General features: G+C 48.9%; 3 protein-coding genes across 3 annotated transcripts; 2 read left to right on the forward strand and 1 right to left on the reverse strand.

Moving 5' to 3' along the window:
• Positions 1-4,153: 4,153 nt before the first annotated feature.
• On the forward strand, positions 4,154-30,562 carry LOC311182468 (complement C3-like; the record flags this gene model as incomplete). The annotated part of the gene is made up of 41 exons (XM_084251280.1): positions 4,154-4,218; positions 4,359-4,566; positions 5,030-5,204; positions 5,368-5,438; positions 5,532-5,620; positions 5,703-5,785; positions 6,042-6,129; positions 6,478-6,580; positions 6,684-6,801; positions 7,107-7,222; positions 7,898-8,038; positions 8,125-8,334; positions 8,496-8,705; positions 8,963-9,124; positions 9,375-9,504; positions 10,346-10,426; positions 12,035-12,232; positions 12,411-12,522; positions 12,809-12,912; positions 13,001-13,140; positions 13,573-13,779; positions 14,408-14,459; positions 14,621-14,707; positions 14,865-15,068; positions 16,561-16,636; positions 16,896-17,064; positions 18,767-18,862; positions 19,022-19,175; positions 20,828-21,000; positions 21,205-21,363; positions 23,516-23,575; positions 24,441-24,531; positions 26,337-26,382; positions 27,342-27,429; positions 27,737-27,823; positions 28,039-28,144; positions 28,510-28,599; positions 29,232-29,318; positions 29,406-29,495; positions 29,598-29,733; positions 30,269-30,562. 41 exons carry the CDS (start codon positions 4,154-4,156, stop codon positions 30,399-30,401), a joined length of 4,995 nt encoding a protein of 1,664 aa, XP_084107406.1. The 3' UTR covers positions 30,402-30,562.
• A 19,911-nt stretch (positions 30,563-50,473) lies between these two features.
• SHFL (shiftless antiviral inhibitor of ribosomal frameshifting) lies at positions 50,474-54,688 on the forward strand (the record flags this gene model as incomplete). The annotated part of the gene is made up of 8 exons (XM_084248702.1): positions 50,474-50,539; positions 50,998-51,121; positions 51,358-51,407; positions 52,770-52,808; positions 52,984-53,133; positions 53,573-53,676; positions 53,793-53,947; positions 54,468-54,688. Exons 1-8 carry the CDS (start codon positions 50,519-50,521, stop codon positions 54,686-54,688), a joined length of 864 nt encoding a protein of 287 aa, XP_084104828.1. The 5' UTR covers positions 50,474-50,518.
• Positions 54,689-54,951: 263 nt separating this feature from the next.
• Positions 54,952-58,139, reverse strand: ANGPTL6 (angiopoietin like 6; the record flags this gene model as incomplete). The annotated part of the gene is made up of 5 exons (XM_084248857.1): positions 54,952-55,142; positions 55,685-55,955; positions 56,035-56,222; positions 56,763-56,940; positions 57,570-58,139. 5 exons carry the CDS (start codon positions 58,137-58,139, stop codon positions 54,952-54,954), a joined length of 1,398 nt encoding a protein of 465 aa, XP_084104983.1.
• Between the last annotated feature and the right edge of the window lie 2,809 nt (positions 58,140-60,948).

Consider the following 60,948-nt stretch of genomic DNA (forward strand, 5'->3'; position numbering starts at 1 on the left):
CTCCTGATTTAATTTTTATTTCTTCTATGAGTGAACTCAAATGTTTTATCACATTACAGAACTCTTAAGAATTATTCCTTTATTGTAAGATTTTTATTTTATTTATTTTCACATAGAAGAACTGGGCTATAGGTCAGAGGTGCAGGGGTGAGAGGATTCACCAGAGACAGAGTGGGGAGAACAGGCAGATTGACTGAAATACACTGCTAAAGGGAGCAGTGGGTGAGACAGGAGAGGTCTGCTGTGCCATGTGGGTCAGCTCCCTGGCCAGGGAAAGAATTCATGCTGCAGTGGCTGCCTATAGCTTCATAGTGCTGAGACTTAATCCCTTCCACCACCAGGGAGGCCCTAAAGATCTTTTTTCTGCTCCCTAAACCATCATGCCCCGTTTTACTTCCAGGTCTTTGCACAAAAATATGTTCCATTCTCCTGAAACAAAACCATGTTCTCTCTTCCATACTGAAAATATTTCACCTGGTTACTCTTACTTGACTGAGACTTTCAGATCTCAGTCTAAATGCTGCTTCCTCCAGGAAGCCTTCCTTGACTCACCAGGCTGAATTAATTAGGAAGCTCCTGTGGGCCCTCATAACTGCTTATTTATGAGTAGTTCTTCCTGACCAAGTTGTAAGTTCTGTGAGGGTGCATATTATTGTAATTTCACGGCGCTTTCAGACCCAAAAAGCATTAATACTAGGTAATCAACCCCAAATGTGACTGCTGAATTATTCTTCCTCCCCTTTTAGCAGCCAGCTTCTCATCGCCAGAGCAGAACTCCTTGGACCAAGAAGGGAGGCATGTGATGCCCTTTGGGATCAGGGAGCAAGGCCAGTTCCAGAAGCCTTGGGGAAAACAAGTGGGCAGTCAGAAGCTTTCAGGGAACCAAGAACTGACCTGAGGAGACTTGGCTGAGCCTGTAAGGGAGCAAACTGGGCATATCCTGGCAGCTCTGTCCACTGAGAAGCTCCAGACACCTCCTACTTGAGAAAGAAACGGCACTTTTCTGGGTCTCAGTTTCCTCTTCTGTAAAGTGGAGGCATTCTGGGCAAGAAAATCCCCACTAAGTGCCAGAACGTAGGTGTTTCATAAATGACAGATATGAATTGCAATGTTATTGGTGTGATTCCTTCCCTCCTAGGCCTTGCCTGCCTTTCCCTGGAAGCCCTGGGTTAGAAGGCCTGGACGAGGGGGCGAAAACAGAGGACACACATTCCCCGCCCCCACCCCCACCCGTAAGGCCCCCCGGGGTTCCAGGGAGGGGAAGACAGCGGAATCTGAGCTGCCAGGGCCGCTGCAGCTGTTCTGGGCTTGGGGTCAACATCCCCGCCCTCCCCCACCGGCATTCCTGCGGAGGGGGCTGAGCGCCGCAACAGCCTGATCGGAGGCTCGCGGGCGCCCTCTCCTGGCCAAGGGGAGAAGTCGCGCTACTCCTCTTGTATCGGACTTGGGTGGAGCCCGCAAGCGGCTCTCCCAACGATTCCCTCTCAAATCCGGGTTCAGAGCTCAGCTCCATTACTTAACCTGCTGCCATGTGGGTCAGCTGGGCATGGCATTCGACTTCCCTGTGCCTTTGTTTCCTAGCTGCACAGTTCGGGGCAGAAGATTTCATCTTCTATCTAGTGCCTCAGATTTTCGCCTCTTCTGCTGCTCATTAATACCCAAAGACAATTTCTCCCTTCCTGGATCCACTCCAGAGTCAAAATAGAGACTCAGGGAACTGTACGCCTGTTTCAAGGCCCAATGTGGACGTCTGGCGTGGAGATGAAGATGTAAAGGAGAAAGATCACCCCCAGCTGAGGAAGAACAGAACAGAGCCCTGAGATCCCCTGAGAGGCCAGAACATGACACCCCAAATGGACCTCAATGTTCTAGAACCTTCCAAATTGGGTCCTTCCTGATCCAGGCCTTAATGGGATTCTGATAAGACTTAAGAGCTTTCATTACCTATCCTTGCAGCCCACATGCCTGACCCAGGACCAGGTGCTCACCCTCCCAGCCCTCACGGTGACATCTGTATGTGGTTGGTAATTCTTACTTCAGTGTGGCTGTGAGGCTTCTGTGAATGCACATGATACATGGAAAGCAGTGGCTGGCATATCGTAGGTGATGATAAATGCCTAAGGAATAAATGACTACCTGGCCCTCCTTGTTTCTGACACACTTGTCTTTCCAGCTTTACCAAGAGTCTAAAAAATGACAACACAGGGGCCTCCCTAGTGGCACAAGGGGTTAAGCACAGCACTATGAAGCAATCCACAGCTACCGCAGCAAGAGTTCAATCCCTGGCCAGGGAGGTGACCCACATGGAGCAGCAGACCTCCCCTGTCTCACCTGCTGCTCCCCTTAGCAGTGTATTTCAGTCAATCTGCCTGTTCTGCTCCCCACTCAGTCTCTGGTGAACCCTCTCACCCCCTCCCCCACACCTCTGACCTGTACCCCAGTTCCTGTATGCATAAATAAATCTTTTTTAAAAAAATAACAACACATGCAATCCAATTCATAGGAGGCTCTGAGGTTGGAGGAGAAAATGCACTGTAGGCCCTTAGTAGTCACTTCTCAGTCAGTGACCACTCGGCAAGGGCAGGGGTTTTGAGTGTCCCTGTTCAGCTCAGTAGGGCCAGGCTTGTAGTAAATACCTGATGATTTTTAGATCACTGTATATTATAATTATTTGAGGGGGCCAGGGGCCTCCTGATAGGCAAGACTCCCCAAGCTGGAGATGCTGACGTTCCTGAAGAAGGAAGAGGCAGAGAAATTTGTCTGGACCCCTTCTGCTTCTAACAGACAGACACCACAAGCTGGTTCCACATGTTTAATAGGCACAATAAGAATTACTTCAGGGGCCTCCCAGGCAGCGCAGTGGGTTGAGCATAGCACTGCGAAGCTGTCCGCAGCCTCTGCAGTGTGAGTTTGATTCCCGGCTGGCCAGAGAGATACCCACATAGTGCAGCAGACCTCTCCTTTCTCACCCGCTACTCCCCTTAGCAGTGTATTTCAGTAGATCTGCCTGTTCTGCTCCCCACCCTCCCTGGTGAATTCTCTCACCTCCCTGCACCTCTGGCTTACACCCCAGTTCTTGTATGCATAAATAAATAAATCTTTAAAGAAAAAAAAGAATTATTTCAGGACAGAGGAAGCATTCTTCCAGGAATGCCTCAGGCCTGATGTGTTTTCTTCCCTGGTTTAATATGTATAATTTGCCTTCTGGAAAAGATGCCCAGAGAACCCAGCCTGATTTAGGAACAATGGACAGTGGTTGCAAGTTATCAAGTATCATTTTCTCCCAAGGAAGGAGAAAAGCATGGGGTGCATGCTGGGTGCAGAGAGATTGAAAGTAGCAAGGTTTGACAGGTCTATTTCTCAAAAGGTTCCATTACGGAGGGTCACCGAGTCAAGCCTGTGACTGGAAATGAAATCTGCGGAGCCTGTGCCCTCCTTTTGAGAGGAGTGCCTGCTGAGCTACCCCCAGACACTCACCAAATGCCCAAGGGCTGAAGTGGAGACAAGGCTGTTTCCAGCCAATCCCAGCCAAGTCCTGAGCCCACAGCCCCACCCACACACCTGCAGGAGGGGAGGGCTCCAGGAGAAGACCCTGTGATTCATGGGAAAATCACCCCCTCCCACTCTGGCCCCCAAGGGGGGAGCTGGAACACTTTTTTTTTAATAAATTGTTTATTTCTTTTTTTTTTTTTAATTTATGTATACAAGCACTGGGTACAGTCAGAAGCACGGGAGGGTGAGAGAATTCACCAGAGCCAGAGCAGGAAACAGAACAGGCAGACTGAGGATACACTGCTGAGGGGAGCAGCGGGCGGCAGGAGAGGTCTGCATGCCATGTGGGACCCTCGCCCAGCAGGCGGGGATGGAACCGGTGCTGCAGAGGCTGCGGGCAGCTTCGCAACCCAGCGCTCAACCGCTGCGCCACCAGGGAGGCCCTGGAATACTTTTCAATGCAACCATCCTGTCCCCTTTGGAGGTTTGGCTGAGGAGGAGCATCCCCTCCTCCCATTGGATTTGTAGGGATTCCCTCCCCCATATTCGTTTAGATATTAACTCAACAGGAAAAGCCAAGACAAATAGCCCAGAGCCAGGGCGGACAACAGGACAGACGCCTGTGGTCTGGGGCCCTTTTCACCCTCCCACCATCACGGACATGCCCTGGCCACTGGGGATGATTTTACTCTTCTTGGGGATGCCCCTCATCCATGCTGAGCCACTGTGAGTCTGGAGAATTGGGGGGAACCCGGCCAGCTGCTTACACAACTGCCATTTTCGTGATTCCCTGCATGCAACCCTGTCTGTCTCTGCCATTGCTCCCCCCCCCACTTGAGTCTCCCCCTGTGTTTTCCTGCGGGCAGATACATCCTGGTGACCCCCCGAGTCCTGCGGGTTGGTAGCCCTGAGAACATCCATGTGCAGGCTCACTCAGACTCCAACAAGCCTCTAGAAGGGACCCTGGAGGTGAACATCACCGTGTGGGACTTCCCCTTGAGGAAGACAGTGGTGGCCAGACACCAACTCCTTCTCTCAGCCCAAAACGACTTTATGACCCAGGCACTGGTGACGGTGAGTGGCAGGCCAAGGAAGAGGCCACAGAGGGAGACTGAGCAGCAAGGGTGGAAGGGGTAGACTCTAGAGGGGCTTCCCACAAAGGACACTGGAGAAGAGACACAAGGCCTGGGAAGACCTACTGTTCCTTTTATCTCCTTTCTGGTTAGAAACTCCAACAACCCTAAGTCTGGGCTCCAGGAAGAGTGGGGATTAGCCCATTTGATGCTTCTGTGCCAATTATTAAAAGCGCCCACTGCCGGTGGCTCGGGAAGCTGAGCGGGGCCTGCATTGCGTCCCCAGTCCCACTTCCCGGCCTCTGTGGCTGAATGTCCTCGTCCAGCTTGCACAAGCACACGTGGGGACTTCACTCCAAAGGCAGAGCCAAAGGGCACCTGTTCGATTGTTTCTCTGAGATCTGGCACAGGGCTTTGCCCCAAAGGTTGAAGATAACCTAAAGGGCCTGAACATCTCTCCCCAGATTCCTGAGAGCCTGGTATTTCCCCCAAAACCAGGCCAGCAACATGTCATCATCCAGGCAAGCTGGGCGCCCACTTCAGCCTCATCTTTCATGGAGAAGCCGGTGCTGGTGGCTCCCCACGCTGGCTACATCTTCATCCAGACAGACAAGACCATCTACAACCCTGAGCACTTGGGTACTGTGCCCAGGCACTTGACCTGGGGCATGCTCTTTCTCCCAGCCCTGGACTCCCCAATGCCCAGCATGTTCCCCCTTCCCAGGGTCCCCCCATTTCCCAGGATGCTAGTGCTCATGCTCTTCTCCAAAGCCTAGCCAACACCGAGTCTCCCCTCCACCAGTTCAATACCGGGTGTTTACCGTGAACCACAAGCTGGATCCCGTGAGCCAGACATTCACCCTGGATATCAAGGTGGCCTTTCCTCTTGGGAGGGTGGATCACAGACGTGGGGGTTAATGACACGTTGAAGTCCTGGCCGTAAACTGCTCATCTCCAAATCTACAGAACCCAGAGGGGATCACTGTGCTCAGCCAGGACCTGCTGGCGAAAGAAGGCTTCTTCACAAGCTCCTTCCAGCTCCCTGAGCTCATCAGGTGCTCCATCTGGGGCCCGAGGGGTGAAGGGATGGAAGTTCTTCTGCACTAACTCTATCTCTCCTAACTTTCTGTACCTCAGTCTTGGGACCTGGAGCATTGAAGCCAGTTACCAAAGCGCCAAAGAGCAGAAGTTCAAGGCAGCCTTTGATGTGAAAGAGTACGGTGAGAGAATTGGTGGGGAGGGCAAAGCGGAACATACAAGGCATGGGGCTGGCAACAGAAAGGAAGTGCTGTGGTGTACCTGCTGTGTCCCAGACCCTGGGCGGGTGCTGGTGAGCAAGGCTGTGTGTCCCAGCGCTTGAGGTTTTCAGAATCAGGAGAAGGAAGCAGAATAGAGTGGAGGAGGGGGTGAGGAGGGGCCAGGAGGGAAGGGAGATGGTGAAACTCTGATTGTGGCCACTGCCTTTGCTGCATCCAGTTCTCCCATCTTTCGATGTCCAGCTAAAGCCAAACAAGACCTTCTTCCACCTCAACAGTGAGGCTCTGGGTGTGGACATCCAGGCCCGGTGAGTTCCCATACCTGCAGCCTATCCAGAAGACCAAGGGTGCTAAAAGACAGAGAGAGATGGTAGGGACACCCTCAGCCACCCATGAGACCTTCTTCGCCACCTACATTGTCCTACGAGTTTGTGCAGGCCACATCTGCAACACAAAAAGGCTTTATGGAACATATTTGTTACTTCCCAGCATTGTGTGGGTCAGCAACCAAACTATCTAAGCTTTCAGGGATCCTCTCTGCCCCTCCTAAAGTTGTGCAGTCACTACCACAGTCCCTGAGGCCACATAGCCCATCCTGATAGCACCATGAGCTTGTGCGTGCTTCAGAGCCAGTTGGATGGCTCTCCCTCCCTCAGGTACATATTCAACAAGCTGGTCAATGGAAACGCTCTGGCCATCTTCGGGATTAAGCTGGATTCCCGCCGGATCCCCATCCAAAGTTCCCTGCAGCGTGTGGAGGTGACTGAGTCCTGACTCCATCCCCACCTCCCCTCCCTCGGCCACCCTCCACTCCCCAAGAAACCATCACCACTTCCTCTCCTCTCTCCTGCCCTGAAAGCAGGTTTCTGAAGGCCTAGGCCACATCTCACTCCACAAAAACATGCTGATGACTGCATTCCAAGGCCCAGAGGAGGAGTTCATCGGGGCCTCCATCTTTGTCAACGTCACCGTGTTCTCAGGTGCCACCCTCACCCAGACCCCTGCTGAGGTCAGGGGGGCTGTGTTCTTTTCCACCCCATACCACCACCCACGTGACCTCAGGCCACATGATCTACCTCCTGGGGTCCCCCCACTTCCCAAGATCCTAATGACTACACTCAGTTTCCTCCCAGCTTCAGTTTCCTCATCAGAGAAATGAGAAAACAGGATTAGGAGGCACTGAAATTGTATTACTGTCTTTCCCTGTCTTCATCAAGACAGGCCCCACAGCCCCCCAGGAAATTAAGCCTCATTCACAGACCTCATGGCCTCCCTGTCTCTCCAGGCGGTGAAATGGTCCAGGCCGAGACCTCAGGGGTGAAGATTGTTCGGAGCCCGTACAACATCAAGTTCATCAAGACTCCCCAGTATTTCAAGCCAGGGATGCCCTTTCACTTTAGGGTCAGAGTCTGGGTTCACTCCACCCGGGGACTCAGAACCATTTCCCCCAAACAGACCCTTCCTCCAGGAGACAAAAACCTGCACTGGGCTCTCCAGTCCCCCACAATTTATCTGTTTGAGAGTTGAGTCCATCCTGTAACCCAGACCAAGCCCAAGATTTCCCCAAGTCTTAACCCTGGTCCCCTCAAAATGTGGTGATGGCTCCAGAATTTCTCTAAGGGGGCCAGAGAGCCCACAGTCAGTTGGAAGGTGGTGCTTAGGAGTGTGTCTGGAGGCTGCATTTGCAGCGAGCATGCACTTTCTACAGTCATCTATTTAGGGTGACTTTGGGATGTGTGATGGGCGTTAGGAAAGCTGGAGACATCTTTTGGTGCCAATCCGACTCCAAGTTTTCTCCAACCTCTCACATCTCTTCCTACCCTATCCAATCCCCACACCCCTTACCCCAACACCCTGGCACATGAGCACCCAGGCTCTGCATCTGGGTTCACACTGCAAAGCTCTATGGGCCGCCATTCGTAAAGACCAATGTGAATAGCGCCTCTGCCATTGTTCCGTGAGCCACTGGCGCAGTTCCACAAGGCGGTCCCGTCCAGATTGTATTCCCAGTTCCCACCTCTCATGCCAGTTCACCCTCAGGCCTGCCCTTCATTTGACCCCAGATTCCTCCCCCAGGTCTTCGTCTCAAATCCTGATGGGTCCCCTGCCTCCAGAGTCCCCGTCCGCTGCCAAAACCACAGAGTATACACCTCATCCAGCGGGATGGCCACTCTGACCATCAACACAGACGCCAATATGAAGCAGCTCCCTATTCAGGTACCAACCTGATGGGCAGGGGTGGAGGGGCTAGGCTGCATGAGCCAGAAGGGGATCAGGGGTTCACTTGCCGTGTCTCTCCCCAGGTGGAAATTGATGAGTCTCTCCAGCCAGAGGAACAGGCTTCAGCCAGGATGACAGCTTGGCCTTATTCAACTCAGAATGGGTCAGGGAATTTCCTTCACATTGAGGTGAAGACATTGGGTACAGATGTTGGCAGCAACATCCATCTGAGCCTTAATACAAGACATCAGAATCCTGAAACCAAGAACCAGATCTCTTACTTCACCATCCTGGTAAGGAGTTCTTTCCTGGGCATAGCCCTGGGGAGCTGGGTTTGTGGGAACCAGGTGAGAGAGAGTCAGATTAAGGGGGAGGGTGCTAAAGAAAAGGGACTATGGGCCTCGGGGAAAAGCTGGCCCTACCCTTCTCACCCCTGGCCTCTTTTGTATCCAAGGTCTTAAGTAAGGGTCAGATCGTGTATGCCAAACATCAGGCAAAAAGCCAGGGAAGTGTCTACACATCAACCATTATTGATGTGACTTCAGAGATGTTGCCCTCCTTCCGCATCCTGGCCTTTTACTTACTACCCAAGGGAATGGGTCAGGACCCTGAGCTGGTGGCTGATTCACTATGGATTGATGTGAATGACAGATGCATGGGAACGGTGAGTCAAACTCCTGGACATTCTACATCAACATAAAGTTCAGGAGAGAATCTATAAAGGTCAAGTGTCCCCCATCTGGAGGCAGGGGATAGGAAGAAGAGGAAGGCTTATAAGTTCCATCTAGGACTTGAACAGGATGCGCGTAAACATGTGGAGTTGGGCCTGGTCTGGTGGAGTTCCTCGACGCTCCACCAAAGCAGTAGGTGTACTTGGGGAATCTGAACATCTTTACCTGATATCTCTTTTTTCTGGTTCAGCTGAAAGTTGGTCTGAAAAATGAAGAATTCTTCCAGACTTTTGATCCCAATAGCAAGGTGGAACTGAAGGTGACAGGTGATGCCGAGGCCGCCGTGGGGCTGCTGGCTGTGGACAAGGCTGTCTATGTCTTAAACAGCAAACACAAGCTCACACAGAAGAAGGTAAGAGCATGTGGGCTTTGGGCTAAGAGGTTGCCTGGAGATTCTAGCTGGAGCTTTAGTTTCTGCAGCCATCAAATGGACAATATTGGTGACTGAGCCAGTGCACAACACAGATATTGGTGGTGGTAAGGGTTCAATAAATGGCAGAGGATGTGAGAGTTAGTATTTAATCCAGCAGTTCAATCCATGGTTGTGCCCTCCTAAGGGCTTGCTACAGGTTCCAAATCCAGGTTCCTCTCTCAACTCCCAGGTCTGGGATGTGGTGGAGGAACATGATGTTGGCTGCACCGCGGGCAGTGGGAAAGACAGGCTTGCTGTGTTCAAGGATGCTGGATTGGACCTGAAGTTGAGCACAGGGACGGACACCCTGGCAAGTTCAGGTATGGGGGGTGGGGAGCAGGAGGAGGGAAGGAGTGGGGGGAAGAGCTACCTAGTGGTTAGGAACATGGACTTTGGGTGAAAATCCAGGACCCTGCCCCTTACCAGGGGCTAGTCACATTTCTTCTCTGAGTCTCAATTTCTCTACTCATGAAATGGAGATAATAATAGAAGTAATTCGCTGTGTGTTAGTTAAGATATCAGTTTGGCCATGTGTTATCAGTAGCTTAAATAATGTATTATGTTTATTTCTTCCTCACTCACAGTTCAGAGGTCTTTCTGGTACTCAGGCTTCTTATAGCTTGTTATTCTGTCATATTCCAAGATGAAATCCACCCACCATGCAGCAAAGTGAGGACATTTATCTCACCTCTCACTAACCAGCATGCAGTCACATGGCCCGAGCCAGATGCAAGAGAGACTGGGGACTCCAGTCCTCATCCTAAATGACATATAAGAGATGGAGGTTGCCACAAAAGAGGGGAGGGAAAATGGATATTGGGGGCAGCTAGGACTATCATCTTTCAGCTGAAAATCATGATCTTAATAACAGTTTCTATCTATAAGCTGGATCCTGTGCTAAGGACTTTTATAGACATGATCCCATTGATAGAACTATGATAATATCAATTGACTTAGCAGGGGTAATTAATGCTTACAAAAGTTAAGTGACTTGCTGAAAAATGAACTTTTAAAGGCCAAGCCTTGAACATGTGTGTGTGCCATGAGAGAAATGAGGTGATCCATATAAAGCACTGGGCAGGCAGTAAACATCCAAAAAATATCAAGGATGTTAATAATGATCTTGACAATTGTCCTGTCATTCTTCCCTCTGACCCCCAGACTGGCAGTGCCCCCAGAGCACCCCTCCCACTCGCCGCCGCCGCAGCTCCCTAAAGAGGATGGAGACCAAGAGGAATGCAGGTCAGAGCTAAAGCCGAGTGCGCCCCTCTTGGCTCTCTGACCTACTTATTCATCAGAGCTTCAGTTTTCAGGAAATTGAAGCCACTCTAGGTACTTCAAATAGGGAGGGAGCACTTTCATGATGGATGTTTGGTGCTTTAAAAATCATTGATGGGAGTCTGTTTACTGGGATGCAAGATCACCATCCACGAGGCCTCAGGAGGCTGATGAGCTCTCTCCTGAGGCTGCTTGTATAGACAGTCAGTGGAAGTTTGGCCAGGTGTATCAGTAGCTTAAACAAGATACATGTTATTTCTTCCTCACTCATAGCCCAAGGGTCACTCTCATACTCATTACAAAAACACACATAGCTTGGAGCCCACCCCGCAGCCACCACTGCTGCAGGGAAAATGGTTTCTTCTCTCCTACCTTGCAGATCTTACATACAAGCATGTGAGTGGCAGAATCTCGTCCCACCCAGGATCCTAGCAGCAAGAGAGTCCAGAAAATGTATTTAGATGTCTAGCCTCTGTGACAATGGAGGGCATGTACACGAAAGGAGAAAGGGGTGCTGAGTGGTGTGGGTCATATCGCTCAAACCCGCCATCCTCGAGCCCGGGTGTGGGTCTCACAGGAAGCTCTGAGCCTAGGGACAAAAGAAGAAGCGTGCCAGGAAAGCAATGCTAATGACTTGGCAGATCTAAATAAGGGGAAATAAGTAAAATCTAATAAAAATTTGAGGTAAAACCCTAACCTAAATATCAAAATCCATGCTAACTAACCTCTGACAAAAACTTTATAGGATTGTTTTTTTGTTTGTGGTTATGATCAACTATATTATTTAACTACCAAAGTCTTAATCATTCAATATGGTAGAAAACAATTTTTTAAATCACTACACTTTTTATCTTTTTTTAAAAGATTTATTTATTTATGTATACAAGAACTGGGGTACAGTCCAGAGGTGTGACGGGGAGGTGAGGGGATTCACCAGAGACAGAGCGGGGAACAGAACAGGCAGACTGATGAAATACACTGCTGAGGGGAGCAGAGGGCGAGACAGGAGAGGTCTGCCGCGCCATGTGGACATCTCCCTGACCGGGGATTGAACTTGTGCTGCTGTGGCTGCGGATATTTTCATAGGTTGTGTCTTGACCCCTTGCACCTCCAGAGAGGCCTGCACTTTTTCTTTAAATGCCTTCCTTCAGTTTGCTAATTTAGAAGCATTCAGCTTACTACTTTATAACATTTTGGCTTTCATCTTTTGAAAATACATAATGAGACTCAAGAATCAAATCACATTGTAATAAGAAATATGGCATCGCCCACCCCATCAGAGGAAGGCGGAGGAGACTGCAGCATGGAGTCCAGTACCAGCTCTGCCGCTTGCAAGCTGTGTGACTCGGGCCAGTGAATTGACCTCTCTGAACTCAGCTTCCTCTTCAGAACTCACCCTTTGGGTTCAATGTGTGGCTCCAGGGAGAAGACACAGGCAAGGTGCCAGGGACAGCATCTGCCACAATCCCATGGCCAAACAGAGGCCAGGTGTCCAGGACAGTCAGGTGACTGTGTCCCAGCTTCCTGGGGTCCCACCTAGCCCCTCCTTTCTCCCTCTAACTCTGACCCCAGTCAACAAGTTCAAGACAGAGCTGGAGCGAAAGTGCTGCGAGGCTGGGCTCCGGGAGAGCCCCATAGGGCTTTCATGTGAAGAGAGGACCCGGCATGTCCGGCATGGTCTAGCCTGCGTCGCCGCTTTCCTGAGCTGCTGCCATCTGTCTGCGGCCCTGACTCGGGAGGCCCGCGAGGAGCAGCTGCTTCTGGGCACAAGTGAGGGGCCACAGCAGGGGGCATGGGGCTGGAGGGTTCCAGTGGGGGCCATGGAGTGCCACAAAACAAAAGTGGGGAGATGGGCCACTGGTGGATAGGGTGAAAGACCCCACCGAGGGGTCTGGTGGGCCTTGAAAGACACACTTAGGAGACCCCACCCCACATGGGCTTCCTGCAGCCGATCAAGACGATGACTTTGATGACATCTTCCTGGAGGACCTGCCTGTGCGAACCTTGTTTCCTGAGAGTTGGTTCTGGAGGAAATTTACTATGCCAAAAAGCGACCCAGGGTAGGTCCACAGTCCCCATGCCAGCATGTGGCCCCTGGACCTTTGGCACATCACTGGACACTGATTATGACCAATGTCCCCTAGTGAAGACATTGACTTCTTAGGACAGTCCCATGATTGAAGCCCTTCCCAATGGGTCCCCCCAAATTATGGCCCTCCAATGATGATGTCTTTAATGAGGTGATCCAGTGATCCCTCCAGAGTGATCATAACCCCTGGTCAGTGATCCCCAATCCAGAGGATCTGTCCAGGCAGCATAAACTCTGTAATGTCCCCACCACCACAGGTCGGCCACTTCCAGCAACATCTCCCACTACTACATCAGTGAGAACGTGCCAGATTCCATCACGACGTGGCAGATCGTGGCCGTCAGTCTCAAGGCTGGACAAGGTAACCCCACGAACCCAGTGTTGAGGGGTCAGGAAAAGGTGGCCCTGCCCAGCCCATCACATCGGTCAATGTGCTCTTCTGATTGTAGGTCTTTGTGTCTCAGAACCCTTTGAGCTGACAGTCATGAAACCTTTCTTTGTGGATCTTAAGTTACCCTCCTCCGTGATCAGGAATGAGCAGGTCCAGATCCAAGCCGTGTTGTACAATTTCAGGGGCCACCAGGCCAAGGTGAAGTCCCCAGCCCTCCTCTCCATGGTCAAACACCTCTCAACGATTTATAAAGCTGATGGAATGTGTCCATTATTCAAAGTATTTTATGCAAGGTCACATAGCAAGGAAGCAGAAGAGTAAGGTGGTGGTGCTTTTGAAAAATGTCTAAGGTATTTTCTTATTTATGCTTCACAATAATCCCAGCAGTGGGTGTGATTATTGTCTTTGGTTTGGAGATAAGGAAAGTGAGGCACAGAGAGGGTCAATGGTTTCTCTGAGATCACACAGCACATAAATAGCAGAGGGGCCTTGACCAGGCAGGGTCTTTGCTATGAGCCACTGTGCCATGCTGTTAGCTACTCAGGATTCTCAGGGTGGGAACAGGGAGGAGACTTTGACTGTAAGGTCACCCTGTGCTTCAGGACCCCCTAACTGGCCACCCTGCTCCAGGTCCGAGTGGAGTTCCCCCACAAGGAGGCATTGTGCAGCGCATCGAAGCCTGCAGTCCCGTGGCGCCAGGTGGTGGTTGTGCCCCCCACCTCCTCCAAGATGGTGCCCTTCGTGGTTCTCCCACTGGAGATAGGCAAAGTGGATGTGGAAGTCAAGGTCGTGGGCCTTGGGGTCCAGGACCATGTGAAGAAGACACTTCTGGTCAAGGTAATGGGTGTCTCCCACCCTTTGCTGCCAGTGCAGACAGTGGGGTCCCAGGCTGTGTGGTCACAAAAGGGGCAGGTGGGGCTTAGGATCAACAAATAAGTCTCCCAGAGGTGAGAGGCACAATGGCGTAGATTTGAAACTTCAATCACAAAGTCCTCAATTCCAGACTGGAATCAAGTCAAATTTTTTCTTTGCTGTGGCAGACCTTGGGCAGTTTACTTAACTTCTCTGAACCTCCATATCCTCATTTTCAGGATGAGGGTATTTATCATAGCCATGAATAATAAAAGAGCTGTGAAAATTACAGCCCACCAGTGTGTGACCTGTACATTACTTGCTTAAAAAAAACAAGTTTAACACCAAGGATAGCGCACAGCCCACGAAGTAGCATGTACATTCTCTCCCTTTTATCCTCTCCCTTTTACAGATGAGAGAACCAAGGAGCAGAGAAACTAAGAATTTTATGCAAGGTCACATAGCAAGGAAGCAGAAGAGTTGGGATTTGAACCCAGACATTTGGGCTCCAGGGTCTGAGATCTTAATAGCTAAGCAAGCCTTCTCTACTGTCACTGTGGCTGTAACTACTACGAGTGTTGTTGTTAACTTGCTTCCTCTTTGCATCCCACAGGCAGGGGGGCAGATACAGAAAATATCCAATAGCGCCCTCCTGAACCCCCAAGGTTTGTGGGATCCGATAGGGGCATGTGGCATCCTGGGTCCATGCCAGGGTAGAGGGAAGGGCTGAAATGAGGGGATCCAACCAGGAGAGCAGTCCCAGTTCTGAGTCTCTGACCTGCCTGGACCCAGAAACTGCTTGTCACAGTAGGTTGTTCCTGTTCAGGTAATACCCAGACGTTCCTGGTGCGAAGACAGGACTTTTTTAACAAGGTCCCTGACACAGAGGCAGAAGTGTTTGTCAGCATCCAAGGTACCTGGGACAGAGCTGACTCCTGGGAGAATGGATAGGTGGCACTGAACGGCCTCCTGGGTCCAGGGGCAGGCGGGGCTGGGGGTGCCTATCTGGAATGATGGGAAACCATGGTGACCTCAGCCATTCCCAAGTGACCCTACTCGCCTGATGACAGGTGACATCCTTGGTGAGACAATTTTGGGCAGCCTGACACCCGGAGAAACAAGGAGGCTGCTGAAAGTCCCGAGTGGCTGCCCCGAGCAGACCCTGAGCTCCTTCACCCCGGTGATCATCCTGACCCAATATTTGGATGCCACAGGCCAGTGGGGCAAGGTTGGCGTGGAGCTCAGGGACCAGGTGATGAAGAACATTGTCAGTGGTAAGAACCACTCTCCTGGGACCTCAATGAGGGTGGGTGGGAGAGTGACTGGCGTACCCCTAGAATGGGCCACACTCAGACAATAACACCCAAACTCTGACTCGTCTCCCAGATTACAACCTGATACCGATCCCCAGGTGATCCCAAACAATGACCCTCAAATAGCTAGCTCAAGGTGACCCCTAGATTGCTGGCAAAGTCTGACTCCTCTCCCAAAGGATGACATGATACCAAGTCTCCCAGCTGACCCCCAAAAGTGACTATCATGTTGCTTCTTCACACTCACCCCTCTCCCAGGCTACAGCCTGACAACAGATACCCTGGTTCACCCCAAGAAGCAGTCCCAGGACAGGTGCTGTACTGAGACGCTGTCCCAGGTTATACACAGTCAGTGGCGTGCGCTGGCTCTCACCCCCAGGAGTCCCCAAGCAGAAAACTCCAGAATAATCCCAGGTGATGGCTTTCCAGTTACACCTGAATGCCGACAGCTCCCCAGGTTACAAAGAGAAATGTATGCACCTAGTTATACCAAGAAACCCTCAAATTAATTTGAACAGGGCCTCCCCCGTGGCGCAGCGGTTGAGCGCTGGGTTGCGAAGCTGCCCGCAGCCTCTGCGGCGCCGGTTCGATCCCCGGCTGCTCCCCGGCCACCAGAGGAGGGTCCTACATGGCGCGCAGACCTCTCCTGCTGCCCGCTGCACCCCTCAGCAGTGTACTTCGGTTCTTCTGCCTGCTCTGCTCCCTGCTCTGGCTCTGGTGAATTCTCTCACCCTCCCGTGCTTCTGACTGTACCCAGTGCATGTATAAACAAAACAAACGAACAAACAAACAAATAAATAAACAAAACATGCCTCTATTTAAAAAAAAAAATTAATTTGAACATTGAGACTTCTCCCCAGTTACACTCAGACACCAACTCTTCATCCAAGTGTTCTCTATGGTAACCCCAGGTAACATTCCAATACTCTTTTCCCCAATGTTACAAACAATAAGTGCCCAGGTAACCTTCACTTAATACCCAAGTAGCAATGCTCAGAACACACCTGAGAGCTGCCCCCTCCAAAATATACTCAAGAACAGCCTTCTCTGGGTTACACAAGTACACTACTTTACATAGACACCCCTAGATTACAGCCAAGAAAAACACCCCAGGAAGCTCCAAGCTAGTGGCCCCTCAGAGTACCCCGTTCTCCGGGATTTGCCTTCCACAGTCTTTTTGAGTGGCAATTCCTAGCCACATCCAGAAACTACCAGATGGGGCAGTTTTCAGGTTCCCCCTGGATGCTATACACTGGCTTCCACAGTCACACCTGGGCCCCACAGCCCCCTTCTTAATGTACCTAGACAAGCCCCCTCCTCCAGGTTACATCCAGATGGGACACGCCCTCTAGTCACACCCACACCTTGGCCCTTCAGACTATGCTGACAGCTGACCCTCTGCACAGATGCCCAAACACCAATTCCATGCGAGTCCTCCTCCATCTCGCTCCAGGTTACACCCAGATGCTGACCCACCGCAATGAAGACGGCACCTACCACGCAAGCAAGGGAAACCCGGGAAGCACCTGGTAAGGATGTGGACAGCGGCCGTCCTGCCACCACCTGGAAGCTGGGTTCCAATAGGGGCCTCGCCCACCCTGGAGCCTCCCGGGTGGGGTCTCAGGGCAAGCAGTGTGTGGGCCAGCAGACCTGGGCAGCAAGTGGAGAGGGTTGGTCTGGACCAGTGTGGCCCACAGTGTAGATTCTCCGTGGAGTAGATGCCAACACTCTAGGGCCCCCTTGCTGCTGTTCCCAGTCACCACCCAAGCCCCTCCCCACCCTCCACAGGCTCACAAGCTATGTGTTCCGGGTCTTCTCCCTGGCCTACCACACCACCACGGTAACTGTGGTGGACAGGCGCTCTCTCTGTGACTTGGCCACCTGGATCATCACCCAGAGACAGGCGGAGGACGGGCATTTCCTGGATGAGGGCCCTCCGATCATGTCATCCATGCAGGTACTCACTGCCCTGCTGTCTGGGACATTCAAACAAAACCCAGGGCTCTGCACGTGAACAAGGGGACTTCAGGTCTCTGGCCTATTCCTAGAATGAGAAGAGGAAAGAGCCAAGGTTTAGGACTCAGCCTCACAGCTCCCTGGTCAGGACCACCCTGTTACAATGTGAGAAGGCTGGGGACACCTGGTTGCCCATCTCTCCTTTGCCCCACATCAGGCAGGTGCCAGTCCTGGCCCTCCTCTCTGGGACTGAGTACCCCTACCCCCAGGCAATACCCCCATCTTTACCCGAATCCCAGTAAGTTTCCCTTAGACAGTTTCCTTTTTAGCTAGTGTTACAATTGCCTCAGTCTTTGGGGTTATTATGATTGCAAGAGGCCCTTCAGCAATAACCATCAGGAAAACTGAAAAAAAAAAAAATAGAGGCTTATTACTTACAAAGCCTGGAAACTACACAGCATACCTGGGCCATAGTGAGGGCTTAGGGAGAGAGGGACACCCTGGGGTCCTTGGGGTAGAGGATGGGGAGTCTAGGGTTTCAGGAGGTCACTCTCTACTAGGTAATTTAAATCATAAGAACAGAAATTTAAAGCAAGGTAGAGACCAAAAGAGAAGGAAAAGGAAAAATCACAGAACAGTTCAAGTGGTCAGTTATCTAAATTAACCAGAATTTGTAAAATAAAGGAACCTTAGTGGGAGGAGGCAGCTGGCACACAGCTCCTCAGGGACCAGTGCTGAGTTTGTTTGAGCTGCTCCTCTTTAGGCTGACTACCTGGGCACCCAGTCTTCAGTCAGGTACTTGCCTCACCAAAATAAATGCCACCAGTATTTACATTTCAGGCTTCTATAAAAGCATTGCATAAGCTGTCTAACACCATGCCAACAGGGCAGCTTAAAACAACAGGAATTTATTTTGTCACAGTGTTGGAGGCTAGAAGTCCAAAATCAATGTGTCAGCAGGGTCACACTCCTTCTGAAGTCTCTAGAAATGAATCCTTTCTTGACTTTTCTAGCTTGGTGGCTGCTGACAATCACTCATATCCCTTGGTTTGTAACTGCACACCAATCTCTTTGTCTCCATCTTCACATGCCCTTCTTCTGTCTATCTTCATGTAGCTTTTTTATAAGGACGCTAATCATTGGATATAAAGCACATCCTAACCAGTATAACCTCTTCTTAACTTAATTATATATGCAAAGACTATTTCCAAATAAGAGCACATCTTAAGATTCTAGGTGGACACAAATTGGAGGGGGAATACTACTAAGCCCTCTACAGGGGTTGAGGGTGAAAGCCAGAAGAATAATGAAGAGTTTGAACCCTAAGTCAGTTATTTGCTAGTAATAGGGAGCCTTCACGTCTCTGACCCTCCATTTCTCCATCAGGAAAATTAAGTTGCTGAGAGAATGAATGCTCTGAGACAGTCTCAGCACCTTCCATGGGTGTTAGCTTTTCTGAATAAGGCAGACTCCATACAGGAAGATCTCAAAATGGCTTCTCTCTCTCTCTCTCTCTCTCTCTCTCACTCTCTCCACACACACGCACACACGCACATACAAACACACTTTACCCTCTTCCCATCCTACTTGCAACATCACCCAGCCCAGAGTGGGGCACCTGAGAGTTTTCCAAGGTCAGGGAGGAGAGGTTGGAGGTGTCCCAAGATGGTGAAGGGAACGTGGGTATGATTCTGCATGCGCAGGGTGGCTACAGAGGCTCCGAGGCAGACGTATCCCTCACAGCTCTTGTCCTGATCGCATTGGCTGAGGGGAAGGAGTTGTGCATCCAGGATATACCGGTAAGGACCCAAAAAGGGAGGGTAGGATTTGGAGGGTGCTATACCCCCTGCACACAGGAGCTCCCCACCCTCATGTCGCTGTCAGTGAATGCTTCTTTTCTGATTTTCAGACCCTTTTCCTGATTGTCTTCCTCTAGCCTCCTCTCTCTGACTCCCTAGGATTTAGCTGCCAGCATGGAGAGAGCCCGTGACTTCCTGGAAAGACGCCTCCCCAACATTCAAACAACCTTTGCTATTGCCATAACCTCCTATGCTCTGGCGCTTACCAACAGCCCCCGAGCCAATGACCGCCTGGACAGTTTTGCCAGTCATGGTGGGTGTGGGGCACTTCTTAACCATCTGTGCATTACCCACAGTTATTGAGGAGGAGAGAGATGTGTGTTGTCAAATCTAGCAATGTGTAACTCATTATTCAGAATTTATTAAGCACCTATGTAACTGGAAAATGCTGCGGTTGGAATGCCTACTGTTGCCAGAAGCCAAATGAGCACAGACAGGAATTGAATCTATCAATATAAGGTGCACTTTATTGTCAGAAAGCCAGTGATCTGAGAGAACAAGAGATTTTACCCCCAAAACCCATTCTGACATCTCATCTTGAGCTGGCCTTTTTTCTAGTGAGTTAAACAAAAGCGGTTAATCATAAGTGAACAGCCCATCACAACAGTCCACCGCAGCTGATCTCCTGGCCTTCATCATGTTTAGTCCCCAGAGTTTGTGGTCACCTCTTAGGTACATCCTGTTTTCCTGGGCCTGGAAAAACATCCTGTTTTCTTGATGGCATCAATGTCTGACACTTCCTCAGGGGCAGGACTGTCAGTTCAAAACAAAGAAAAACAAATCAGTGGTGTTTGTGTGTAGCCTATGCTGTGTGTGTGCCTGCAGATCCCTGTGCTAGGGAAGGTGCCTTTCCCTTTCTATTTAGCCCATCACGTATGGTAAGTGTGCCAATCCTGAGTTCAGAGCCTAAGAAACCAAGGTGAGCAAGATGAAAGTGATCCCTGCCTTCAAAGGTCCCACCATCCCTGGAGAAGACAGACAGAAGATAAACAGATCAACAGAGAAACACAAATTAAGATAGTGCTGAGATGGCAGCAATACAAGGTGGATGGGAGAGATGGCAAGGGAATGGGGTAGTGATTGGAGAGTGAGAAGACCTCTGTGAAAATTGAACTCCTCAGCTGGAATGAAAGATGAAAAGTTTCCCTTATGTGGAAGGTCAAGGACACACCAAACTAAGGGAATAGTACATGCAAAAGCTCTGAAGTGAGAAAGTGCCTGGCATAGTAAAAGATGGAAACAAGGTCATAAAATGTGGGTGATTGAGAGAGGTCTGACTATCATGGCCTGCCATATTCCACCCCTGAGGGTCCTAACCCCATCCTCTCTATTTCCCAAGTCAAGAGCAGTGTAAATAGGAAAATTTGCTTGTGGATTGACTGGATAAGCTGAAGGAGCTTCTGGGTTTTTTTTTTATATTTATTTATTTTATTTATTTATTTATTGTATTTATACAAGCACTGGGTACAGTTAGAAGCACGGGAGGGTGAGAGAATTCACCAGAGCCAGAGCGGGGAGCAGAGCAGGCAGAGGACTGAAGTACACTGCTGAGGGGCGCAGCGGGCAGCAGGAGAGGTCTGCGCGCCATGTGGGACCCTCCTCCAGTGGCCGGGGAGCAGCCGGGGAGCAGCCGGGGATCGAACCGGCACCGCAGAGGCTGCGGGTAGCTTCGCAACCCAGCGCTCAACCGCTGCGCCACCGGGGAGGCCCTGAAGGAGCTTCTTTTAATCTCATTTTCCCCATCTCTAAATAGTTGCAGTTTCCTGGAGTGATTCTGAAAATGCAGTGTCCACATGTCTCCTTAAAATAGTGGTAGAAAGAAATTAGGCCAGGTGACACAAGGAGAGGGCAGATTTAGGTAGGTAGGTCCAGATCTTGGTGATGAGATGGGCATCTATCTTCTAGACAAAACCCACTGGCCAGTGAAAAGCAAATGGCATAATTCCCTGTACACCATTGAGGCCACGGCTTATGCACTGATGCAGAAACTGAAGCTGGGTCAGCACAATGAGACGCATGCCATCGCCAAGTGGCTACTGGAGAAGCGGGCACTGGGCGGAGGGTTCAAGTCCACTCAGGTGACGGGGAGGGGGGAGGGGCGGGGGGAGGGGGGCGGAGGGAGGGTCTCAGAGGTGGGAGTTGGGAGTTGGGGTAGGCACTAGCCATGGTGTTGACGTGGGGCCGGCCCACCTGAAGAAACAGTCCGTAGTGCTAAGGTGCTGTCCTGCGTGCCCCGAGGGCGCTGTCTGTGGTGCTGATCCACTGTCCCCATCCCCACCCAGACCACGGTGGTTGCCATTGAGGCCCTCACCCGCTTCAGCGAAGCTGTACCCTTCGAAGACGTCCAGGATCTCCATGTCCAGATCAGTGTCCCCAAGAGAGCCTTGAACTTGGAGTGGAACATAGATCAGAACAATGCCTACCAGCTGCGGTCAGCAAAGGTACGAAACTGAGGGACAAATCACAAGTCCACACAGGTGGCATTGAGGATGAGATTGAGTCATGTCCCTGCCCATCTCCCTGCCTAAAACTATCTCACTACTGGTGGCCACACTGCCAGTGTAGTGCTCCATTTACTCTACAAATATTTTCTGAGCACCTACTGTATCCCAAGAATCCATCTGGGCAATCTGATCCATCTGGAGTTATATTATGAGAGATCTGTGGTGCCTACTCTTGAAATTTGCAGTCTAGGAAGAAAATAAACCAATAAATATATTCTGTTTTAAGTTTTCTGAACTTAAGTGTGGAAGGGGGAAAATATGCTTACTGTAGGGAGTAAAATAATCCCTATGATCTTACACCATGGAAGAGGTAACATTTACCTTCAATCATTCTGCCATCTTTACTGAGTACTTACTATGTGTCAGGCTTTGTTCTAGGGGCTGGGACTATGGCCATGAAAAAAGAAAAAATCTCTGTCCCTGTAGAATTTAGTATTTTAGTGGGAAGGGAGGTCAGACAATAAAAAGATATAAGTAAGTAGACTATGTAGATTGATAAATGATGACATGTCATATGGGAGGGCTGGGAACATCAAGGAGCTGTGATATTAGATAGACTGGGCAGGAAATATTTCTCAAGAAGGTAATGTCTGAGCAAAGAACTTAAGGAAAAGTAAGAGTGAGCCTTGTAGCTATCTAGGCAGATGAAAAACAAGAACAAATACCTTGAGGAAAGAGGTGTTCTATCAGCAACAACAGGACCATTGTGGGGTCTCCCTGGTGGTACAGGGGTTAAGTCTGAGCACTATCACACTATCACTGCTACAGCCTGAGTTTGATCCCTGGCCAGGGAGTTAATCCACGTGGTGCAGCGGACCTCTCCTGTCTTGTCCACTGCTTGCCTTAGCAGCGTGTTTCAGTAAATCCACCTGTTGTGCTCCCCACTCTGTCTCTGGTGAATCCTCTCACCCTTTGCACCTCTGGCCTATACCCAAGTTATTCTATGCAAAAATAAATTTAAAAGTGGGGGCCTCCCTGGTGGCCTAGGGTTTAAGTCTCAGAGCTATCATTGCTATGGTCTGAATTCAATCCCTGGCCAGGGTTCTAAACTACACATGGCGCAGCAGACCTCTCCTGTCTCACCCGCTGCTCCCCTCAGCAGTGTGTTTCAGTAAACCCTCCTGCTCTGCTCCTGACTCTGTCTCTGATGAATCCTCTCACACCCTGCACCTCTGGCCTATACTCCAGCTCCTCTATGCAAAAATAAAATAAAATAAATCTTAAAAATAATAATAAATAAATAAATAAATAAATAAATAAATAAATAAATAGGGATGGGTGTGATGAGGAAAAGGAGTGAGGGGGGGAAATGAGGGCAGGAAGGTGATGAGAGTCTCACGGACCTGAGCTGACACTTGGACTTTCCTCCAAGTGAAGTGAGAACCATGGATGGCCCTGGAAAGAGAAGGGTCATTATCGCACTTACACAATATGAACATCTAGTGTAGCCATAATTATGGTACATAGAATATGGCACCAGTCAATATATATTATTTAGGCACCATGTTGCAAAGTTGGTGTTATTATTAGCCTCATTTGGGGAAATGTGAGACCAAAAAGTAAAATAATTTGTCTGAGTTCACACATACTTTCAGTAGATGAATAGGAGCTGTCAAGATGAAGGGCGTGGGGGAATGTGCTGTGATACAGAGCAGGTACAGAGTAGTACAGGCTTGCACAGGTGTGACCGGAAGCGAGGTTGCCAGGAAAAGTGATGTAAGGAGAGTGGAAGGTTGGCAGGGAACAAAGCATAAGAGCTGGGGGTTTCAACAGGGGTGATATGATTAGATGTGAATTTGTAAAATTTTGTTCTAGCTATGCAGTAAGAATGTGTGAGGACAACAAGGGTAGATGCAGACATGCCAGGAGAAGAGTCTTGTGGGCTTCATGCACAGCAAACTTTGGAGACACTGCAGAGATGTATGTGAGGACACAGCCTGAGCAGGCAGTTAGAGTGGATCATGACAGTAGATGCCACAAATGCTCTATCAAGAAGAAAAAGCAAAACCATTTTCTTCCCCACCCCCTTTGCATCTGAGCCACATTTTACTGCTACCCCTGCCATCAAATACTCTTGCTTCTCTTCAAGTTCTCTGCCCAGGACGAACTAGAGATCAAAGCCAGCGGCAACGGGAGAGGCACCATCTCGGTGAGTGTGGTTTCCTGCCCTTGAGACCCTAAGCTAGAGCCCAGCACACACTGCAGTTTGTGAAATGGAGTCAGTCTAGACTCCAAAACAAGACTGAAATCAGCTATACTTATAGCTGCTGTTTAGGATATTGCTCTTTGCTAGGAAGCAAACTAAGGACACCAGCCACCTCGACCCCAGAGAAGTTGGTAAAAATATGGACACCATTCAACAGGCAGGGAAATGGAAGCTCAGAAAGGTTTTCACATTGTCGAGGCAAGACTCAGGAACTAGAGTCCAGAGGTCATTGAACCTCTTTGCCCCTACCAGGCTGAGTCCCTGGAGGGTGTCTCCTTCCTTGCCTTCCCAAAGGGAGATTCTCCTTCCAGAGTGTCTCCCAAGATCCAGAGGCTCACTCAATCTTTCCCCGAATATCTGGAGGCTTCATCACATCTTCCGGCCTATGGCCTGTGGCCAGGAGAACAGCCTTTGTGTTCACTAAGTTTCAGACAGCTTGTTATATTTCAGGGGACAGAGTCACAACTGAATCCCTGCCTTTGTTGTGTGACCTTGGGCCTGTCACACACTTCCTTGAGTCTCAGTTAAATTTAAATTCATTAAGCTTAACTAAAATTGCAAGTTCACTTCCTCAGTCACACTAGCCACATTTCAAGTGCCCAACAGGCACACATGGCAAATGGCTGCCACATGGAAGCACAGGGAGGATCCATCACCTCCAATCCGGACGGTCTGTTTCATAGACCCGGTCTAGACTTGAAGGTGTTTTGGCCACTGCACCCAAGGACTGACCTAGGCAGGCAAGGACTAGAGTAAGGAGGAAGGGGATGTGTAGGGAGAGACTCTAAAACATTCCCTGCCCCTGCAGATCCTGACCATGTACCACAGGTCCTCAGAGTCATGGGAGGACACCTGCAAACTGTACACATTGAATGTGACTCTCGTCAGTGCCCCAGAAGGTAAGCCTGGGTCCAGGGATGCCTGACAGCCCTTTTTAATTATTTACTACACACTGGGTACTGTGTTGGACTTTTATTTTAACTATTATTAAGGAATGACATTTAATGCATTGTTCAGTCATTCAACAGGTACTTGCTGAGTATTTATTACATGCCTTGCCCTGTTTCTTGGTTCTGGGAACATAAGCATAAACAAGAAAACTATCCCTTCTCCTGGAGCCCACTTTCTAAGAGAATACAATCACAATAGATTACACTCCTACTACTGCTACTTATTTATAACAAATAAATCAATATTATAGAAATAAATATATAAATAAAATAGGAGGGCCTCCCCGGTGGCTCAGCGGTTGAGCGCTGGGTTGTGAAGCTGCCTGCAGCCTCTGCACCGCCGGTTCGATCCCTGGCCGCCGGGTGAGGGTCCCACATGGCGCGCAGACCTCTCCTGCCACCCGCTGCTCCCCTCAGCAGTGTACCTCATCACTCCGCCTGTTCTACTCTCCACTCTGGCTCTGGTGAATTCTCTCACCCTCCCGCACCTCTGACAGTACTCAGTGCTTGTATAAATAAATAAATAAATCTTTTCAATAAATAAATAGGAGATGTTTGACTCAGGGGAGGTTAGGAGGAAGCTCTCTGAGGAGGTGACATTTGAGTTGAGAGATGAGAGAAATGAGAAATCAGCCATGAAGCAGCTAATGGAAGAGCATCCCAGGCAGGCAGAACAAGGTGCACAGGCCCTGAGGCAAGAATGAGATCACCTTGTTTGAGGAGCAGTGGTAGAGTTTAGGAAAATGAATTGAAGACGTGTCAGAAGCAGAGAGTGCAGGGACTTGCAACTTCTGTGAGGACTTTGGTTTTTGCTCAGAGTGAAGTAGAAGCCAGAGTGTTCGCAGTGTTCTGACAGAGCTAAGATTTGCATAGATTCCCTTTGTTCAGTCTGAGGGGAATAGACTGTAGGGGGCAAAAGTAGGACCTGGGAGACAAGGAAGGAGGGGATTGCACTGGTCCAGTTATAGATAATGGGAGGACCAAGGTGGGGGTGTTGGAGGTGGTCAGAAATAGTGCGATCTTAGAGTTTCCAGTCTGAGGTACTCCAGGAAGGCAAGAGGATCCTGCTATTGGGAGCTCACTGTGGTGGTAGTGGGGAAAAGCTCCACCAATCCCACTTTTAGGCACTAAAAAAGTGACCAAGACTTTGGTTTGGGCCCTATTTCCTAATAATAATAACAACTGACAGTTATAAAACACTGGCCAGGGACTATATTAATTTGCTTTGTTTGTATTAATCCACTTAATTCTCACAACAATCCTGCTGGGCTGGGAATACAATGATTCATACTTACAGATTAAGAAATGAAAGCACAGGGCCTCCCCTGGCAGTGCAGGCAGTTGAGCTCAGCGCTGTGGAGCTGTCTGCAGCCTCTGCAGCGCCAGTTCGATCCTGGCCAGCCGGTGAGGGTCCCATATGGTGCAGCAGACCTCTCCTGTCTCACCTGCTGCTCCCCTCAGCAGTGTATTTCATCAGTCTGCCTGTTCTGTTCCCCGCTCTGTCTCTGGTGAATCCTCTCACCCTCCTGCGCCTGTACTCCAGTTCTTGTATAAATAAATAAATAAATCTTAAAAAAAAAGAGAATGAACTAGTTTAAAAGAAAGAAAAGAAAAAAAGAAATGAAAGCACAGAGAGGTTAAGCACATTGCCCAAAGTTCACCCAGGATTTGGGTCTAGGAACCCGACTCCAAAGGCTGTGCCTATGCCCAGAGGTGTGTTACCCCACCTCTAAATGCCTGTCCTCTCTCTGCAGAGAATAAAAGTGGAGAAGAGACTTTTCAGCTCCGGATGACAACCAGGTCAGGACACCAGGACTGTAAGCTGGTGGGGGAGGAAGATCTAATTATCAGGGACCTAGACCCTTGGCAGCTCTTCCTGGGTAGTGAATAGAAGACAGAAAGCAGCCGAGTTTGCCTCTCTGTGCCTACTCCCTCAACCTGCCCTCCCCTTCCTGTCACCTATTCTGTCCCCATCTTGCCCTCCCAGGCTCACCTGCTCACAATTCTGCCCCCCATCCTGCCATGTCTTGGGATGGCGAGTTCTATTGACCCAGAGGCCCAGGCAGGCTCCAAGCTTCACAGCTTTCCCCAGCCCTCATCTTCCCCAGACACCCAGCCCCCACCCCAGTCCTGCTCTGCCTCCAAACTGCCTTCACAAAGGTCAGCCCCAGATAAAAACATGCATTGAGTGTCAGGCTCTGTTGTAGGAGCTGGAGGTACAACTGTGAGCGAGGCAGCCACTCCCCACCCAGTGAACGTCAAGTGTATCAAGGGAGACAGATAACAACTAAACAATTAGCCAGAATCAATGAAAAATGACAGGTGTGATTAAATGTAGTGGAGGAGCAGTCCACATTGCCTGAGGAGGACAGAGGGGAGAATGATCAATGTGCAGAGGCAGCTATGCATCAGCTGAGACTGCAAAAATGAAAAGATGTTCATTTTTGGAAGAAGCTAGGATTCCAGGCTGAGAACAGCATGTGCAAAGGTCCAGTAGTGAGAAAGAGACTGATGCTTAAAGCAATCAAATGGAGGCTGGGTGAGAGAACATGAGGTGGAGCGCAAGCCAAGGCATTTGGTAAAGATGTTTCAACAAGGAGGCTACCTCTAAGATTTTTGTGTGCTGTTGGGGGCACAGGAGTGTTGGGGAGACCCCTGAGGAGGCAACTGCACTTGTCCAGGCAAAAGATGATGGCATGGGGGTTATAGGGGACAGCCAGGAGTGCAGTGGGAATACACTGGAGCCGTGAATTCCCCAGGTTCCAGGATGATCGAGAGGCCACAATGAGCATCGTGGAGGTCTCCCTGCTCACTGGCTTCTACCCCAATCAGGATGACCTCAAACAGGTAATGTGTGATCAGATAACCTGATCACTGCTGAGTAGGGTGCGGAGGCCTAGTCACAACACCTCACACTCCCCAGGTGGGCACAGGGCAGGGAGGATCTTCACAGAGGCCTCTGGGTTAATGTCCTCAGGTCCCTGGCCCATGGTCACCCATGGTCAGTGGCCATGGTCACTCCTGGTGCATCAGTTTTCCTGCAGTTTCCCCTGACTGGACAAGGCTAGGAACTCTGAAAGGTGCCTCACACTAACTGGAGTTCCTAGGGCTGTCGGGGCCTCTGCTCACCCCCAATCATCACACTCTGTCCCAGCTCACAAGCGAAGTGGAGATGTACGCCTTCCAGTACGAAACCAAGATGAGCTCCAGCGACAGCACTGTTGTCCTCTACCTGGAGAAGGTGAGGAAGGCCCAGTGCTCTCTGCCAAGGCCTGTGGGTAGTTCAGGGGGCAGAGAACCCAGTCGGCACCTTTGGCAGTGTTACCAGAGAGCCATGCCATCTGAGGTCAGCTCCTCTAGTTTGGATGCCCACATGGTCAGCGCAGTCAGCCCCACGAGGTCAATGTCCCATAGTAGGTGGCCGCGGTCAGCTCAGACAAGACTCCCCTCCTCCAGGTCTCCCACAAGGAAGACACGGTGCTGGGCTTCCGGGTCCACAGGATGCTGCAGGCAGAGTTCCTGCAGGCCGCCCAGGTCACCGTCTACGACTACTATGAGCCTTGTGAATAAGGGTCTGGGGGTAAAGGGGATCCCTCAAGGGGTCTGCGGGAAGGCCAGGACCCAGAGGGCGGGATGGAGGGGCCAGAATGGGGAGACAGGCGTGGCCGACGGGAGGGGGCGGCCAAAAGTGTGATGGAAGGGACCTAAAGGGATGTGGGGATGAAGGGCGTGAGCTTCGTGGGTTGTCAGAGGCCCGGCCTGGGAGAGGGTGGGGCGGAGCCGAGGAGGCGTGGCCTGCTGGGAACGGGGTGAGCGGGAAGGGCGGGGTCTGTCGGTGAGCGCGCCCTGGGCGGAGACCCTGCCCCCAGGAAAGCCCGCCCAAGCCAACCCCAGGCGCCCGCCTTCTCTCCCCCCACACCCTGGAAGCCCGGAGGTGCAGCGCCTTCTACAACCTGCCTCAAGAGCCATCTTCCCTGCGCAAGGTCTGCCACAGGGACGTCTGCAGATGCGCCGAGGGTGAGGCCGCGTGGGGCCGCGGAGGGCTGACGCCGTCAGGCTGGGGGTCCAGGAACCCGTGGCCACTTCCTGGCTGCCACCCGGGCTGAGACAGAGACAGCGAGATAGGAAGAAAGACGCAAAGAGAGACAGAGGAAAAGAGCTCCAGAGACGGAGATTTACACACATATGCCCAGACACAGTCAAAGATCAGGGAAACGCAGAGCCAAACCAGTAACAGACCCTAGTGGTGTGACTAGAATCGGGGCTACCAGAGTGGGAGGGTGGAGGGGATCCGATAGCTGATGGTGGGAGACTATGGGTGCCTTGGGGTGGGGGTGGGGTGGTGACATCCATCTGAAGAGGTGTGATCCTGTATCTCTGAATCACATACCATGTGGTAAACCAATGTAACCTCAAAAGAAAAAAATCAAGCAAAACAAAAACCCAACCTGGAGGAAGACAGAAAGACATGCAGATGGGAAAAACAGACAAGAAGATAAAAGGAGATACAGAGGGGATGGGAGAGCATCCTACACATGAAAAAAGGCCAGACCCAGAGACCTAAGAGTTGAGGGGGGTCTGAAGGGAGGAAGCCCCCCCCCCCCCGCCAGGGCAGTGCAGCCAGAGCAGCAGCCTTCCTGACCCTCCAGAACAGTGTCCTTCCCTGAGGAAGGACAGCAGCAGAATTAAGATGGCCGAGCTGCAAGTGGCGGCCTGTGAGCCTGGCGTGGACTTTGGTGAGTGCCATGAGTGTTGGGAATCAAGCCTAGAACCACCTACAGGAGTCACCACCACAAATGCCCTTCTACCACCTTCTTCCTCAGTGTACAAGGTCAAGCTGGAGGACATGGAAGCCTCTGAATCCAACCCCTACATCTACTATATCATGAAGCTCCAAGCCATCATCAAGAGTGGTATGTCCCTGGAGGAAGTAGCTGGGGCTCCTATCCTGGGGACCCCAAAATGGGGGGGGGCGGACCTGGGCATGCTCACATACTGGGTCTCCTCTCCTCCAGGCACGGACTCTGCCCCACCCCTCACCAGAAAGAAATTTGTCGCCCACACCAGCTGCCATGACTCCTTAGGGCTGCAAAAACAGGAGACATACCTGATCATGGGCCATACCTCAAGCCTGTGGAGAATCAAATCTGAGTGCGTGAGGAGCCCCTGCTGCCCCGGGACTCAGACCTGGGCTCCCTCCTCTCTCCCAGCCCAGCCCTTGGTGTTGAAATTCCTGAAAATACTTGCACTCAGCAAGTGTCTCAGGTTTCAGGGCTGCCCCAAATGGAGGTTTCCCTAAAATGATATTCATTGTGATCCCTCTTCGTTGTATCGAATGGAGGTTTTGAGTGGTAGGCTGTGCACTGCACAACTCCATGGAGCCCAGGGACGCTCAGAGATGGGCACAAAGATGTGTAGATTCTGTTGTTCAACCATGGGCAGTAAAGAGTCAGAGGAAAGGTTGCCTTTTCCAACCCCTGGCTTTATGGCCTAGAGGCTTGGGGCAGTGGGGAGGGGGGGTGGAGTGGCCTGGGTGGGGTAGGTGAGGAGCAAGCTGGCCCTGTGGAGGAGACACTCTACACTGAGGATCCATAGCTTCCAAGTCAGACAGAGGGGCAAGGCAAGGAAGTCTCCATGCCACTGAGCACCAGGCTGTCTCACCCTCCTTTCTGTCTCTCATCCACAGTTACATATACGTATTGGGCAAGGAGACATTCCTCATGCGTTGGCCAGCAGATGGGGATGTGGACAAGAGGGAATTGCTGGGCCAGCTGGAGGAGTTTTCAGAATATATGCACACCCATGGCTGTCAGTCTTGAGACCCTGAGATCTTTGCTGTTCTCGGCTTGGCGGGTTGGTGGGGGAAGGGGGCTATCTCCAAGCAGGCCTGGGTCTGGGTCACTGGGATTAATCCAAAATAAAGAGCATGGAATATCCTTCCCAAATTCTGTGCATTTGTTCTTGCTTCAACATTCAGCACAACCTATCACAGGATTGCTTGGACCTGCCTCCTTCCTTTCTCCCACTCACCTGCTCCATTCCAACCACATGGGTCACCTTTGTGTCTTTCCTACACCCAAATTGTTTCCCACCTCAGGGCCTTTGCACTCACTCACTGTTGCCTCTACCAAATATATCCTTCCTCCAAATCGATGCATGGCTTGAAACCATCCCATTTTTGGACTCTGTTTAAATGTCCCTTTTCAAAAATATTTTCTTTAATGACATAACTAAAATAGGGCCTCCCTGGTGGCGCAAGGAGTTAAGCACAGCACTATGAAGCTATCCGCAGCCTCTGCAGCATGAGTTTTTGTCCCCGGCAGACCAGAGAGATACCCACATGGCGCAGCAGACCTCTCCTGTCTTGCCCGCTGCTCCCCTCAGCAGTGTGTTTCAGTCAGTCTGCCTGTTCTGCTCCCCGCTTTGCCTCTGGTGAATCCTCTCACCCCCCTCCCTGCACCTCTGGCCTGTACCCCAGCTCTTGTATGCATAGATAAATAAATCTTTTTTAAAAATTAAAAAAAAAATAGACCCCCTCTACCACTTTCCCCTTGCCCCAATTTATTCTCTCAGTAACATATATGGTATTTACTGGTTTAATTGTTAAATGGATCTTTTCCCTGTCCCACAATGTTAGGTCCTTAAGAACAAGGGTCATATCTGTCTTGTTCACTGTGGTATTTCCAATTTTTATAGGTATTTGTAGGTATTTCCCATTTTTCCCAGGGCTGGTCTATGGTAGGTAATCAGGAAATGATTGTTGAATTAATGAGTGGATGAATTTGGCACCCGCCCATAGCTGGTTTAGATGCAAGGCTCAATGAAGAACTCCAGGCAACCGGGAACTGACATAAGGGGGCAGAGGAAAGTGAACACGTTTCATCACTGTGGTCTGGGTGGGAGTGGACACCTACCAAGCCAAGCCTGTGAGGGTCCAGGGACTCCCCCCCTCAACGAAGTGCTGAAGGACTGAAAGGCATCCAAGATGGTTTGAACTTTGAGTGTGAAAGAACTGAAGGCAGGAAGGAGAAACATGCTAGAAAAGTTGTGGGACAGGCCAACTTCATAAATGGCTTCAAATACCAGATTAAAGTATGTGGGCTTTATCCAGGTATTGGGGAGCCATGGGAGGTGTTTGAGCAGCAGAGGAACTGATCAGCTTGGAGGAAAAAAGGACCAGCTGATGGGTGAGTGGAAACTGAATTGAATTGATGGCAGGAAATTTGGCGAGGAGCCTGAAGCTGTGGGGCCACAGGATGGCCTGGAGGCAACTGCTTGAGTTCAAATTCTGCCCCCCAGCTGTATGACCTGAGCCTGACTACTTACCTCTCAGTGCTTTGACTACCTCACCTCTAACTTTATTTCCTTCCGAAAGATTTTGTGAGTCCAGCTCATAGTAAGTATTCAATAAACTTTCACTTGTTTTACTGTCAATGCCAGCAGGAGGTGATGGGAGGAAGCAGACCTGCTAGAACACACATGACAGTCAGAGAAGAAAATCAGATCACAGCCTGCTCAAGACCCTCCCTGGCCCCCCACTGCTCTCATACCACGGTCATCATTGCCCTGCGCTGTGGTTCTATCACCTCTCTGACTTCATGTCACCCCACTCTCGACCTCACTCCACCCCACCCACACTGGCCTCTTCTGTGGTCCCCAGAAACTGCAAGTTCTATATTGCCTCTGGGCTTTCATATACGCTTCTCCCTGCACCCAGAACAGTTTTCCCATGACTGCTTTCTCTTCATCGTTCAGTCTCTGCTCAAAGAGCATAACATTAGACCTTTCCCCTGGAGTTATCCCTCACCGCAACCAATGCGTAATTATATACTAGATTCTTTACTTATATCTTTTGTGTGTCCCCCCTACTAGACTGGGAGCCCTGAGGGAGACCAGAAGGCTGTCTGCCTCAGTCAGGTATAATTGCAGCAGCTTGCTCAGGGCCTGGCTCATAGTAGGTGCTCATTTTGCTGAATGAAAGACTAAATAAATAAAAGAGTGAATGACAATGAGAGAGAAGAAAGAAAGGAGGGAGAGCAATAAAGAGAAAGGAAGAGAGGTATGGAGGAAGGGAGAGAGGGATAAAAGGAGGAAAGACTGACTCCCGCCTTGTTTTGTACAGCCCTTGAGCTAAGGATGTGTTTTTACAGACTGTATATAACCTGAAAAACCTAGACTATTTATGATCTGGTTCTTTGTGGGGAAAAAAAATAAGCCCACCCCTGAGTTAGAGTATTAGTTATCTATTGCTGTGAAACAAATCACACCAAATTCAGAGGTATAAAGCAATATTTATTATTGTACAGTTTCTGAAAGTTAGGAATCCATAGGGAGAAGCTTAATTGTGTAGTTTGAACTCAGGGATCTCTCATGAGGCCACAATCAAGCTGTGGCAGGGGCTGCCATCCTCTAACATCTGATGGGGCTGGTGGAGCCACCTCCATCTCACACAGGTAGCTCATACACATAGCCAGCAAGTCAGTAGTAGGAATTAGTGGGTGAAAGGGTTGGCACAGTAAAGAAAAGGAGAGCCAGGCTAAGTTTCTCACAGGCAAGAAATTTATTGCGCTCACCAGCGGGCCAGGTTCACTGACCCCCGGGGCGGGGTTGGAGAAGTCACACCTGTTGGGGGATGAGAGCAAGCTTTCATAGGGCAGGGTCTGGCCTTGGAGGGAAGTGGAGAATGCGGAATCGAAGCTGCTTTTCAAAGAAGTTTTTTCTCTCAGAACTGGTTGTTCTTTCAAGGCTGCTTATCAGGGCCCGTGCAAACCAGGCAGAGCCGGCTCCCAGGATGCAGGTGGCAGCAGTTTCAAGTTTCCCTCTCTGAACCCCATCTCTGCCCTGATCCTCGACCTTACAGTGGGAGGACTCAGTTCCTGGCCACTTGGCTTCTTTAGTGTCCTCACAATATGAGGACAGAGTGAGTGATCCAAGAGAAAGAGCAAGGAGGAAGCCACAACGCCTTTTGTGACCTAGCCTCGGAAATCACAGACCGTCACTTCTACACCATCCTCTTGTTCACATGAACCAACAGTATTTAGGATAAGTGAGAACTACACAGGCAAGACTACCAGGAGGTAGGTATCACTGTGGACCATCTTGGAGGCTACCAACACAGAAACTAAGTGGCAGAACTTGCGATTTATAGCCAAACAATCTGACTCCAGAGCCTATGTATCAATGCCACCATTAGTTTCCCTCAATGGCAAAGGATGGGTACATTTTTTAAAATAGATGTTACAGTTCAGGTTAGTTTTAGATGTACTGAAAAAAATTAGAAGATAGTACAGGGAGTTCTCAGATACTCCTGCAGACGGTTTCTACTATTATCAACACTTAGAATATTAGCATAATACATTTGTTATAACTAATGAACCAATATTGCTGCATTATTATCTAAAGTCCACAGTTTAGGGTCTCCCCGGTGGTGCAGCGGTTGAGCGCTGGGTTGCGAAACTCTGCAGCGCCGGTTGGATTCCCGGCTGCTGGGCGAGGGTCCCACATGGCACGCAGACCTCTCCTGCCGCCCGCTGCTCCCCTCAGCAGTGTACTTCAGTCCTTCTGCCTGCTCTGCTCCCTGCTCTGGCTCTGGTGAATTCTCTCACCCTCCCGCGCTTCTGACTGTACCCAGTGCTTGTATGAATAAATAAATCTTAAAAAAAAAATCCATGCATTTAAAAAAAATAAAATAAAATAAAGTCCACAGTTTAAATTTCCTCAGTTTCCACTAAATGTCCTTTTTCTGTTCCAAAGTCTCGTTTAGGATATCATATTACAGTTAGCTTATCATGTCTCCTGACGCTTCTCTTGGCTATGACAAATTCTCAGACATTTCCTTTTTTTTCCTTGACAAATCTTCCATGACAGGTGTGAATACTGGTCAGGAATATTGGAGAATGTGTTTGGGGTATATTTGATGCTTTCTCATGACTAGACTTATAGGGTTATGAGTTCGGGGAGGAATGTCACAGAAGCAAAGCACCATCTTCACATCATATCAAGGTACATATGAGCGACACGAAGTGTGACTATAGATGATGAGCTTGTTCGATGGATTGAAGTAGTGTCTGTCAGTTTCCTCCTCTGTAAAGTTAGGAAACCAAACTTCAATGTCTTTCATCTACTAAAGGACAAGCATTCTTAAACTATGGTTAATGTTTAATAATAAAGTGCAAATTGTTTAAATTACCTAAATACCTGGTACTCTTGCCCTCAAGCTTGCCTCTAAATATCTTTAATAACCATTCAGTGTTATTGGATGTTATTTCATAGAAATCCATACAAGTGTTTTAAGCCTTTTAATACTTATAATGGGGGATTCGGGTTAAGTCTCAACACTATCACCACCATGGCCAGGGAGCTAACCCACATGGCGCAGCAGACCTCTCCTGTCTCGGCCACTCCTCCCCTCAGCAGTGAATTTAAGGAGATCTTGTTTGCTCCCCACTCTGTCTCTGGTGAATCCTCTCACTCCCTGCAAATAAATATTTTTTAAAATATTTATGACAAAACTTTCCTGAAATCAAAATTCTGAAATAATGAAATCTTTAATTAATTAAAAAGTATATGTGAGATCTTGAAAGGATTCCTAAGACGTCCCATCAACATGGTTCTGTCTCCTATAGACAGAGAGATATTCAACAAATTGGACTTAATTGACACATTAAAACTTCACAGGAAACATTGTCACACAGAAAAATATATGTAAACTTCTTAGCCTATATGAAAATTTTTTAAATATTTATTTATTTATGCATACAAGAACTGGCGTACAGGCCAGAGGTGCAGGGGGTGAGAAGATTCACCAGAGACAAAGTGGGGAACAGAAGAGGCAGACTGACTGAAGTACACTGCTGAGGGGAGCAGCAGGTGAGTCAAGAGAGGTCTGCTGCCCCATGTGGGTAGCTCCCTGGCCGGGGATCGAACTCGTGCTACAGTGGCTGTGGATAACTTCATAGGTTGCGTCTTAACCCCTTGTGCCACCAGGAAGGCCTGTCTTCTATAGACAGAGAGCTATTCAACAAATATGAAAATATTAATGTGAATGTTCTAAGGTCATATTAACTTTTCTAAAAGTTTGATATGTTCTGTTATCATTTTTCCTGTCAATTCTGGTTATTATTCCAAGCATTGTATGTCACAAAATGTAAGTGTTTCCCTGTCAATTGCTTTATTATCAAATCTTTATGGTCATGTTTTTCATGTTAGCAATTTCTAATGAAAGTTGTATAGAAGACTACTTTATTCCTATATATTCTCAATTGTTTTTTCCTTGTATTTTCCCTTTTACTTTTCAACTTGGCAAAATATTGCTTTGCCTTCTAAGGTATTTTGTGGTCTTTGTCCAGTTTTAGTCTAGTGATTCCCACCACCTGGGGTGAAGCCCACTTGAGTGGTTATGCCATTCACCTTCTCCTGCTGCACGCGTTCAAGGTAAGTGACATATTTCTTCCTATAAACCTGGGCTACTTTTTCAATTTGCTGTCCTTTACAGTGTTCCTCGAACAACCCGAACTTCATCATCCTTCTAGATGGGCGTGGGTTGAACATTGTACTTCTGCCTCAGCCTTTGGAAAGAGGGGAGACATGATCTTCCTATGAATGTGGGAAGGTGCATTAAAATACCTTTTATGAATCATGCTCCTGTCATCATTCATAAAGGGATTGAACTTCATTTTGGCCACTGGTGCTTCAGCAATGACTGCAAAAGGGAAGAACTAATTATGGTCATTTTAAAAGCTTTGCCATTTATGTAAGCTATTACCTATTCTAATGCTTTGTATTAAAAAACAAAACAGGAAAAAGACTTAAACAAATACTCTAGAAATACGGATTATCATTGAACTGAAAATAAGAAATTGCTGCATTTATGGAAAAACTGAACTCAATAATTGCTAGCAAGAGTTTGAAATATACATGGGACTAAATAAATGACAGAGGACTAATATAATTCTTAATGGTTTTGATTAAAATATTACTGTTTCTGGGGCCTCCCTGGTGGCACAAGAGATTAAGCATCAGCACTATGAAGCTATCCATAGCTACTGCAGCATCAGTTCGATCCCCTGACAGGGAGGTGACCCACATGGCACAGCAGACCTCTCCTGTCTCGCCCACTGCTCCCCTCAGCAGTGTACTTCGGTCAGTCTGCCTGTTCTGCTCCCCATTCTGTCTCTGGAGAATCCTCTCACCACCCCTACCCACCACGTCGTACCTCTGGCCTGTACTCCAGCTCTTGTACGCATAAATAAATCTTTAAAAATACATATTACTGGCTCTGTTATGTTGTGCCTTTTTCCAGATTTGAAAAACTTTTTCCTTTTTCTTAAGCTGACTATGACCTGCAGCAATAATAAATTACATCTTTTTGTGAGCAGAACTGAAATATTTACTTTTTCTCTCAGCCCTTAAAATATGAAAACAGTTAGTACATATTCTTATTTATCACGGCAGTGTGTTTACTTGTGTAAAGATAATCAAGCTCTCTTTTTTTCATAACAGATGTTTAGAAGCACGGTTGTATTACTGAAGATTTGATTGGAATGCCATATTCAAGACCAGACCACTTTCAGGAACTATTGATATTTTGAGTCAAAAAAGAAACCAGGGGGGCCTCCCCGGTGGCGCAGCGGTTGAGCGCTGGGCTGGCAATCTGCCCGCGGCCTCTGCGGTGCCGGTTCGATCCCCAGCTGCTCCCCGGCCACCGGAGGAGGATCCCGCATGGCGCGCTGACCTCTCCTGCCGCCCACTGCTCCCCTCAGCAGTGTACTTCGGTCCTTCTGCCTGCTCTGCTCCCTGCCCTGGCTCTGGTGAATTCTCTCACCCTCCTTTACTTCTGACTGTACTCAGTGCATGTATAAAAAAAACAAATAAACAAATAAATAAATGAATGAATAAAATACATACCTCTTTAAAAAAAAAAAAAAGAAAGAAAGAAACCTGGGCCTCTCTGGTGGTACAAGGGATTAAGTATCAGCACTATGAAACTATCAGATTCCCCGCCAGGGAGCTAATCCACATGGTGCAGCAGACCTCTCCTTTCTTGCCCGCCAGCTGCTCCCCTCAGCAAGGTAGGACAGTAGATCAGGCTGTTCTGCTCCCCACTCTGTCTCTGGTGAATACTCTTTCACACACACCCCCACCCCGAACCTCTGGCCTACACCCCAGCTCTTCTTATATGCATAAATAAATAAATCTTTAAAAAAAGAGAAAGAGCGAACTGGCCTAAATACCTTGCTAACAGGATCCCAGCTGGTCTATCAGGAGGGTAAGAAAAGTCACCTCTTGGCAGACCCAAAAGTCCAGGGCATTTTGGGGACCTCAAGAAATGGAAAATTTACCCAAATATACAGGAATTCAGGAGGCATCTGATGGTGAGATCTTGGCATGGTCCTGAAGTACTCATTCTGAGATTCCTTGTGAAAGTTCCAGCAAAGCAAATTTTTAAAATTTTTTTATCTATATATATTTTACATCATTGTTCATTTTAAACAATATTTGCTTCCCCTCCCCTCAGGTGTAGTCCCCATAGAAGTTCCTTCACCAGTTCACCCGTGCACCATCACCACTCTCCCTGTGCTCCTCCCTCCCTCCCTCTGATCCCTCTCCCTCCCCCTCCCCTGCAGGATGTCTCTGGTTTATAATTGTCTGTTTGTTTTTGTTGTGTTGTGTTTTGTGTTGTTATTATTTTCCCCTGTTGTCTTACTTGGTTCCCCTATATTCCTCCTATAAGTGAAACCATGCAATATTTTTCTTTTTCCTTCTGACTTATTTCACTGAGCATAATTCCTTCTAGCTCCATCCATGTTGCAGTGAATGGCATTAGTTTATCCTTTTTGATTGCTGAATAGTATTCCATTGTGTAGATATACCACATCTTCTTGATCCAGTCATCTATTTTTGGACATTTGAGTTGTTTCCAGGCTTTACCTATTGTAAATAGTGCTGCAATAAACATAGGGGTACAGCTGTTCTCTTCAATCAATGTTTTTGTGTCCTTTGGGTAGATCCCTAGGAGTAGAATTGCTGGGTCATATGGTAGCTCCATTTTTAGTAGACTGAGGAACCTCCAGACAGCTTTCCATAGTGGTTGGACCAGTTCAGCAAAGCATATTTTAAGAGTCTAGGTGGTTATTTTCAGTTCTTAATGTGCTTATGCCAGAAAGAAAAAGCCAAGTTTACTGGAACCAGACTTAACTTGCAAATGAATTTTTTTTACCGTGATTATTTGGTATAATTGGGGCAAAGGTAGAGAGAAAAATGTTTCAGTAATACATCATTTTGTGGACATCAGATTCTAGTCTTCTTACTCATTTTTGAGGTGTTTATTTTTATTTGTAAACTGGACTGGATCCTACATTTTTCTAGTATCTTATATACAAGAGCTGGTGTATAGGCCAGAGGTGCAGGATGTGAGAGGATTCACCAGAGGCAGAGTGGGGAGCAGAACAGGCAGATCTACTGAAATACACAGCTAAGGGGAGCAAGGGGCAAAATAGGAGAGGTATGCGTGCCATGTGGGTTGCTCCTGGGCCAGCCAGGAAATTGAACTCATGCTGCAACGACTGGCGATAGCTTGATAGAGCTGTCTTTAACCCCTGCACCACCAGGGAAGCCCCATTTCCAGTTTTTTTCTTTATAATTTTGGCTTAGATTAATTGAAAACCAAAACTGTCTTTTTCTGTACAAGCTGGAAATGGAGAACTTTACCTCAGCTTCAGAAGGATCACTACAATGGCAAAACCTTTACTAGATACCTGATGATAACAAACTGAAAATAGGGAAAACTACTGCTTGCCCTCACCCCTTCACAAGATGCTCTGACCCCCGACATCTAGAAATTTCAACTGGACTTGTGGTTTTCTTCAATCTTTAACCTTTGTTTTTTTATTTTGTTTCCATAAAAAAAATGCTTCTAATCATTGTTTTTACTCTGTATATTTGTTTTGGAACCCACCTGCAGGACTGCCTCTGTAATTTGGAGACAATTATTTAATTGGACTGATCTAGTCTCAAGACTGAGAGCGTAATTATATGAAATAATTAAGTAAACTCAATTCTAAATTGTGAAACATCTTAAAGTCACAAAGGAAAACTATAGGAAAACAAAATTCTTCCAAAATCTTTACCTGTAGTCCTTGAAGCTTAGAGCAAGAGATACCTCTAGAAGCAGACTCCAGTTGAGCTTTTATGAGATGTATGGGAGACCCTTCCTTAAGGATTAATTTTAATGTAACTTGGACAATGATCATACTGTTAAAAATTAGATACTAAGAAAGTGTACAATCTTTAATTCAAACTTTAATTCTAAATGCTATTAATCAATATACTTGTAGCCATCTCTTATTCGCGTCAAATGTGCCACTTCGCTGCATAGTTCCCAGAGATTGAGGACATCTTATAACCTGGAAGAATCAGCATCCAGAGGATAAATTACAGGCTCAATGAAAAGGTTGTATCAGTCACACATCTTTTGTTAAATTGCAAGATGTCAAACTTTGGATTCACTTCTCCCAGGTAAAAACAGAGCCTATCTATAGCCAGGACTCTCCAAAGCCAACTTGTGGAAATTGGACTGGACATAATCTTTACAGACACGAGGAGACAGACAAACCTAATTGGCCAAACACTGGGTGGTCTTGGAAGCCCACCTATTTTTCAGTTCACTCCTGCAAACTTCTGACTGACCTAAAATAATTCTTAAAAGAAACCTCAAGATCATGCAAATAAATAATGAGTCAATTTCTCTGTCTCACTTTTCTAATGAAAATATTTGTTTTCAATGTTTCTTCATTTCCTCTGTTATTTAATCCTTCCTATTCTTGACTTCTGACACCTTTATAACAGAGCCAACTCAGGTCCAAGCTGCAGCTGTTAAAACTTCTTATAATCCTAGGATTAAATATCCGGTTGTTATTCAAAATATTTAAAGTACCCTAGCTTGTTTCAGTAAATGCTTTCAATTCCTACATCTACTCCCAACATACACATGTTCAACCAAACCCATGATTATCTACAATTAAAGGCTAAGCAGTTCCATTCCACAAGCTCCAATCTACACCACATTCAGCAGGAAGTAGCCAGAACAATTGTTATATCCAATCCCTCAGGATTCAGGAATATACAACCTACAACCTGGGGAGGGGGGGGTTGTCACGGGGTGGGGGGGGTGTGCTGAAACCATGGTGGTCCTTTCTTTTCTGTTTATCTTGCAAGAACAGCAAGGTGGGTTTGTGAGAGTAAAACAACAGGGCAACAAAACTCATGCCCATGTAAAACAAGGGGGAAAAAAAGACTTGATAAATTGACAACTTGTGTTTCAGAGCAGAGGCCCACCCAGAAGAGCATTTACTGACCTTGAGGTGACCTCTCATTATGGGACCACAAAATAACCATGGAAAATGCCAGGCCATGCTCAAAGGATAACATTCAGAAGTGAGTGCTCAGTTTTGTTACAGTTTTGGCCCCAAATTCAAGTTACGTCATGATTCAGCAAAACGCAATCAGACTGCCAACTTACATTTTTTAATATTTTCTTTGTTCCCCAACCCCTTTAATATTGCCCAAAGTCCCATTCTCAAGGAGGCAAATTGAGGTTTTCCTTTTGCCTTCCTGCCAGTCAATTTGCAATAAAGTTGTATTTTTTTCCTCAAACCCTGGTGTCATAATAATAATCCAGTTTCTGTACACTTCAGGCAACAAGCCCTTTGTCTGGTAACAAAACAAGCCCAAGGGCCTCCCTGGTGGCACAAAGGGTCAAGTAGCACGCAGCAGCAGCAGCAGCAGCAGCAGCAGCAGCACAGTGGGCTATCCACCACTACTGTAGCACCCCACAAATTTGATCCCCTGCAGGCGGGGGCTCACCCACATGGTGCAGTGGACCTCTCCTGTTTCACCCACTGCTCCCCTCAGCAGTGTCTTTCAGTCAATCCACCTATTCTGTTCCCCACTCTGTCTCTGGTGAATCCTCTCACCCCTCGCACCTCAGGCCTGTACCCCAGTTCTTGTAAGCATAAATAAATAAATCTTTTTTAAAAACCCAAATAAACATTTATATTTTGCTTCAATGAGGTCTCATTCATTCCGGGATGACATCTTTCAAATGATAAACGTAGTTTCCTTGTACGCTGTCCACACATCTGCCACTGTCCCCCTTGTCTGAAAGCCACTATCGATAAATTTTTACATTATAATTTCCTCCATTAGAATATAGCCCCTTGATGGAAGGGATTTCTGTCAGTTTTCTTCACTCCCTGACCGATGCCTACCATTCAGTATTTATTGAATAGAAAAGACCCTATGTCGTGCCAGAGCAGGTAGCTTCTCAGCAAGTTCAGCATCTCCAATAGGTATGCAGTGGGGCCTGGAAAGTTGCTTTTTAATAAGCTCCCAGTAAGGTCCTCATGTACTGGACAGCTGTGGAATTCCTAGTTCAGGTCTTTCTCCTCTCCGCCGCCCACCACCCCAATTCCATGCCTACAAGCTTCTTACATTTCATATACTACTTCCTTCAGGAATACTTCGGAGACAAATGCTCCCCCCTACACCAACCTGGATATTCACATGGAGCATTATGTGTTTATTGATGTTTATTGATGCCCTGGGGCCCCCTTAAAGGCAGAGAGTCTAATTCTCTCATTTAATTCTAAAATAGGGACTAGGATTATGATGCCATTTTACAGATGTGCAAGGGCTTGAGAAGGTTCATTACCATGAGGGTTCCTCATGACTAAGTGGCAGAAGGGGGTCTTAGACCATGGTCTGAACCTCTATGTATTATAACAAGAGTCAAAACAAACATTTATGGAGCACCTATTGTGTGCAGGCTCTAGTCTAAGCATTTATACATATTAACATTTTCTCCCAACAGCTCTGTGAAACAGGGACTATTAGTCCTTCCACTCAGTAAGTGAAAAGATAGAAGTGCTGAAAGGTTCAATATCTTCCTGCAATGTGCATCAACAAAGTTCTTCTTTTGATCCCAAATCCTGTTTCTTCAAAAATCCAAACACTTTAAGAATTTCTTCTTTTTCCTTTTTCCTTCATCATGAAGTCAGAAAGAAAAGTAAATAGTTTGAAGGGAAAAACCCAGAAGAATATACATCAAATTTAATGGATGTTATCCTGGGGGCAAGGGCAATGAAGAATTACCACCCCTTTTTATCATTATTAAACTAGTAGTAGCAGTAATGGTAGTATTGCTTTTAAATGCTACATGAAGGGGGTCTCCCTCATGGCACAAGGGTGTAAGCCAGCACTATGAAGCTATCCACAGCCACTGCAGCATGAGTTCCATCCCCAGCCAGGGAGCTACCCACATGGCACGGCAGACTTCTTCTGTCTTGCCTGCTGCTCTCCTCAACAGTGTATTTCAGTCAATCTGCCTGTTCTGTTCCCCACTCAGTCTCTGGTGAATCCTCTCAACCCCCACACCTCTGGCCTCTACCCCAGTTCTTGTATGCATAAATAAATATTTTTTTAAAAAATGCTACATGAAGGCTTTCTAGCAAAAAGACTCACCAAATGCAGACATATCAAAAAAAAAAAGTGACACTCTCTTTTGATTGCTGAGTAATATTCCATTATGTATATGTACCACATCTTGATCCAGTCATCTGTTTTTGGGCATTTGGGTTGTTTCCATAGCTTAGCTATTGTAAATAGTGCCGCTATAAACCTAGAGGTGCAGATGCCCTTTTGAATTAATGTTTCTGTGTCCTTTGGGTAAATATGTAGGAGTGGAATTGCTAGATCATATGGAAGCTCCATCTTTAGCAGGCTGAGGAATCTCCACACAGCTCTCCATAGTGGTTGGACCAGTTTGCACTTAACATGGATGGAGCTGAAAGGGATCACGCTCAGTGAAATAAACCAGAAAGAAAAAGAAAAATACCAGATGGCTCTCATAGCAGGAATTTAGAAAACCTAAATAAAGGACCAGGAAAAAGACTAATTAATACAAAGTAAAAATCAAAATCAACAAGCAACTATAAACCAGAGACACACTACAGGGGGGGAAGAGGGAGTAGGATCAAAACCAGGGGGGTTGGGAATTGTATGGGGACTATAACCAAGATGAAAATGCATACATTGTGCAAAAATGAAAAATGATGTAAAAATATATAAAATTTAAAAAATAATAATGATAAATAAATAAAAAATAATGTGACACTCTCCAATTCAAGCTCCCCCTCTTTTTCCTTTCCAGGGCCCAAAATTGTTCATGTTTGCTTAATGCAGTTCCCTCTCTCTACATTTGCAGACACCCCAATGACCACAAACAAAACTATCAGGATATTTTGTTTTCCTGTTTATAAAAAAAAAAAATCCTCTTTTTTCAAGAGATTTCTTTCTTTTTTTATTTTTAAAGATTTATTTATTTATGCATACAAGAACTGGCATGTAAGCCAGAAGTACAGGAGAGTAAGAGGATTAACCAGAGACAGACTGGGGAGCAGAACAGGCAGATCTACTGAAATACACTGCTGAGGGGGGCAGTGGGTGAGACAGGAGAGGTATGCTGCGCCATTTGGGTTAACTCCCTGGCTGGCGGGGGTTCAAACTCATGCTGCAGTGTCTGGCAATAGTTTGATAGCGCTGTCCTTAACCCCTGCGCCACCAGGGAGGCCCAAAAAAATTCCTCTTTTTAAAGTAAACATTTCTTAATGTTGAACATTTTTTTCTTAGAAAAATATTTCCTTTTGCGATCAGAAAAAGAAAGAGCAGAGCATCCTCTTCTGCATCAGTGGGGTGGGGTAGAGGGGTCAAAGCTATTCATAAATTCAAAGTTTCAAAACATAACATATAAAAAAATAAAATCATCCAGCCATCCTAGAGCTGAGGGTCTAGTGTTGTACCTCATGCACTTTCCAGATACTTCCACTGTTAGCCCTCGGCCTTGGTTCTCCTTCAGAGATCAATGTAGAATCAATGATTAACTGTGGATGTTTTCACTGCCAGGAACAGAGGTGGGACCTGCACACCAAGGCTGGAGCAAACGAATATTGTCCCACAGCCTGCACCTTAAACCAAAAGGGTGTGGTAATAAAAATAGCTACATTTTCCTCAGAGGGTTACTATTTGCCCTGCAACCTCTAGGTCAGCACAATTACATGAAAATAAAATGCAAGCCACATGTGTAATTTATAATTTTCTAGTCTTTACCTAAAATAGGTAAAAAGAATTCAGTGAGATTAATTCTAATAATTTTATTTAACTTAATAAATCCAAACTATCATTACTTGAACATGTAATCAATATATAGGCAGTGATGTGTTATTTCACCGAAATCCTCAAAATCCAGTGTGCATTTGACATACGGTTCATCTCGATTCAAGGACTGGGATGCCACACGTGGCCAATGGCTACCTTGCTGGAGAGCCAAGGTCTAAATGGTTTATCTGTATTAACTCATGTCCCCTTCACCAGTCTATTCCCATATTATAGACAGGGAAACTGAGGCTCAGAAAGGTTCAGAAATTGCTCAAAAAGCTAGCAAGTGACTCAAACGCAGTCTGTATGGCTCCAAAGGGCACTCTCTTGAGCTCTTCATTCCTTGTCCTCAATTCCAGCTTTTAGGAGCATTACATTCAGCGAGTCCCAGTCACACCCTGGCTATGCCACTTATAAGCTGGGTTTCCTATGTGGTTTTCTTGGTGTCTCTGAAACTCAGAATCTTCATTTGAAAGTAGGGACAATGGCAACTAACCCAAAAGCTGATGGATGGCTTGAGAGCCTAAAGTCCCGGGGACACTGCTGAGAGAGCCTGGAACCCAGTGAACCCTGGACATACCTGAGGTACTTTAGTCACTGCAATTTCTTCAGTCACAGGATTTAATTGGACCAAATCCCAAACAAGTTGCACAGTTTTCACACATATTACATTCCTGGAAAAGCATCTCAGCTGATTTTGCAAAACTCAAACAATAGATTTCTGTGCTATAAAGAACATTCTATTTACTAAGGACTACACAAATTACGAAATCCCAAATTACTTCTCACTTCTCAGATGTCATTGCCAAAGATATATTTCCAGGGCTTCATATGTTATTTTTTTAAAATAATTGGATCTATCTCGTTGTGTATTATTTTGGTTCTGATTACAAAAATGATGGATTTTTTTTCCAAAAAAAATCAATTGTTGCAGAAATATATGGGAAATAAAGGTGAAGTGGAGAAATCCACAGGCAGAAAAGCACACAAATGGATTACCCGTGTGCTCTGGGAGAGGGAATTTCACCAGATGTCCAAGTGCCAAGGTACAGAAGATGAAAGAAATGGTCAATACAGCAGACTAACACTTTAGTAGGTTTTGCCAACTTGCCCTCCATAAAGATCAAACCAAGCACACTCTCACCAAAGGTTTGGGACAGTTCTTATTTCCCCACATCTTCTGGGTATTCCTGATCTTCCTCACTTAGTAAAATGAGGGATAAATTGACTAGATTGTGAAAATAACACACACAATTCATTTGTGCCTATTTCCTTAAATCTCAAAGGGTCAAACTGATGGTCAAGATTTGCCCTTTTTTTGGGCCTCCCCGGTGGCGCAGCGGTTGAGCGCTGGGTTGCGAAGCTGCCCGTGGCCTGTGCGGCGCCGGTTCGATCCCCGGCTGCTCCCCGGCCACAGGAGGAGGGTCCCACATGGCGCGCAGACCTCTCCTGCCGCCCGCTGCTCCCCTCAGCAGTGTACTTCGGTCCTTCTGCCTGCTCTGCTCCCCGCTCTGGCTCTGGTGAATTCTCTCACCCTCCCGCGCTTCTGACTGTACCAGTGCATGTATAAACAAACAAACAGACAAAAAACAAACAAATAAATAAATAAATAAACATGCCTCTATTAAAAAAAAAAAAAAAGATTTGCCCTTTTTGGCAAAAGCTTCATCTCTCTTCACTCACCAACCTACCTGCCCATGCCCACCCTCACCTACCCTTGCCCAGTCACATTGGCCTTTAACTTCCTAAAACAAACTAAAGTTACTGCCCACCTCAGAACCTTTGCACATGCTCCTTCTTCACCTCTTCACCTAGATAATTCCTATTCACCCTTCCAAGGAATTTTGGTCAGTGTTTTTACCCTATTTTCCCACTTGCAATACTATTACCCCCTTTTCAGTGTCGTTATAAGGGCCAAATGAGATACATTATTTAAAACACTTGGCACAGGGCCTCCCCTGGTGGCGCAGGCAGGTGAGTGCAGCACTGTGAAGCTCTCCACAGCCTCTGCAGCATGGGTTCGATCCAGGCCAACGAGAATCCCACATGGCATGGCAGACCTCTCCTGTCTCGCCCGCTGCTCCCCTCAGCAGTGTATTTCACTCAGTCTGCCTGTTGTGTTCCCCATTCTGTCTCTGGTGAGTTCTCTCACCTTCCCGCGAATGTGGCCTGTATCCCAGTTCTTGTATATATGAATAAATAAATCTTTAAATAAATAAAATAAAATACTTGGCACAGTGTATCAGAAGATGTTAGGATTTCACCTCAAGAGGCACCTCTTCCAGGAAGCCCTGCTTGACCACACTTCCCAAGTCAGGTTCCCATTATTATCATTTCTCATGGATTTCTCAATTTCTATTTTTCAACATAGACTATAAATATAGTTAAATAATTACTTACAATGTCATCTTCTTGGTTTTCTGTTCCCCATGAGCTCCAGAAGGGCACTTGATACCTGTCTGACAAATCAATAAATGGATGGCTCTAATAGGCTCCATCTTTCACTGAATTGTGCCAAAGTGTTAGAACTACACTTCCTATCATGGTTACCAGCACATGTATTTTCTCCCTTTCCACACCTTTTTATAAAGACAAAGGAAAAATGAAGCAATACACAACTGCACAAACAAGTCACACCTGGCCAGACCAAGAAACCCCACAAAGCTCAAACAGAACTCTTGGTGAGTAGGCAGCGCCCCCGTGTGAACGCTGGTAATATTTTTCTGCCCAAATTCAGTACTCTGGTTGTATCTTCTGTTTGTCCTTGCTGGCCAGCCCACTCTGCTCCTTCTCCACACCCCGCCGCCCCTGAGAGGCTGACAGTTTCCACCTGCTTGCCCGTACCCTTGCCTTCTGGTGTAGCCAGTGAGGGGCTCCAACAGGTGGGGGTAGGGAGGGGAGAAGGGAGAAAATGCAGGGTCTTTATTAACCTCTCCCTGGATCTGGTGACCAGAACACACAGAATATGGCAACAAGAAGTAATGCTATGTGACTTTGGAGGCTAGATCACAAAAAGGTACAATTTCTCCTTGGCTTTCCCTTTCCTCGGAGCACTCCTTCTGGGGAACTAGACTGAAACAGGAGGAAGTGAGGTATCCCACTTCCTCCGTGCTAACCATGTGAGTCACTCAGAAGGAAATACTCGAGCCCCTGTCAAAACTTCAGGTGACAGCAGGCCCAACCAACATCTTGACTGAAACTTTATAGAGACAGACCCTAAGCCAGTAAGCCCAGCAAAGCCACTCCTGGATTCTTGACCCCCCAAAACTATGAGATAACAAGTTTTTGTGGTAAGTTGCTAAGTTTTGGGATAACATGGGATTACCATAACTAGAAACACAGCCCCAGGCTCCCGGCTCCCTCCTCAGACCTCTTATTTGCTGTCTGCTCTGCCCCCAACCTCCTTCAAGTCTTCCCCAGCTGCTCCTTCCTGCAGCCTTCCTTGACCCCCCCTTTATCCATCCTCCCACCCCAGTTCATTTTTCATCCTACCACTTATTTCCTGTCCCATTATATATTTGTTCTTACCCATCTACCCACCAGCATGCCAGCTCTTCAGGGTAAGGGATTCCTTATTTTGTATGACACTCTGTTCATGCTGCCCAGAACAGTGCCTGGCACAGAGTAAGCACTCAATATAGAAGTGATTATTCTGAGAAATCTAGCAGACCTGATTTGTTTGGGACTGGATCAGATTCCCACTTGTTTCCTGCCCACTGAGTGCCCACCCTGGCTAGGGGATAAGATACAGCTATGATTTCCCCCTCCACTGGGTAAAGAGTAACTGGCAGCTATGATGGGAGAGTCCTCCACCCCTCCCTCACTTCCCTCTAGATAAAACTCCAGGTCCTCTGTGCAGCCTACATCATCCCATCCCTGCCTGAAATTGTACCTTTCAGTTACAAATAACCAGAAACTACTTACGTTCACTAACAGAGTAGTCTCTAGACAGGAGTGCATAGAACAGACAAAGTTTTGAGGTTCAAGTAGAAAACATTTGAACCTCTATATTTTTAAACTCTATTTTTAGTTTGCTGAAGAATATCTTTATGTTATAAATGTTATAAAATAACCTACAGCATCTCTTGGTGCAACTGCATTTGTATACAATTTATAAAGAAATCTTCCTCTAAGGGAGGAGCTCCAACATTTTTACTGATAAGGGTACACAAAAACAATTTTGGAATCATTTAACCGAATTTGATTTTTACCTCCAGCGAATAACTCGCAACGTCTAGAGACATTTTCAGTAACCAAGACAGGGAGGGTGCCATTGGCATTTAGTGGGTGGTCAGGGATGGTGCTCAATGTGCAGGACCGGCTCCCACAGCAAGGAACTATCCAGCCCAAAATATCAGTAATGCAGGAGTTGAGAAAATCTGGCCTAAGGCACCAGACTCTTATTCCTGGGGTCTTTGCCTGAGCTGCTTTCTTGTTCCCACTAGGTACTTCACTTATTTAAGACCTCAAACGTGAAGGATTCTATATGAGCTGTCCCCTGCTCCAAGAAGTCATCCCTGACTCCCCCAAGCTGAGCCAGAGTTCCTCCTAAGAAATTCACCAGCCCCCTGTCCTGGGTGGTTTAGATTTGTCCTAGCCCTGGAGCTCATTATAAAACCTTTGAATTTACAATGTAGATTCCCTGAAACCCCTAAACAAGCCAGATTCTGCCTGATTGCTAGGGATTGGAAACTTTTTTTTTCATTAATGTCTTTTTAAAAAAAAGATTTATTTATTTATGCGCACAAGAACTGGTGGTGTATGCTAGAGGTGCAGGATGTGAGAGGATTCACCAGAGAGAATGCGGAGCAGAACAGGTGGATCTACTGACATACACTGCTGAGGGGAGCAGCTGGCGGGTCAGGAAAGGTCTGCTGCGCCATGTGGGTAGCTCCCTGGCTGGGCTCGAACTCGTACTGCAGTGGCTGTGGACAGCTTCGTAGGCTGCGTCTTAAACCCTTGCGCCACCAGGGAGGCCCTGGAAATCCTTATTTTTAACAAGCCCCTCTCACCTCCCTCTCTACCCACCTCCTCCAATGCCTGCCTGCTCCTTCCCACCAGCACATAATCAGTCCTCCGGGGAGTGAGCGCCTTGGCGTTCAAAGGGCCATGAAGTGTTTCACCCAGAGTCTGGAATCCGGACACACACGCACCACTATGTATGTGCAATGTAACCACCATCATTCCCATTTTACTGAGGAGTAAACTGAGATTCAGGGAGGGGAGGTGCCTGGGTAAGAGAACCAGAGAAAGGAAAGGAATGGGCCCTGGGTCCCAATGAGCGCCAGATTCCTGAAGGGGGGGCGTCCTCCGAGGTTGGGGGGAACAACGCGGAGCCTCGTCGCCGCCCGCGATGCCGCCCCGCCCCCGCGAGGGACGTGCAGACGCGGACCCCGCACAGCGTGGGGACATGTGACCGACTGCAGAGGCCGCGCCGCCTCCCGCGCCCGAGGTCTGCGCGCTCCGCTGCAGGGTGCAGACCCCCGGCGTCGCAGTGTTTTGGGGCGCAAGAGCAGAGGCGGAGACAGGGCGGAGCCAGAGCGCCTGGAGCACCCACCCCCGGAATCGAAAGCGAAAGAGGGGGCCAGGAAGGAAGGGCGGAGCCGGCCTGAGGCCCCGCCCCCTGCCCTGCGCGACTGCTGGACCGCGGGGCGCGCCCTGGTCGGGGGGCGCTGAGCGCGCAGTGCGGACCCTCTCGGGGACCCGCGCCGCCGCCGCCGCCACCATGTCTCAGGAAGGTGTGGAGGTAGGAGATGCCCACGACCGGGCCGGGGTCCCGCGAGAGATGCTGGGGATGGGCCGGGGGCGCGCAGGGGCTTCAATTCCTGGGGACTGCACCCGAAGCTCAGACCTCCGCCCTGGTGGGTGCTTGCCCCGTTCGGAAAGAAGAGCGACTGCCACATCCCCCAGAGCGAAATGCGGCCTCCTCGATGAAGAAACGGAGACTGCAGGGTCAAGGGTCAGAGGCCAGGGATTACCTGGCCGGCTTCCTCCCTTCGCCTGGGACGCGAGCCCCAGACCTCTCCTCCCCCCAGTGCCCCTCAGGGACTTTGGCTTTTTCCAAGAAATGCCGTTGAGGGATGGAGGGTGGGGGCTGCGAAGGCCAAAAGCAAGGGTCGGGTTCACAGCGAGCGGGGGATGCCTAGAGATGGGGAAGGGGCAGTCTCCTCTCCCTCCTTCTGAAACCCTCTGTCCCCTACCCAGCTGGAAAAAAGCGTCCGGCGCCTCCGGGAGAAGTTTCATGGGAAGGTATCCTCCAAGAAGGCGGGGACTCTGATGAGGAAATTTGGCAGCGACCACACTGGAGTGGGGCGCTCCATTGTGTACGGTGAGCGCGCCGGGGTCTGGGCCCCAGGAGTACCGAAGAGGGAGGGAGGGAGACGGTGCGGTGGGGGTGTGGTCTGTGCTGAGGGCTGGGAAAAGGTCTTGAGATCATCTCTCGGGGAAGATCTGTATTGGGGCTCTGGGGACCCCGAAACTCCCACAAGATCCTTCAAGGGCCCTTTATTATGTAACAACTTTAATAACTTTTACTGAGGGTCTTTCACTTACTCTCCCCACCAGGGGTAAAACAGAAAGATGGACAGGAACTGAGTAATGACCTGGATGCCCAGGTAAACTGCCCCCCCTTCAAAGGACCAGGTAAAGGGGGAGGGAAAACAAGAGGGACCTGCCCTATTCGCGTGAACCCCCTGTGTACACTGCCAGTCCACAGTTGATGGTCCAGTCTCATTCACTTATTCACCTCTCAGTCAGAAACCCAGCCAGGGAGCCTGCAAACAGTGAAACTAGGCAGTGAGACAATCAGTGAGACAATCAGGATTAATATCATCATCAGGAGCCCTAGAGGTCAGTGAGGCTTCCTGGAGGAGATGGCAGCAACTCTTCAAGGTTGGGGAGGCATGATCCTTGGGAAGAGGAGGGGCCGGAAAGGGTCTTCCTAGGAGAGGGAAAGGTGTAAGCAAAGGGACAAATAGGCTGGCAGGGATGCGATGGAGATGGGGGGAGAAGAGAGGCACAGGGAGCCTATGTGTTGAATGAATGAATGAATGAATGAATGAATGAATGACTTTGAAGCACAAGTGCAGCATGGCCACTTTGCCCCTGAGATGTCTTTGATGGCTGGTAAACTGGATTTTGCCTGCCTGAAAGGCATGGTATACAGTTGTTAAAGTTGTTACATAATACAGAATGTGTATTACATTTATATATATGAAGAGTATGATAAAAATAATAGCAAAGAGTAACACTGATTGAGCACTTCCCTTGGGGCAGGACTCCAAGAATTCTCTTGATTTATTTCATCACCACAGCAACCCCATAAGACAGGTCCTATTATTTATCCCCCCATTTTACAGACAGGGAAACTGAGTCACTGAGTCAAATCATTTGCCCGGTTCATGCATCAAGCAGGATGCAGCTGAGATGTGAGCCCAAGCCACCTAGAATCATAGCCTGGCCTCTGAGATGCTCCTCATTAGGGCCCCAGGGGGAGAGATTTGGCCTTGTTCCCACAGCTGGAGTTGATGGAGCCAGGGTTCAAACCTGGATCTGTCTGAATCCAGAGCCTAAGCACTTGCCCAAGGCAGAGTGGCCTCAAGGGCCTCAAGTAGGTGAGCTGTCACAGTGCCAACAGGTGTGTGCTATTTGCCAACAGGAAGGGTGCATGGGGTCCAGGCCTGCTCTGCCACACTCACTCAGGCAAGCCCTTTCTGAGCTCTGGACCTGTTTCTTCATCTGAACAATGAAGATGACAGGTGTGCCCACCTGTCAGGACTGCTAGGATGTTAACTGAGGTTACCCACCCAGTTCTCAATAAGTGGGTTATTACTCAATCATCTCATGAGTTAGGATCACCCTACTTTCACATGGGGCCAGGACCCTGCCTCCCCTCCACAACCCCCTCCCCCAACAAACAAGGGTGAAGAGAGGTCCCAGCTGCATCCCCAGTTTCTGCCCCTGGTGTCTCCACCCAGGACCCACCAGAGGACATGAAGCAGGACCGGGATATCCAGGTGAGTCCAGGATATGGGGGAGGGGGAGCTGGGAGGACATCTTGGGAAGGAGTGGGGGGCATCAGGTGAGGAGGAGGAAGGAGCAGGTGGGGATCAAATATGTGAGAGGAGGAATGAGGTGTCTGTTGGGAAGAAGGGTAACTACCCTCTCATCCCCAACCACCCCATTCTGCAGGCAGTGGCGACCTCCCTCCTACCCCTGACGGAAGCCAACCTACGCATGTTCCAACGTGCCCAGGAAGACCTCATCCCTGCCGTTGACCGGCAGTTCGCCTGCTCCTCCTGTGATCATGTCTGGTGGCGCCGTGTGCCCCAGCGGAAGGAGGTGATAATCCAGCCCCTGACCTTGACTTTGTCCCAAACTCCACTCCAAACTCAGATTCCCCAGCCTCATCGTCTGCACCTCTGAACATAGACCTCTGAGAACCCAGATCCTGACCTCCACCCAGCTCAACCTCCACCTCAGACTCCACCTCCCACCCCAGAGCTTGGAGCTGGACTTGGGACTTTCAACTTGAGCAGCTCAATCAGTGCCTGATCTCTGATTTGACAGTTTGACAGCTACCACTGAAATCAAACCTAACCCTACAACTGGCTTCAGAACCCCCTTACCAATGGTGTGCTCCTAGTAAATTTTTTAATCACTGTTGTGAGTGGGGGACCCCAGATGTGTATTAGTACTTGCTAATTTCTGTGGTGTAAATATTCCCACCATGGCCACTATCAAACTGGGATCACCTCTGTTCCCTTCTCTGCACCTGCAGGTATCCCGGTGTAGGAAATGCCGGAAACGCTATGAGCCAGTGCCATGTGATAAGATGTGGGGCCTGGCTGAGTTCCACTGCCCAAAGTGTCGGCACAACTTCCGGTGAGGGCACCTACCTCCATACCACCCTCTACCCTACCCTCACCCCAGCCCTATTTCTCCCTGTACCCACCCAGCCCAGCCTTACCCTTGGATCCTCATGACCTGCCCACCCCCAGGGGCTGGGCACAGATGGGGTCCCCGTCTCCCTGCTACGGGTGCGGCTTTCCTGTGTTTCCAACACGGATCCTCCCTCCTCGCTGGGACCGAGACACGGATCGCCGCAGCACCCATACCCACTCCTGCTCAGCTGCTGATTGCTACAACCGGCGAGGTGAGGTCCCAGTGCATCCCAGTGACCTCCCCCATCTGCAAGGGGGTCTTCTTGGTCTTCACTCCTGGGACATATACCTCTGTGGCCTTGAGAACCAAGGTCTCTACCTGCTTTTTCCATGTTCCTCCTGTGGCCTTGGTCCCTGAGGCCACTTTATTTCCCATGGCATCAGCCCCCCTTCCTTGTGCCTTCCACCACCTCCTAAGTCTCTGTGGCTTCCCATTGCCAGGTCACCTGCCCCTCCTAACAACCACTTCCCATAGCATCAGTCACCTTCTGTGGTCTTGCCCTTGAAGCTCCATGGTTTCACATCCCAGTGTTCCCACAGTCTCTGCCTGTCTGCATTCTTGGCTATTGTCTTGTCTCCTATAGTCTCAGGTACCACCTATGATCCTGGGTCTCCTGTGGCTTGACACCTGTGATTTTCACCTCTAAATTCCATATGGATTCAGCCCCTCCCCTTGCCCCCAGAGTCTTGTGTGGCTGCAAGGCCATGACATCAGAACCTCTCCCTTCCCAGAGCCCCATGTGCCTGGGACCTCCTGTGCGCACCCCAAGAGCCGGAAGCAGAATCATCTGCCCAAAGTTCTGCACCCCAGCAATCCCCACATCAGCAGTGGCTCCACCGTGGCCACCTGCCTGAGCCAGGGGGGCCTCATCGATGACCTGGACAACCTTATCCTGGAAGACCTCAAGGAGGAGGAGGAGGAAGAGGAGGAGGAGGCCGGGCATGGGGAGTGACCCCTGCTGGGTGCAGATGCAAACCAGACACGGTCTGTGGATATTTTGTGTTGTTATAAAATATGAGCTCAAACCAAGATCTAAATGCCCTTGGGGAGACGTCTGGGTCTGAGATATTGGGGAGTCCTGGGTCCCATTTTCAGGGCCCTGGGGAGCAGATCCACATGGGAAGGTCTGAGGGACATGGCCCACAGAGGGCCACAGAGGAGGTGTGGCAAAGAGAACTTGGGTTCTTGCTGACAAATGTCTCCTGGGATAGATGGTCACAGCCTCAGCGGCCGGATCAGCATGGCGGTCTTCTTGAGAGAGTAAGCCCCACCACGAAACTCGGCCCAGTAGACACCATCCTGGTAGCGGCTGCGGTAGTGGCCACCATGGTGCCACACACCATTCAGGTTAGAGTGGGCACAGGCATGGTACCACCAGCCTCCTCGCTGGTACAGGGCGCAATTACCTGAGGGGAGAGAGAGTCCATGTCCTCTCACCAGAATAAAAGTTTCTACCAACACCTCACTAGTACAAGGCTTTTACCAGGCATCCTCTGGCCCTTCCCACTCTTATTGAAAATAAGCCTTGATTTTCCCGATCCCCTCACCAAAATAAGAATCTTGGCTTCCACTTTCTTTTTCAGAGTAATAGCTTAACTTCTTCCCTATTCTCTTATCAAAGCATGAGTCCCACGTTTCCCACCCTCTACAAACTAGGAGATCTACCTTGCATTGTGGGTTGGGGGAGAGAAAGAGGACTGTCTCTATTTTCTTTCTCTAAGTGCTAGCTAGCTCACCTTTTGACAGAACATGAGTTCTGACTCTTATTACCTCATCAGAGAAGGAATCTGGGCACTCCATTCTCTAATCAGAATAAAAGTCCTCTCCTCTGTTCACCTGCTTAGCCTGATCCTTACCAGAGGGAAGGCTTTCCCCACTCCCATTCATTTCCTCATTAGGCATCCTACCTCCCTTAGACACCTCCCACCGGAATAAGAGCACTCTTTACCAGAATAGGAGTCACGGTCCCTATCCACGGTGCTGAACGGCTTGTCATTGTGCCAGGAAAGAGAGTCTCCTGCATCTCCATGGTACTGGCCAAGCCTTAGGCGGTAGTGGTCACTCTCAGCCTCCAAGGAGAAACCATCATAGTGGGCGCGTGCTCCACGTCCCCCCCAATCCTCTAGGAGTACGAGCAGCTCATGATCCCTACGGCTGGTCAGCTGATACACAGGTTCAAGGCCCAGCCAATATTCCCCATCTGGCTGCCCAAAGCCCACCTGGCAGGGCAAGAAAGTCAGGAGGTCAAGAGTAGGTCCCCTCCCCTGCTCAGCCCTGCCCTGACCCAACCACACCCACCTTGTAGTGCTGCCAGGTAGTGAAGAAGTTGACAGAGCCATCTTGCCGCCTCTGGATCACAGTCCAGCCTCCACTTTCCAGCTGTTGCTCACACCATGCAGACACCACATACCGGCCCAGTCGCAGCTCATAGACTCCACTCTGCGTGTAGCCTGCCTGGTGGGCCTCTGCACAGTCCCGCCATGGGCCTGTGGGCACAGGAATATGGGGAAAACACAGCCTGGACCAATCAAACAATCAAGAGTCCTGATCCTCACTCATCACCTTACCAGAATAGCAGTCCAGTCTCTCCCATTCCCTCACCAGGACAACAGCCCCAATATCCATTTCTTTATCTGACTAAAACTCTGGAACTCTGGTTACTCTTCTCTCACTAGAGCCTGTGGTTTTTAAATCCTGGTTCTATGATCTAACCAGAAGAGAAATCCTGAACATGCCATTCTAACCTAGTTCATATTACAACCAAAGTACAGTCTTAAATGTACTGTTCCCTCATGAAATAAGAATATCTTCTCTCCTATTTTCACATCCTAATGAGAATTTTGGTCTTTACCAGAATAAGGGCCATGGCTCCCCATTCCATCACCAGAATAAAAGTATCAGTTCCTCCAGTTCCCTCACCATGAGAGGATTCTGCCATTAAAATCCTGACTCCTGTTTTCCTCCACTCATACTGCATTGGGAATCCCCAGCTCCTTATGCCTCCAACAGCCCTGCCCTCATCTTACCCATTGGCTTGGTGGGGATAGCAGGGTGCCCTGCAGGCATGGGGGAGGCCAAGGGCCCCTGCTGTCTCAGGGTCTGGTCTCTCTGGGACTCTGGGACTGGGTCTAGCCTCCTGCTGGTTTCACTGGCGCCTCCCACCAGACTGACTGGAACCACAGGCACCAGGGGTGGTGGCAGGACCTGGGGTAACCAAGAGTCAAATGTGATTGCACTAACCCTTGCCTAGAAGGCTCTGGGCTCCTAAATCTCCCCACAGTCAGATGGGCGGTACATCAGAGCCTTTGATCCTCCCCAAAGCCTAATTAGCTGTCAAGGGCGGTGCTTAAATTCCCACTCTTGTGTCCACAGCTTAACTGATCTATGCTTCTGACTCCTTTTCTGTAGAGTAGGTTTGATAATGAGTCTCCAAAAATAAGTAGCAACTTCCAAAAACCCTGTAAGATAGACTATCACAGAAAAACATCTTATTCAAAATGCAGAGTCAGACATGTTCCAGAATTCTGGGTGACGTGGCAGGAGTTAGGAACAGTAATGCAGGGACTGTATGTACATTAAATAACACGGGTCTTTATCCACATAATATGCCTGATGACAGCATTCTATGAATATTCACTTGAAGTGGAGATGACTTTCAAGTAGCCCCCAGTCGTGTTTTGACCCAAATGAGTTACGGGAGGAGAGGCAGGATTCTGGTTGGGGAGCTTTTCGGGTTTGGACCTGCAGATAAGAGCTCCTGGGGCAGCAAAAGGCCCGCCTCGCGGATGAAGCACACGGAAGGTGCTGCGATTCTGAGCGGGCTTCCGGGTTACCTGCTGCTGCCCGCCCGCGCCCGCAGTGCACAGGCGCTCCAGGCGGGCGATGAGGCCACTCTGCTGACTGACCAGCTGCGCCATCTCGCGAAACTTGACTTCCAGCTGGTGGGAGCGGGCGGCGGCGCGCCGCGCCTCGGCAGACGCGTTGAGCACGCGCTCCCCCAGCAGGGACAGCGCCGCGGCGGGCTCCGCCCCCGGGCCCGGCTCCGCCCCCGTCTCGTGCTGCAGCTGCGCGCGCAGCTGACCCAGGCGCATGCTCAGACCGCTGCTCTCCTTGCGCAGTGCGCGCACCTCCCCGGCCACGGCGCCGTCGGCCACCGCCAGCCGCTGAAGTTCGCGCAACAGCTCTTCGTGGCGGCCCACGCGCACGCGCAGAGCTGCTACCTCGCTGGCGTTCATGGCCTCGGGCGCCGGGTGCGCGGCCGTCTGCCCGCTCCAGCACGCGGCGCCAGTGAACTTATGCTGGGGCAGCACGAAGGTGTAGGTGCAGCGCGGGGCACCTGCCCGCGCCCACGACGCGCCCAGCAGGAATAGCAGCTGCAGCGTGTGCAACCGGGACGCCGACATGGCGGACCTACAGGCAGAGGACGAACCGAAATGAGAAGGGGATTGGGGAACCCAGACTCGGGCACCAACTCATCACAGCCCAAACCTATCTGCTCCCACGTCGGAGATCCAGTGTCTACACCAGCGTGACTCTGGATTCACCACACGCCCTCCTCCATCCCTTTTCCCCCATCCTAAACCTCCCCCACACATCCCCACCCTCCTCGCCCACCCCCGCTCGCCTCCCGCAGCTGGAGACACCCCAGTGGAATCCAACTCTGGCCTCTCCACGGAGTTTCGGGAGGACTGCTGGACAGCTTCCTTCAACAAGCTTACTGTGTGCTGGTCTCAGTTCTAGGCGCAGGGGATACAGTCAGGAACAACACAAAAACCCCTGCTCTGGTGGGCAAGGAACAAAATATAGGATCAATACAGTGTAGTAGATGTATTACGTGCTAAAAACAACAGTAAAACAGGAGAGAGATGGCAATTCGACAGAAGCAGGCCCCCCTGGAGGAGGTGACTTTTGAACAAACACCTGGCGATAAGGGAGGAAGCCATGTGGTTGTCTGGGGGAGGATGGTGTCCCAGGCAGGTGGGAAGTGCGAAGGCCCAGAAGCTGGAGACTGCTTGCTTAAGTATTAAAGGGAGTAGAGTGAGGCTGGAGCAGAAGTAGGGAGAGAAGGAGTGAGAGCAGGGCACATGGTGTGGAGCAAGTCTCATTCAGTCCAGTAATCGGCACTGCATGTTCTTCAAACCAAAACCCCCACAGTCATCCATGTTTATTCTTTATATATACATTAATTTTTGCATAGAAGAACTGGGGTGTAGGCCGGAGATTGGGGGGGTGAGAGGATTTACCTGTGACACAGAGGGGAGCATAATATTTGGATCTACTGAAATAGACTGCTAAGGGGTGCAGCAGGCGAGCAGGAGAGGTCGGCTGCGCCATATGTGGGTTAGCTCCCTGCCCCAAGATCGAATTCAGGCCCTAGTGATGATAGCACTGACACTTAACCTCTAGGCCATCAGAGAGGCCTATGTTTACTCTTCACAGCAGATCCAGTCTCTCCACCAGGACTTCTGTTTAGACCCTAAATTCCTTCACATCGCCACTTACCACCCTCATGATTCCAGCTCTAGACAGCATTTAGATTTCTTTATAGCTGTTGTCTCCCAGGTCTCCAGTCTTTCCTCTACAACCTCTGGCTATTTCTCTTCCAATGGCCAGGAAATGCCTGTGAACACCCAAGCCAGGTCCTTTCCCCCCCTTCTCAGTACCTCCAGGGCTTCTACTTCATTCTAAAGAGAAGCTGAAGTCCTCCCACAGCCTGAAGACAAGTTCTGCCAGACCCCTGCCTGCCCTCACCTCCCCCCAGAAGCCTCTGTCTCACTGATCCAGGCGTGCTGGCCTCCTTGACATTCCTCAAACATACCAGGCACGGTCCTGCCTCAGGCTCTTTGAAATGGCTGTTTCCACACCTGGAACATCCTTCCCCAAATATGGATCTCAGCTCAGCTGTGCCCTCCTCAGAAGCCTTCCCTGACTACCCCATTTAGGGCTGCCCCTCCCAGACACTCCCTATCAAACATGTTTTTCACTGTGAAATTGCCTCATTTATTTGCCTGTGTTTATCATCTGAATTCCTCCATTGAAATAGGTTGAGTCTGGATTTTGTTGACTACTCTATACCCAGTGCCTTAAACAATGCCTAGTCACACACATACACACACTCACACTCACCAACACCCACGTGCCCAAGTTCTGCTGCTCCCCCCAGGGGCTCCCTGGATCACAAATCTTTCGCTCAAAGGCTGAATGTGTGGACACCTACCCCCCGGCCCTGAAGGGTCTACACATGGACCCGCATTACCTTCATGCCTGAGGATTCATACCCTCAGACAGGAACACAAGCTTCCTGAGTACGCTTGCCAACACTCAGAACACATTACATTTGTCCACATATCACCCATCTGTGCCAAGATCCACTGAGTCCAAAGCCCCAGTCCTGGTTGCCACGAGTCCTATAGTCATTATAGCCACACATTGCCTCATTCAAACTTGCAACAAATATTCCTTGAGCATCTATTGTGTGCCAAAGCTGTTCCAGGCAGTGGGGACACAGCTGTGACCAACACACAAAATCCCTGCCCTCATGGAGCTGACATCCTGGCTGGGAAGACAGATGGTGGGTAGGGCACAGAGTGGTTAAAGCTTAGGAGAAAACTCAAGGAGGAAAGAGGGTGGCCATCCCGGGGAGGGGGTGGGTATTTTAAATAGTGTGATTAGGGCTCACTGAGATGCCACCTCAGCAAAGATAAAGCTCTAAAGGGAGAGAGAGAAGGTGAAGAAAAGCATTCCAGGCAGAGGGACCTGAGCTGAGACCTTGGTTGATATTCCTAAGGTTGATATTTCTAACAGCAGGGAAGCTGATAAGACTGGAACAGAGTGAACAAGGAGGAGAGTGGGGGAAGTGAAGGCAGAGAGGGGTCTGGTAGAGAGGGCAGGATCTTGTGGGTTGCAGAGAGGACTAGGGCTTTTTCTGGGAGTAAGATGGGAGCCAGAGAAGGTTCTGAGGAAAGTACATTAACTACAGTAGTCAAACAAAGGAAGCTCCTCTCCTTACCCACCTCAAAGACAGCAGACGTCCCCACAACAGAAATGGACTCACCCCCAGGAGAAAGAGTATACATAACATACACTGCTTTCAAAGAACTCAGCTGGAGGGGGAGGAGCAGGTTTGGGGTGCCCACAAGCCAAATTGAGGCCCAGGCCTCCCAATCATCAGAATCAGCCTCCACCTGCCCTCCCACCCTCTCACCTCTCACA

The sequence above is a fragment of the Talpa europaea genome (assembly GCF_964194135.1).
Source record: "Talpa europaea genome assembly, chromosome: 12".
Lineage (NCBI taxonomy): Eukaryota > Metazoa > Chordata > Mammalia > Eulipotyphla > Talpidae > Talpa > Talpa europaea.